The 71,734-nt window shown below is 37.0% G+C and overlaps 1 protein-coding gene and 5 pseudogenes across 1 annotated transcript in view; 5 read left to right on the top strand and 1 right to left on the bottom strand.

Moving 5' to 3' along the window:
- Window positions 1-416, bottom strand: part of LOC109699765 (olfactory receptor 1M1) — a 942-nt gene extending 526 nt beyond the window's left edge. The window contains exon 1 of the mRNA XM_020184627.1: window positions 1-416. This exon is cut by the window's left edge and continues 526 nt beyond it. Within this exon, the coding sequence (XP_020040216.1) occupies window positions 1-416 (416 nt within the window).
- A 24,418-nt stretch (window positions 417-24,834) lies between these two features.
- LOC141416236 (olfactory receptor 7G2-like) lies at window positions 24,835-25,746 on the top strand (annotated as a pseudogene).
- Window positions 25,747-34,925: 9,179 nt separating this feature from the next.
- LOC109699766 (adenylate kinase 2, mitochondrial pseudogene) lies at window positions 34,926-35,715 on the top strand (annotated as a pseudogene).
- A 7,990-nt stretch (window positions 35,716-43,705) lies between these two features.
- On the top strand, window positions 43,706-44,643 carry LOC109699769 (olfactory receptor 7G2-like; annotated as a pseudogene).
- Window positions 44,644-52,346: 7,703 nt separating this feature from the next.
- On the top strand, window positions 52,347-53,366 carry LOC109699770 (olfactory receptor 7G2-like; annotated as a pseudogene).
- A 6,381-nt stretch (window positions 53,367-59,747) lies between these two features.
- Window positions 59,748-60,678, top strand: LOC109699775 (olfactory receptor 7G2-like; annotated as a pseudogene).
- Window positions 60,679-71,734: the final 11,056 nt, after the last annotated feature.

Genomic DNA, 71,734 nt, shown 5'->3' on the forward strand with positions numbered 1-71,734 from the left:
CATGGGTTCATGATGGTGGTGTAGTGTAAGGAGTGACAAATAGCAATGAACCTGTCATAGGCCATTATGGCTATTAAGACACTATCCATGATTCCAAAGAAATGGAAAAAGTACATCTGGGTCAGACAGCAAGGATAAGAGATGGACTTGCTCTTAGTTTGAATATTCACCAGCATTTTGGGGACAGTGCTGCTGGCAAGGCAGAAATCAACCAAGGAGAGGTTGGCCAGGAAAAAGTACATAGGAGTGTGGAGGTGGGAGTCTGAGCTAATTGCCAGGATGATTAACAAGTTGCCCACGACTGTAATCATATACATGCAGAGGAACAGAGAAAAGAGGAGCGTATCATGCTCTGGCTTTTCTGAAAGTCCCAGGAGGATGAATTCAGATGCACTGCTTTGGTTCTTTGTTTCCATGTGTATGATTCCTCTCGTAATGTTAAAATGGGAAGTGTCATGGATGCTATGGAGATAATTTGGAAGGTTAGACGAGAGCATACCCCAGTTCTCATCTGGGCTAATTGCAACACCTTGAGCCATAGACAAAGCTTGAATTATAATTCATCTTTCAAAGCTTTCAAGTTTCAGAACCCTCCCATGAATATTCCCATTTCATGCAAAGATTGACAGTGTATCATGCTTGCACCCTTGCAGAAAAACTACTGAAGGATGTACTTCAACATAAACAAATTGATTCCATAAAGAAGTGACATCCCAGGCTAACTCATTGGCCAAGAAATTGGTCTATAGGTAGAAATATTATGATAAAATACTGAGTTATATATACTTAGTTATATAAATGAGATTGCAGGTGTAAAGAAGATGGATTAAGGAGTAGGAATGAAGCTTATTGCGAAGGCACCTTCTTAGAATGTAAGAGGCCAATAGGTTCTACTCACAGCACCACAGAGAAAGAGAAGGTGGATAAAAACACTGGAAAAGCAACAAACATATGAGAAAATGCTAAATATCATCAGGCATGAGGGAAATACAAGTCAAAACTATAATGAGATTCCATCTCACCCCAGTTAGAACAGAACCACTATTACCAAAATAAAACAAAGAGCAAGATCAACAAAAACCAATGTTGGTTGGGATGTGGAGAAAAAGAACCTGTAAACACTGATGGTGGGAAAGTAATTTAATACAACTACTATAGAGAACAGGATGTTATTCCTCAAAAAAACTAAAAATATGGAGCACTGAAACCTGTTGAAGTCATTTCAAGAGTGGGGCTGGAGAAGAGGGAAAATAATGGGGAGGATGAACCAAAGCAGGTAACATTGTATGCATACACAGAGATGAATTTGAATTTGCATATATATTGAATGCACTACAACAATGAATTTGTTGTGCAACTTTTATATACTATAAAACATTAAAGTATTCAGCCATTCAAGATGAAAAAATAAACTAAATATAGATCTATGTTATAATCCAGCTGTACCATTCCTTAGTATATACCCAAAGGAAAGTAAGTTAGCACAAAATAGAGACACATGCATGTCCTTTTTTGTCATGGCATTCTTCACCATAGTGTAGATATGACATTAGTCTAGGTTCTCATCAACCGATGAATGAAAAGAAAATATGGCATATATATATGAATATATATATGTATGTATTTTCCTCATAACTGATGATATTTAGCATTTTCCCGTATATATATATACATATGTGTGTGTGTGTGTGTGTGTGTGTGTACATACAATGAGGTATTATTTAGCCATAATAAATATGAAATCTGTCATTTGTGGCAAAATATATGAAACTTCAGGGCATCATGTTAAGCAAAGTAAGCAAGACACAGAAAGTCAAGTATCAGATGTTCTTTCTCATATGTGGAAACTATAAGAAGTTGACTTAAAGTATAAAAGTGATTACTAGAGAATGGAAAGGTTACTGGGGGAGAGGTGGGATGATGTAAGGTTGGAAAGATGTGAACAATGCATATTGTATACCTGTATGAAAACATCACCACAAATCCCATTAACATGTTCAGGTAATATATGTTAATAAAATAAAATACCAGTCAAAAATTATATATAATATAAGAAGCAGAATTTAAATAGAAGTATAAGAGTCTGCTGTTACAGAAAAAATAGATAGTGAGTATGTTGACTTTCTATATAAAGTATACTTGATCAAATTTAGGTATAATTATTAAACTAATGGACAGAGAATGTATAACCTTTAGACTATGATATGGGTATTACAGAAATTAAGAGATTTTAACTGAATCTCTTATATTACTTAGACTTCATGAAGCTGTAGCCAAAATATACAAGAGGATAATTTAAAGGAGGAAAGATTTATTTTGGCTCATGACTCAGAGAATTCATCCATCGTGGTGAAAATGTGTAGTGGAACAGAGCTGTCAACTCATGGTAGACAGGTAACAGAGAAAACAAGTATATGAAGTGTCCAGGGCAAGAAATAGCCCCCCAAGACATGCCCCAGTGACCTCCTTCCTTCAACTAATCTATATCTCTTATTTTTCATTATATCCCAATAATGCTATCATATTATGAATCCACCAAGGGGTTAATCCATCCATTAGGTCAGAACCCTCATGATCTATTCATCTCTATAAATGCCATCACAGACACCAACAAAGTTATGCTTTACTAATATCCTAGGCATTTCTCAATCCAATGAAGTTGATAATTAAGATTAACCATCACACCACCCTAAGTCAGGAAAGGGGGTACCCTAAGCCCTTCATAACTGCAAATTGCAAATCTACAGATTCAACTCTTTGCAAATGGAAACCATTTAAAAAATTGTATCTGAATTACAATGAAGCCCTTTTATGGAATTAAGTAATGCTAATAACAGTTTATAAAATTGCATCTGTACTAGAACAAGTGCTAGATATAGTTTTTCAATATATGGAAGCTAAAAAGAGTGAATCTGAATGCTAAATATAATTAATAGCATTGGGGTAGATGAATGAAGGGGAGACTGGATTTCATTAGTGGGAAATGCATGCATGTATTGAAATTTCCCACTGAACTCCATCAATATATATATGTACATATATACTTATATAGAAAAGGCTTTCTAATGAAAAATTAAATATTCAAATAATTTCATCACAATTAAATATGTACATTTTTATTGTCATTATTCCCTGAACAATATACATATAACAACTACTTCCATAGCATTCACATTGAATTAGTTATTATAAGTCATCTAGAGATGATTGTAAGTCTACAGGGGAGGTGTGTAGGTTATATGCAAATACTACATAATTTTATATTAAAGATTGAGCATCTGAGGGTTTTGGAATTCTTACATGGTTCTGAAGTCAATCCACTGCAGGTTCTGAGGGATGCCTGTGGAAATAAGCAAAGAGAAAACCACATCTAAGGGTTTATGTTACAGACTTACTCAACATAACTGTCAGAATATGTTACCATAAAATTCACTGTAGCTTTGTTTAAAGTGATGAAAAATAAAGAAAATCTAAGTGACCCTCATCAGAAGATGGCTAAATAAGAAACAGGAAACTTACTTCTTTCTAGGATCCAGGACAGCATCCTGGTCTCCCTCCCTGCCTGTACTCCTCCTATGTCAAAAATAAATACTGACCCATCCACTCTCAATTGTGATCTTTTAAAATAGATAAATAATTATGCTGTCATTCTCTTGCATAAAACTCTCCAATATCTTTCCAAGACCTTGAGTGTGAAACTCAAATCTCTGATCATAAGGAACTGTAGGTCACTGTGTGATCTTGCTCCTGCGCTATACTCAATCTCATCTGTGTTACTCACCTTCCTATCTACCACATTCTCATCACAGTTGTGTTCTCTCTGCAGCTTGAACACACCTTTTTCAGAGCCTTTGCACGTGCTATTTTGTTTTTTCTAGAACATTTTCCATCTATGTGTTTTACTGTCTCCTGCTTTTATTATGTCTCACCTCAAAAGCCGCTATTTCAGAGAGGATTTCTCTGACATTTTTTTCATAACTAGATCTCAAACTGCAAGTATAGTAGCAAACATTGTCATGTTACTTTGCCTGGCATTGTCCTATAGATCTTACAAACATTAAATCAATTAATCCTAAAAGTATTCTACAAAGTGCAATTGCTATTCTAATTTTCTGAAGTGAACAGAGAAGCATGCAAAGATTAAGGACCTCAAAGATACACAGTAGGAATAATCTTTGGGTTTTTTTACTCTCTTTCTCCTTCTTTCTCTCTTCCCTTCCCCTCCCTATCCCTCTGTTTGTAGCCCATGCTGGTATTGAATTTGCTGTGTAGCTCACGTTGGCCTCCAACTCATCATCCTCCTACTTTGGCCTCCCATGGTCTGCGGTTACAGATAAGTATGACCATGTCCGGTAATATTGCTGTTTTGTTAACTTCATAGTATCTATCTCTGCATAAAATGTCATGTTATCATAAATTCCCCCTCCCCCAATTAAAGTTCAAATACCATGAGAACAGAAAGAACCTTATCTGGCTTGCTTCCCTATATCTTTTTATTATCATAGGTCTGGGACTCTATATCACAGTGGGGACTGCTAAATTAATTAACAAAAAATATCCACTAAGATCCAAATATGAAATGTGCATATAGAATGATGAGTAGATAGCAAATGGAGATAACAAGTGTCTCAGTATCTCAGGGAAGAATGAATCCAAATTGGGTTTCAAAATTGACAATTCCATAGGACTCAGATTTTGGGTTTCATTTTGATTTCCATAGGCTGGGCTTGGCATAACTGGGTGGCCAAGGAGAGACTCCATGTAAGCTTAGTAAACTGAGCACTGCATAACCTAGTTCTTGTCCATCCTTGTAATGACTGTCCTTGTTGGAGTCTGTTTTCAGCATTTACCTATTTAGTTCTTGGGAATCACACCGTTCCTAAAGTTTTGAATTCTTCCCAGGTTTCTGTATTCAGCTCTCTTTTCTTTCTTTTATTGTTTTATTATTAATATATGCATACAAGGCTTGGGTCATTTCTCCCCCTGCTTCCACCCCCTCCCTTACCACGCACTCCACCCCCTCCCTCTCCACCCCCACCTCCTCAATACCCAGCATAAACTATTTTGCCCTTATCTCTAATTTTGTTGTAGAGAGAGTATAGGTAATAATAGGAAGGAATAAGTGTTCCTGGTTGAGATAAGGGTAGCTATACAGGGAGTTGACTCACATTAATTTTCTGTACGTGTGTGTTGCCTTCTAGGTTAATTCTTTTTGATCTAACCTTTTCTCTAGTTCCTGGTCCCCTTTTCCTATTGGCCTCAGTTGCTTTTAAGGTATCTGCTTTAGGTTCTCTGCATTAAGGGCAACAAATCCTAGCTAATTTTTTAGGTGTCTTACCTATCCTCACCCCTCCCTTGTGCAACTCTCTTTTCTTTATCCAACTTTTGACCCATGGTTTTTGGAAGAATCTGATAAAAGCCTTAGGAATCCCTCAGCCCCAGCAAGATAAGTAGACAGATACATTGACATGATTTTGCATGCCATTTCAGTGTTCATAGTGAAATGCTTTAAGATCCATGATAAAATTTTCTTTTAAAGGCTTTTCCCCTGGATCCATTTTCAAAGCTTATTCTCAAACTTACAACTACAAGCTCAAACCTACACCTGTATTTCCAACTGTTGAGGAGTCAACATTCTCACCTGGATACCCTTTAGAAGGTCACACAAAGAGAAAACAAACAATTGGATTCAGATGGATCATGGTTCAAGTCCTGGCTTTACAATTAACCTCTCTAATCATTCTTTTTCTTATTTTAATAGTTGGGAGAAATAATACCCATTTCTGGGATTTCTTTCTTGTTTTGGAAGTACTGGAGTTTGAATTCAGGGCTTTGTACTTGTTGGCAGGCACTATATCACGTGAGCCACACCAAAGCTGGCTCTTAGTTACTTTTTGAATAGGATCTTGTAGTAGGAGGATTACAATCCTCCTACTTACACCTCCTGAGTAGCTGAGTTATAGGCATGGAACATCACACTCAGCCCTCCCACCCCTGGGACTTCTTAGAGAATGAAATGAAGTAGCACATGGAAAGAGAAAAATGCAGTTCCCACCATCACAGTACAATCTAAGCTGACATTAGACAGCATCCCATCAAGTTTTAAAGGAATGGCTATGAAAGACACATACTTGGCCATCAGTGGATGGGTTGGTACACAATAAAATATTATTTAGCCTTAAAAGAGAATGAAATTCTGTCCTTTGTGGCAACATAGATGAACTCAGAAGGTGTTATATTAATTGTAATAAGTAGGCAAAGAAAGAAAAATCTTGCATGTTCTCAGTCATGTATGGAAGAGAATTCGTTGACTGCATGGAAGTAAAAAAGTAAAAGAGTGGTTTCTGGAAGGTAAGGAAGTACATAGCCAAGAATACAAATTGGTGATTTGGTAGAAGAAAAATACAGTTGGGTAAGAGGTCTATATTCTGGTGTTTTATTTCACAGTAGGGTGGCTATAATTAACAATAATTTACTGAATATTTAAAAAGAGGTAGAAAGAGAATTTTAAATGTTCCCAACACAAATAATAAATGTTTGAGATGATGACTATACCAATTATCCTGATCTGATATTTATACATTGCATATTTGTATTTTAGTATTACATTGTATTCCATAAACATGAACAATTATTATTTGTCAACTAAAACTAATAATTTAAAAAAGAAAGATACACTGGGCTAGAATCAGGGAGTTCTAACTTATTAGTTGACTCTTCCTGAGCAAGTTGCCTGATTGCTACAATTTTACTTTCTTTGTTTGTCAAAGGGGATGATAATAACACTGAAATTTACAGGGTTCTTTTGAAGGCTAAACTTTTGTAAATGTTCTGACATAAATTTATATAGGATATTTATTCTCTTCTGTTCCCTTTGTATTTCTTCCTGGCATGGGAAGCACAACCTGTAAAAAATCAAGTCTGTTTTTTTCCTGGAGCCTCTTTTTCCATTAATGGAATTCCCATCTTTCCAGACACCCACCACTGAAACTTTCACTTTTCCTCTCTTGTTACTTCCACTCTCAAAGTCAGCCCACCAATACCTTGTTACATCCTCCACAACTTGGAACCTTCTGTTTTTATAGTCAATTTCCACCTACTTCATTTCCCAACCACTTGAAGTCAGGGCTCTTACCAGTTCTCAACTCACAAGTCTTAAGGAGCCCTTAGGTACTGACTTTCTTCCTTCCAGTCACCAGAGTGAAGTTCCTACATTGATCTTGAAGTATTGAGCTCAACATACCACGTCACTTATTTCTTTCATTTATTCATTTACTCACACCATAAACAGTTATTGATGATTTTTCTATACAATGAGGGCTTAGTGGTCAGAATGATGGTATGAAAATATACAGATCTTGTTCTCATCACACTAAAATTGGAGACTATTTGTCTTTGTTCACTTTTGGATCTATCATCTTGTCTGGGACATAAAGGCATAAACATAGTTTTTCAAAGCATGCATGAAAAAATAATGCCTCCTATAGGACAATTACTAAGTTTTTTTTTTTTGCAAATTTCCCATCACAACAGCTTAGTGGGGTTTGTGCTATTTCACAGAAGCAGAAATGGAGGCACAATGAGATTAATAAAATAAAATGGTTTTGTAGGTAGTAGGTGGCAAAATTAACTCAAGTGGTCTGAATGTAGAGTGGGCATTCCTCATCACTAAATTGTATAAATTATAGGGAATTGTTGAATTCATAATTTAGTGAGCTAGGTTAATTCTAAAAGACATATCTCACATTATGGGGAAATGCCTGAATAAAGGACCATGCTGCAGATTATAGGATAGGTCGTGAAACATGGCTGAGCCATGCACTGATTTTTGGAAACTTTAGGTCCTTGTAAGAGCCTTGAGTTGCTCACTATTGTCCACTAAACAAAGTTCAAATGTTTACTATTATATTAAAAATATCCCAGATTCTTGACGAATCTGTACTCATTTAATACGCCCCTCCTTCTTTTATGCTATCTATTTGGGATAATATGCTGAATGCCATCAAAGCCCTTTTTTCTTGCATCTATTCCTCTTCAGTTCTATAATATTTAATAAAATCCTAATAAGTACTGATTACTGTACTGAACCCTTTACATACTGACAAATTATCCTAAAAACAAATTGTGAAACAGGAATTATGATCCCAATTATATAGCTGAGATGATTGAGAATTTAAGAAGAGACAGAATGTGAACAAGCATCTAAAGAGTTTTAATGGTGGAGTTTGCACAAAATGCATTTTTTTTAGTCTAAAACAGCCTTCCCACTGAACTATGTTACTTCCTCACAGTCTCTCTTCTGGAATTACATGTTTCCTTCTTCTTCCCCATAAAATTCTCCCTGTACAGAACTCCAAGGAAAAAGGAGTTTGTTATTCTGTATTCTGGCACCATATTAGACGTTACAAAACACTGTGCATTGAAAACATTTAACTAACTGTATCACAATTCAACTAAAATGGTTGGATCATTTTATATACCAAGAGGAGCTAGTGAATGTTTTCTGATTAAATTAGTAACAGTCAATAAACTGGTATCAGGCATTTTCCTTCCTTGACACCCAAGTTTTCACCTACTCACTCTATCACTCATTATTCTTCCACAGCTCTTGGGAAAAGCCTTGAGAACTGGAAGATTCATATGTTCCCTTAGTATCCTCAGTGAGTCAAGGCAGCACCATTCTAACCCCATCAAATCCCTTAGATTCTGTATAAGGTATTTCTGACTTTAGGAGATTGATGGAGAAATTACAAATATCTGAGGTCTTTAAAAGATCCAGCAAGGTGGAAGAACAAACTTTTCCTTACAGGACCATGGGAGGTAACAATTCTATTTGTATCAGCAATCAATTGGACTTGGAAAAGATGGTCTAATTACAAAAAGGAGCAGTTCCAAAAGTCATGGTTTTTAGAAAAGTTAGGTAGCATCATAGCTGGACTAGGTTAATCTGAATGGATAAAAGTGGCTAGTGGGTTCTGTCCTGGGAACTGGGTGTTGATTTGATCAAACAGAAACTTCTGTCTCTGAAATCATGAATCCTTCCCCTAACTAATTCTGCTAACACTCTTCTACCTTGTTTCTCTCCCCCCCTCCTTCCCTCCCCTCTTCTCTCTCTCTCCCCCTCCACACCCTATCACTTACTGGGCTGTTTTTCTTCTTCTGTACACCATCACTCAGGAAGTCATTAAAACTAGCTGAATTTCCTCCTTGGCAGCACAGAGGATGGCTGCTTCCAGAAATGTGCTCTTTACGCCATAAGGATGCCTCATAGGTGCAAACATAGGTATCCTTCTGGCCGAAAGAAGAAGAGAAGCTTATCTAGGGGATAAATTGTAGGAACAGAGGGAATAGTTACAATTTCTGGGCCAATAAGAAGTCAATTCCCAAGGTTTCTTGTTAGACAAATTGTCCAATTTCATGTTGATTACCTGAATAGTTTAGTTTCCTGTGGGGGCTGGAAGGTGGCAGTAAGAAGTCTGCATGGACCATTTTATATCTTCATTAGACAACCTGGGAATAAGTTCTAGTTTCCCAAATTTCTCTGCACCATCTCCTCTGGAAATGAACTTCCTTAGCCCCTATAATGTCTTTTCAAAGTCCAGGATCATCTTATTGGGAGATTCCATTTTATTTGTAGCCAGTGTTCCTCATCATTTGAAGAACCAATAAAAATAGCCAAGTTATGGCATATACTAGGTGTCCAACAACAGATGAATCAATAAATATTTAAAGGGTACATAGACAATGGAATATTACTCAGAAAAGAAGAAGAATGAAATTGTCACTTGCATGAAAATAGATGGCACTGAAGATCATCATGTTAAGCAAAATAAACCAGACTCAGAAAGAAAGATTTTGCACATTTTATCTCATATGTGGATTATAGAACTAAAATCAAACAAAAAGACAAGAATGTACAAGGGGGACTATTGGGAAGGGACCAGCCGGAGGGAGAAGGGAAATGAGAAAGTGATAGAGTAAAAATGATGGAAGAACATTGTAAACATGGATGAAAATGCTATAATGAAATACATTATTTTGTAAAATAAGGCTGGGTGCTAATGGTTCATGCCTGTAATCCTAGCTACTCCGTAGGTAGAGATCAGGAGGATTGTGGTTCCAAGCCAGACTGGGCAAATACTTTTTGACACCCTATCTTGAAAAAACCCTTCACAAAAACAGGGCTGGTGGAATGGCTCAAAGTGAAGGCCCTGAGTTCAAGCCCCAGTACCACAAATAAATAAATAAATAAATAAATAAATAAATAAATAAAAATAAATTTGACCATTTTAAAATAAGGCAACAACTTCTTGCATTTTTGGCTAAGATCAAATATTAAAGATAAATCAAGCAACAACCAAACATCTCCCAATATTTATCCTGTGACCTATTACTGGAAACAAGGCTGCTTTCACTCCTCACTCAACCTCTATAAGGCCAAAGTTTCATGTCTTTCTTCCAGCTCTACTGAAGCAGGAAGTAGATTCCACCCCAATGGTCATCACACAATAAGGGCTGGCTGTTTGAGTCTGCAACCAGGTTCTCACTAAGTATTGCTACCACAGAGAATTTCTGAGAGTCTCTACTTTTGCATTTTTAGGAATTCAATTTTGTGAGGTCACCCCATCATTATTGGGTCATATGTCCACTCAGTAAATACCCATAGAAGTACTTGACACAATAAGGATCAGTTTTTAAATGCCTTTAGTTATAGAAGTACCCAAATATAGGCAAAAGTAAAATGTATAATACACTTTTTTTTGTAGTAATAGCAAAGTTTATTAGGAAAGGAATTTAGTATAACAGAGTAAATGTGGGAAGAAAAGGAGAAAAACCAGAAAAATGTTTCCTGCTCCACCATGCAGAAAATATGAGTAGAGACTCAAATGATGGTCCTCAATTCTAGTCTTATACTTTCTGAGCTGGCATGTCTTTGCTAGATATGCCTTTCATTCTTTTCGTCCATCTAAGAAGCTTGTAAGCTTGTTACTATCTTAAAGGCAGATGCAGACACCCCTTTTTAGTCTCCCTTTTCATGTAGCTTAACATCTAAAAGTAGGTGGGAGGGGGATAGCTGCTCTGGTTTTTTTAGTGTTTACTTCCTTGTTTCAATGTCTGAGTCTGGGGCTTTTATTTTTTTTTCTTTTATTATTCATATGTGCATACAAGGCTTGGGTCATTTCTCCCCCCTGCCCCCACCCCCTCCCTTACCACCCACTCCGCCCCCTCCCTCTCCCCCCCACCCCCTCAATACCCAGCAGAAACTATTTTGCCTTTATTTCTAATTTTGTTGTAGAGAGAGTATAAGCAATAATAGGAAGGAACAAGGGTTTTTGCTGGTTGAGATAAGGATAGCTATACAGGGCATTGACTCACATTGATTTCCTGTGCGTGGGTGTTACCTTCTAAGTTAATCCTTTTTGATCTAACCTTTTCTCTAGTTCCTGGTCCCCTTTTCCTATTGGCCTCAGTTGCTTTTAAGGTATCTGCTTTAGTTTCTCTGCGTTAAGGGCAACAAATGCTAGCTAATTTTTTAGGTGTCTTACCTATCCTCACCCCTCCCTTCTGTGCTCTCGCTTTTATCATATGCTCAAAGTCCAATCCCCTTGTTGTGTTTGCCTTTGTTCTATTGTTGCCCTTAATGCAGAGAAACTAAAGGAAATAATACACTTTAGTGGCCATATGAAATTGCCAATGTTCTATCACTTTTGAACAACAAAATTAACAATTTTTTTCTCATATTCAGTTTAACATAATTAAATCCCTTAAACTCATCACCTAGTTTTAATGCTTATTGGATCAAGGCAGTGTTTCATCTAACCCCACCTGTCTTGACCTTCATCCCAGGATAATTTCAGAGCAAATTTCACCTCATAACAATTTGTTATATTGCTAAAAAAAATTTTTTGAAACCCTCTTTTTGAAAGCATAACCACAATTCCATTATTTTACCTTAAAATGTTAGTAATAATAGCATATCACCAAATACCCATTTATTAATATTACCCAAGTAGATATGTAGTTTTTCAGTTTTTCACAGCAGATTCCAAAATAATTTTCATAGATTGCAATTGATCATAAGCTTAAGAATAACCATAATCTAATTTCCTTTAAAACTACAGGTTTTTCTTCCCTCTTTTTTTTTCCTCCTTGAAATTTATTTTTTGAATAAATGGTCTACTGATTTCTCTTATATGCTAATGTTTAATATTGTATGTGTAATTCCTTGTTGCATTCTGAAGTTCTAAGTTCCCAATCATAACAATTTAAAGTGTTACATTAATTCCTGTACATTACTGGGGTTTTAAATCACAGCTTCCTGCTTGCAAGGCAGGTGCTCTAACACCAGAGCCCCCACCACTTTCTTCCTCTGGATAATTTGGATATAGGGTCTCTCTTTTTCCCAGTCCACCCTGGAACAATGACCCTCCTATTTTAAGCTTCTCACTGTAGCTGAACTAACAGGTGTGTGCAGCCCTGCCTAGCTTTTTTCTATTAGGTATGGTCTCATGAACTTCTATATCTGGGCTGGCCTGAAAACACAATTCTCCAAATCTCAGCTTCCCTCAAAGCTTGGGATGACAGGCATGCAACACAGCACACAGGTATTTCTTGAGATGAAGCCTAGTGCAAGCTGCGCAGGCCGTGGACTTCAATCCTTCCTCTCTTACCCTCCAAAATAGCTAGGATTATAAATGCAAGTCATGTGCCTGGCTCCTTGGCTCATTTTTATATTTTATTTTTACATTTTTATTAGTGTACATTAGTTGTACAGGAGTTTCACTGTGATACATATGCAGTCACAATATATCTTTAAAATTTTTATTAGCATTTTATTGTACTTCAGGTACATTGTGACATTTATAAAAATGCTTATAATACATCTTATTTGATTCATCATGTCACCACTCTCCTTTAGTCCCCCTCGCCCCTTATTAGAATAGTTTAACAGGCCTCACCGTTACATTTCATATATGAGTACATAATATTTCCACCCATATTTGCCCTCCTTCACCCTTTCCTAAATTTCTCCCTTACCCACTGCTACTAACCCCCAGACAGGACCCATTTTACTTTCTGTGACATTTATATTTTTTTATTATACCCCAAATTGATTCATCCCCTCTATTATTCTCCTTTGTACCTAAGTCTCCTTCTTATGGTGATTTCACAGGTTTGAATGTTTCACATTCATATTTGTATCGAAAGTGTGGGGAGCCAACAGGTGTATCGAATAAGCTGCAAGTCTGAGTTTGGCACAGCCCCAAACCACAGAAGGCAGCAAGCATAGTTATGCCCAATAAATGGCATGCTTGAGTTGGCACAGCTTCAGCTGCAGAAATGGGCAAGATGCAGTACAGCTGTTTTTCCTTTAATGTTTATATTCAGAGAGAAGCTGTCACAGGTTCCTCCTGTCCATAATGTTTTCAAATAGTTAGTGTATTAGAGACTTGCTGATCAGTCACTCCCTGTGATTTGGGGGAATCATGTATGCACCCTCCTTCCAAGACGTTACACGATTTCAAACTTAAGAAGAAAGCAGGAATGTAACACATATATTATTTGTATTAACTCTTAAATTGGAATGTGGTATTCCTGGACACTGAGTGTGCTGGGATCCCTTTAACTCCTTTTTTCAGTTATGCTCATGTTTGGAAGCAGGCCCTCATGCTTGCTCAGCAAGTGCTCTTCCACTTGAGCCCCTGCACCAGATCTTTGAGGTCTTACCAACTATTCATCTCAGTTGGCTTAGAACAGAGATTATTTTAATCTTTGCCTCCCGAGTAGCTAGGATTGCAGGTGTGAGCTGCCAGTGCCTCGCCCCTTCAAATATATAATTACTCTGATAGGAGCAAGGTCAAGTGTTATGAGCAGGCATTTCAAAGAAGAGCAGTTTCAGTCCTGTAATTGTTACTTTGGGTTTTTTTTCTATACTGGGGCATGAACTCACAGTTTCCAACTATTTCGACTCCACCAGTTCTTTTTGTTGTGGCAGGGCTTTTGAGATAGGGTTTTGCAAACTATTTGCTTGCCATGGCTTTGAACTGGGATCCTCCAGATCTCAGCCTCCTGAAAATCTAGGATTGCAGGTGTGAGTTACTAGTGCCTTATTAATGTTTACTCTTTTATGAGTACAGGTTTAAGGCAGGAATTATAGAGAGATTTTACATGTGTCATGGCATGACACACAATCCTGAGGGGTGCTCCTATTCTGCTTTTCCCTTATCAATAACTCATTTCATCATCTCAGTGACTATAGGGAAGGACATGAGTGTAGAGAGAAAAAGCCTGATGACCAAGACATGCAGTGAATGTTTGCAGACCAGAATCATGGGGACTTCTCATGAATTGAATGAGATACCCTCTGCTGTCTCACTCTTCCTGCACTATACATTATTTACTGTGTTGTAGGTGTCAGTGACCTTTAAGAATGTGTTTGTAAACCTTACCCAGGACTGGTATTAGTAGGTAAATTTGTGGGATTTCTATTAGTATAGAAATTCCATACTTTCCATAAATGTCCCCTCAGTTGGCTCTTGGAATGTAAATTTCAGTAGCACTTCAGGTCATCATACTGGTTTGAGAGCTATCCATCCTGCCAATCTCAGACAACACCCCTCAGGACCTCTATATGTAACCAAGAGATATATCCACAATGATCAATATCCTGCAACAGAGCAACTGTGTGTTCCATGTCTTCATGGGAACATTTCCTGGAATTCCATGTTATACCTTCCATAAATGTTCCCTCAGTTGGCTCTTGGAATGTAAATTTCAGTAGCACTTCAGTCATCATACTGGTTTGAGAGCTATCCATCCTGTCCCCAAGGATTACAATGTCACACCCCCTCCCCCGAGAAATGCCTCTCCACCTCGTGTTGCCACTGTATATAATAAACTCACTGAAGGTGGAGGGGGCTTGTGTGTCTCCATCCGAGCACCCAGACTACCTGGCCCCAGCTTTATGCATGATTGGTCTTCTGTCTGTTGTCTTTTCTGGCATCTCCTGTTCTCCCCAGTTAGGTTTCTAAGACAAGCTTGCCCAGCACATAAGAGGTGGTGCCTGAAGAGGGACCTGAGAGCAAGGTGACACCTGGATGGAAACCCAACTATAGGGGAACTTGAAGCCTGAGAGGAGGAGACACTGTCTGAGCAGTGTGTGTGTAAAAGATAATAAGAAACAAGTAAGGTGTGGGAGAAGAGTGAATTGAATACAGCCAGTTATGAAAACATGGGCCAGGTTGAATCTAAGGACCGAAAACTCTAGGCTTTAAAAAAGTTATGTTAAAAATTATAAGGTATAAATTAGAATTGTAAAGTAGAAATTAGAATTATACTGTAGAAAGTATATGATAGAATATGGTAGAAAAATTAGAAGGTAAAAATTATACAATAGAATATTAAGCACTATACAGTAAAAGAATTACAAGGTAGAATTATATGGTAGTATATGGTAGAAAAATTATAAGGTAGGATCTATACAATATAATACAGTAGAGACTTGTGGTAGAGTGGTAAAAGACTTATGATAGAGCAATAGAGCAGTAGAGGACATATGGTAAAACGGTAGAAGTAAGAAGTAAAGGATTTTCCTCCTTGGTAGCTGAGCCAGGATGTGGGACTCACCCCTTAAAGCAGTCTTACAGGAGTGGGAGAGGCAGTAACAAGATGCTGTGGGTGGTGGAGATGTTGAGAAATCAGCCCCACCTTAAAAGTAAAGTTCAATCCGGAGATTCAGATTCAGTGTCAAATGAGGAGGGTCAGGAGGAAGCTCCTGGAACATCAAGCATAGGGAAACATGCATTTGGGGATCCCTCCTCAGGCCAAGAGATTTACTGCTCTTGCTAAGAGGCCCCTGCAGGCTGCCTTGCAGGCAGCTCATAGTCAAGGAGAGGATCCAGATGGTTTAAATTTTACCCTTGCTTGAGAGACTGGATCCTAATGACCCTGGCATGCAGTAGAGCCAGGCCACCAACTGGTGCCAATGGGCCCAGGACTTGACTCCCCAAGCAGTGTCAGAGGGGAGGAACAGGGTTTGTGGAGCACTGTGCCACTGCTGGAAACAAGCAGGCCCAAGAGGAATTGAGTCCTGGTGTCAGACTCACCTCCTGAAAGAGCTCAGCCCTGGCCAGTCCTGGCCACACTCCCATGCTTCTACCACTGCAAGAGTACTCTGGCAATTTCTGGTGCAAACCTGCCTCTATCCCTGTTTTGTGAGCCATTTGCACTCACATTCTAATCTCCCTGGCCCACTCACTGACAGTAATGCCTGGGCAGATAACCTAGTCTCTGGGCTTGCTTTGGGCTTGCCCACACAAACTGCAGCACTCATAGAAGCTGCCCTACTAAGTCGTGCTGTGTACCATCAAATGCTTCAGCCTTGTGTAGGCAAATTATATCTATGCCTCTGTACATGCTGATGAGGCCAATAAGCATGTCACTGTTTGGCTATGTGGGGTCGAGGGCACATTTGTGTTTTTCCTGAAAGTGCAGAACACTCAGTGGGAGTACCATTGCAGTTTGTCAAGCCTCATGAATCCCCTGGTCCTGCAGATGAGGAGGCTAAGATTGGAAACTAATGGACACAGCAACAATGGTACCCAGTAACCTGGGGATGGCTGGGAATCCCGCAGCCACATTGCTGGTGGCAATGAGTGAGTGTTGTCCAGGGCAATGCATATTGGACATTCATGCCCAACCCACCAATCGTGAATCCTATCACTTGGTAAGGCCACCCTTATCTAGCTTTACAGATGATACGGTGCACATGGAGGTCATTCCTCAGGTCAGTTGGTGCCTCAATATACTGACTATAATTTTACAGGTAAAGCTCATCTTATAGGTGAATGAGAATGAAAGAAATGATGCTGTGGACTTATGGCTATTAAGACCACAAATATTGGCCATGCAAAAGGCTTATGATAATGGTGTTTCTCCAGCTACTATTGCAAAAAATATCCTGGATGAATTCAAGTGTTTCAATCCATTTAAGTTGGTAAGGTTCTCTTTCTGGTATTGTTCACCTATTTTTTTTTATTGTTGTTTTTTCTGTTTTTTTTTTTTAGTTGAATGCCACATGGTGCAAAGTCAACTCCTTGGAATGAGATGACAGGCTTCATCTGAACATTTAAGAAATTTGTAAAGGGGACATGTGGGGAGTCCACAGGTTTATCAAATAAGTTCAGGTCTGAGTTTAGCACAGCCCCAAACTACAGAAGGGAGCAAGCATGGTTATGCCCAATAAGTTGCACACTTGGATTGGCACAGCTTCAGCTGCAGAAGTGGGCAAGATGCAGTACAGCTGTTTTTCCTTTAATGTTTATGTTCAGAGACAAGCTGTCACAGGTTCCTCCTGTTCCCAAGGATTACAACATCACAACTTCTTTCCTGAGAATTGTCTCTCCACCTCCTGTTGTAATGGTATATAATGAACTCACTGGAGGTGAGGGGGCTTATGGGTCTCCATCCAAGGGCCCAGCTTACCTGGCCCGAGCTTTCTGTTTGTTTGGTTTTATGCCTGTTGTTTTTCCTGGATGTCCTGTCACCCTAGTTAGGATTCTAGGACAAGCTCATTCAGGACATGAGAAGAAAGCACACCATTCATATTCACCTTCTTTACTTTCTTCATTTACTTTCATCCTTCCATGACTGATCTCCCTTTAGAATGACCTGATTTCCATTCTTGTCCTTCATTGTTTACGGGTATGCTTCTTTTTCAGTGGAATTTTACCCATAAATATATTGTGATTAACTCACTCTAACCTTCCTCCATGGCAATTCCTCACTCCTTTCCTTCTATTGTGTGTTGTTCAACAGTTTTCATGAAAAGTTTCAGGATATTTATTCACTTTTTTTATGTGATAGGAGGGAGTTGGACTCAGAGTCTTTATCATGCTAGGCAAGTGTTATACCACTGAGCCATATCCCCAGGCATTTAATTAGCTTAAGTACCCCTGGAAATTAATTCCATGGTTTAAAATTTTTTATCTTTGTCTATAATGCCAAAATATTTATGATGACTAATTTTCTTACATTAGAAAATGGCTTCTTAGCCTTGCAACTATAACATGTGTGTCTGGATAATTAATTCTCTATCATAGGGTGGAAAATGTCTACTACATTGTAGGATGTGTAGCAGCATCCCTGGCCACAATCTACTGCATGCCATTACCACATCCATCAATGCTGTAACCCATACACACAAAAGAAAACTAAATAGCAGAAATCGCCACATGCTTCTCAATTTTTAACACTGAGTGTTAGTGACCTCAACTCCACCATCAAAAGACATCAATCGGCAAGCTGGATTAAAAAGGGAGACCTGATTTTTTTACAGGAAACTCACCTCACAGACAGAAACAAACACTGGCTTAGGGTGAAAGGTTGGAAAAAGATTTCCCAAGCAAATGACCCCACAAACAGTTAAAAGTAGGTATACTTATCTCAGATAAACTAGACTTCAAACTTAAATTACTCAAAAAAGACAAAGAAGGTCACTTCATATTAATAAAAGGAGCAATATATGAAGAGGAAATAACAATTGTTAACTTACATGCACCCAATGTTGGTGCACAAAACTTCATTAAACATAAACTACTGTAAAGTCCAGTAAAAAAGCCCAACACACTGAAAAATCCCAGCACAGTTATTGTGGGAAAATTCAATACTCCACTACCACAATAAATTGGTCATCCATGCAAAAAACTCAACAAATTTTGGAATTGAATGATACCATAGAAAAGTGGACCAGTCAGACATCTACAGAGTATTCTATCCTCCAACAGCACAATATACCTTCTTCTCAGCAAGCCCATGAAAGTTTCTCCAAAGTAGACCATATTTTAGGTCACAAAGCAAGTCTTAACAAACATAGTTTATATATATAAACTTGATGAAAGAAACCAAAGTCTTCTTAATGAGAACTATGAACCACTGAAGTGATATACCAAAAAAGACATCCGAAGATGGAAAGACCTTCCATGCTCCTGGATTGGTAGAATAAACATTGTAACAATGGCCATACAACCAAAAGCAGTCTACATGTTCAATGCAATCCCTGTCAAAATTCCAATGACATTACACATGGAAAAAGAAAAATCTTGAAATGACATGGAAACACAGAAGACCTTGAAAAGCCAAAGCAATTATAAGCAAAAAGTCCAATGCAAGAGACATCACAATAAAGGACTTCAAACTATACTACAAAGCCATAACAATAAAAACAGTGTGATATTGGCACAAAACAGACAGGAAGTCCAATGGATCAGAACAGAAGACCCAGACATAAATAAACACATCTATCACCAAAAGATCTTCAACAATGGAGCCAAAACACATGCCAGAGAAAGATAGTCTATTCAAAAAATGCTTCTGGAAAAACTGGATATCTAGATGTAGATGACTAAACCTAGATGTGTGTCTTTCACCCTTTACCAACATCAACTTAAAGTGGATCAGAGACCTTGGTAAAGGGTCTGAAATGTTGAAACTCCAGGAAGTAGTAGAAAACACACTATATGAGATACATATAGGGAATAACTTCCTAAACAGAACTCAAAAGGCTCAGCATCTGAGAGAAAGAATGAACAAATGGGACAGCATCAAACTAGAGATTCTGAACAGCAAAGTAAACTGTCACCAGACTCGAGAGACAGGCCACAGAATGGGAGAAAATATTTGTTGGCTACTCATCCAATGAGGGACTAGAATCTACAGGGAACTCAAAAATCTCATCCCTCAAACCATTAACACCCAAATGAAGAAATGGTACATGAATTAAACAGGGAATTCTCAGTGGAAGAGGTACCAATGACCAGTAAATGCACAAAGAAATGTTCAGCTTCCCCAGTGATAAAAGAGATACAAATGAAAGCAACACTTAGATTTCATCTCTCCCCAGTTAGAATGGCCATAACCAAGGGTAATAACAGCAATAAATGCTGGCAAGAATGTGGTGAAATAGCATCTATTATACACTGTTGGCAGGAATGCAAATTAGTACAACCACTGTGGTAAGCACTATGGAGATTCCTCAAAAGATCAAGATAGTACTGCCATATGATCCAGTAATACCACTCCTCAGCAACAACCCAGAAGAGTATAAATCAGGATACAATAGAGACACTTGTACACCAATTTCATTGCAGCACTATTCACAATAGCTAACCTTTTGGAAACAACCCAGGTACTGTACAGCTGCTGAATGGATCAAGAAAATGTTGTATATATACACAATGGAGTAAGTAATTCAGCCATAAGCAAAAATGACATGTGGCTTGAAGGTAAATGGATGCAATTGGAGTACATCATGTAAAGTAAAGTAGGCCAGGCTCAGATAGACAAAGGCCTCATGTTTTCTCTCATACATAGACATTAGATTCAAGGGCAAAATATACACAAAACCAAGAATGATTATTTACAAACATTGTGTAGTCAGGGAAAGAGGGAAAGGAAAAGAGGTAGAGTATCAGTAATATTGCATAACTTAAGATGAATATGTGAGTTTTGGTAAAGATTCCCAAAGTAAAAGAAACTAAACCAAAGCAGCTAAGTGGAATTACAGAAATGTCTATTTATTTTCAGGTAACATAGATAAAAAAATAAATTAAAACATTGTGTGCAAACTACAGAAAACAAAACTGAAGTTCAAGAAATATTTAATGACATTCATGTAGAGATACCCTGAGTGATTGTTATTTTACATTGCTGCCATAATATATATTAATATTATGTAATAATAATATTACATGCCACCACTTGAATAATCTATAATTTTGCATGGAAAATTAAATCAGATTTTCTAATGTTGTGACATAAGTAGATTTATTTTTCTTTATATCAAAAATGGTTGATCATAATTAGAAAATTGCCATGCATAATTATGCAATGTCTGAGAAATAATGGGGAAAAGAAACAATATGGAAAAATCGATGAGGTACACTTTGGCGGGGAAGGAAGCCAGCCATCCTGAATTCTCTTATTTTATATTCTTAGTCTTTAGGGACACATAGTCCCGGGATTACAGTGGTAGTAAGATAGATGCTCCTATGAGGCACTGTGGATCTTGAATCCCCACTGTTGCAGAGTCACTCTGTGACTATGTAAGGAAACAACACTGAGCCTCATCCAGAGGTGGTCCTTGTTGACGAGGAGACTGCTGCTTCAATCAATAAGTTACATTGCTAAGAAAAGATCTTCTTCTGATTCCTGGTGAGATGGTGAACATCATCCTGATGAAGCCAGCCAGGTGACCCAAGTTCTGTCATTATTGATTTACATATGAGGTGTTTTGCTATAGTTTCATCCATGGTAAGCAGTGAAGAAAGGATGATGAGAAGCAGGTGTCACATGAGATTCCTGCAGGACAGCCAGGTTTCTGATAATTCTCTTGCATTTTTGCACCCATACATATCCAGTGCTCATCCTGCTAGTCTGGATGAACCATTTGGACAGGATTAATTTTTTCTGAGCAGACTTGTGCCCCTTCTCAGACTTGATGGATAACTCTTATGCAATAATCAAATGTATTTGAATTTATGGGGATGGTAATGGAGAGGCATTCTGGTCAGTGAATTAATTGCCAAAAGAAAACAACACACACTTGGTGTCTTAGCAACAGAAATTTGTTCTCTCACATTTCTGGAGCCTAGAAATTCATAGATTGAGTTGACAGCAACGTTGCTTTTCTGATGTCTTTCTCTTTGGATTTAGGTGGTGGTCTTCTTCCCGTGTCTTCACAGGGTCATCACTCTGTATTTCTGGTCTCATTTCTTCTTATAAAGATACCAGTCATATTGGATTAAGGTTCACCCTAATTATCACATTCTAACATTATACCTTTTTAAAGAACTATCTCCAAACACAATCACATTTTGAAGTATTGGAGATAAAGTTTTCTACATATGAATTATAGGGGCCAAAGAATTCAACCCACAGCAACCTGCTTCATCTCTGTTCCTCTTACTGTTTTTGATACAACAGCATACACAAAGAACTTTGGTCTCATCCCTGTAGGGGACATGGAGTCTTGGTAGAAGGGCTGGATTTCGCATATGCATTCTTACTGTCATGTTTCTTAGAATTCAAAACCTGCTTTGCTTCAAAACAACAGCAACAAAATCTGATTTGTTTTCTAAAATTACCAAATTTTTATGTAGAACAATAGAGATTGTCCAGTTCAGAATAACACCACCCCATAACCCTCACCTCATTCTCAAGTTAAAATTGTGGACATTATGTTATGTTTCAGGTCTTTTAAAGTGAAATAATAAAATAATCAGTATACCTAATATGTAAATTTGTGTTCCCTTTCCTGCTATCTTTTTCCATTTCCAAAGGCTTTATATCGTATTTGTAGTCATATGTATGTATGTATGTATCATCATCATCATTATTTACTTATATGTTAAAAGGAAACAAACAAAACACCAAGCAGGGAATGCAGATATAAATTGTACTGTCTCAATAGAATGAAATATTCTATTAGTTAAAATTGAGGACTAGATATGCCATCATTAATAAGAAAAAAATCATCTAAGAACACCAATTTTAAATGGCATATAGTATAAGATACTATTTAGGTAAAGTGTAAAAACATAGGAATAAGCAGATTTTATTATTTAGAAGAGTAACAGCAATATAATGAAAAGTGAAGATAATAATGTCTGTAATGTTAGCATGTTAGCATGATGGCTTCCTTGGGGAATGAAAAAAACTCAAATTTCTACAAATATCAGATATGGTGGGCTTCAAATTCTCCACTATTATTTTTGGCACTAAATATATCAAAAGCAAGGATGATGAAGATGGTTGCCAGACCTTCATTTTTCTCTGTATTGTCAATCAACTATGATGAATAATTCTAGAATCAGCAATAAAAATATGTACTTGAGTAGGTTAAATTAATTAAATATTTCAAACATTGCACCTTTTCAGGTTTTTTTAGTAGTTGATGCAGTCATAGTTTATGTGACTTATATGTCTAATGGTTATTTTAATTTTCATTGTTCTATATGTTTTCATATGTGTAGGTCAAATTCGTATTGGTATCCTCGATGTATCATTCTTTACAATCCTATATATATCCAAGACTCCCAGAGGTAGATTCAGCACACAATCTCCCCACTGAAATGTGAATTTGTATTGTGGAAAACTTCTAATTTTCTTTCCTCAACTTCTCCAGCATTTTATTATTTCTGAGGGTGGCAAGAGCTCTGTACTCTTTCTCATGGCAGATGCACATACAATTATAGGAGAGGTCAGCATGAGAGCCCTCTGGCCAATGCTGTGCTTTCTGCTTTTGCTGTATTCATTTTTCATGATTGAAACGTCCTCTTAAGGGTTTTCACTCAATTTCACTCAGGTATAATTGAACAAATAAGAATTGTATATATTTAAGATACACATTGTGTTGGTTGGAGACATATTATTTGTGCAATGGCTCCAGCACTGCAACTAATTAGTACATCTGTCAGAAAGTCCTCATTCTACAAATGAAGACACCCAGGTTTCTCATGCAGTTGATGACTGTTGAAGGCTAAAGGTATTGTAGGGGGCTGGATGAAATTAAGCATGTGGGAGTCTAATGGTTACACCAAAATAATTATCTCTGTCTTAGCTGTTTCTCTCTCCCCAGGAGGCAAAGACCATTGCCCTCCATGGGACTCTTCTCTTAGGAAGAGTGAGGATCTAACCCTTAACTTGTGAGTCTTTGTCATCTGAAGACCTATAAATGGGTTTTTCCATCTATTTTCATACAAGCCTCTGCATTTAAATCTTTCTTTCATTTAGCAATTTCTTTAGTGTTGTTTATTTAATTTAATAATATGCTGCCCCACCTCATTATGGGAATAAGTCCCCTTAGAATGAGGGAGAGAATGTCGTCAACATTGTTGCTCAGCTTCTCTTAGAGTTAATTTCTAAAGCAAATTGACTGCATTTGCTGCGAGAGTCCAGTGAGCTTCAAGTTTAAAGGCAACATTTTGTAGTCACTATTCATGTTCACTTGTGTGAATTCCCTCCACCTGCTGCTATTAATTCATGTGTAGAAGTGGGCATGACTAAAAACCAAGGAAGGAACTGTTAAGACCTAAAGGGAAAGTTTGAGGCCTTCATGATCCTTTAGAAATTCTGATTCTATCCTGTGTGGAGGCATTAGCAGAAGGGTCAAGAGAGTGATCTCAGTACTGAGACTCTCAGAACTTTGACCCAGCCCTTGAAACCATGGATGGTGAACTTTATGTTCATGGTGTGACTTGATCCTCCCATGGTGCTGATGGCTTGAATTAACTCAACTGTAATTTGAGAAGTACTTCTGATGATTGTGAGGGGGACCAAACTCAGAGAGTCTGGCTTTAGAAGTGAGATTTAATGAGTGTATTGTTACATCAATTTTTTTAAAGACATGGACTAATTCTGATGAAAATGACATGTCTTGTTCTTTGTTAAGTCTCAGAACTTGTCACAATGTGTGAAACCATGTACATTAAAATGGAGGGAGTTGACTTAGAAGACAAGTGAGAGTAGAGTAATGGGGAGAGAAAGGATGCAGAGAGAAGATCTGAATATTCTTTTGGTTCCACAATAAACATGAGAGGGTTGTTTTTTCCTTTTTAAAAGCACTGACTAGCCATCTTTAGATACATGGAACTGATGTGGAGTTTTTGTTAAGGCACAGTTCCTGGTTCTCACCCCAGATCTTATCATTAGCAAACCAAAATGTACCAAAACTTTTCTTTTCTACCAAGCCTCTGTGTGATGAAGTTTCATCATGTTCAGAAGCCATTCATTTTCTTTTATCTTCACCCCATCTTTTCTATAAGATTCAACAGATATATGAAACCTCTGAACCAAACAGCTATTACAGAATTCCTTCTTCTGGGACTGACAGATGATCCAGAACTGCAGCCTCTCATCTTCAGCCTGTTCCTGTTCATGTACCTGGTCACAGTGTTAGGGAACCTGCTCATCATCCTGGCTGTCAATTGTGACTCCCACCTCGACACTCCAATGTACTTCTTTCTCTCCAACCTGTCCTTTACAGACATTTCTATAAGCACAGCTACAATTCCAAGAATGCTGGTGAACATCCAAACACATGATCACAGTATCATACTCACAGGATGCCTTGCCCAGGCCTGCCTTGCTTTGATTTTTGTTGGTGTAGAAAACTGTCTCCTTGCAGTGATGGCCTATGTCACCCCCTTAGGTACATGGTCATCATGAAACCCTACCTCTGTGTCCTGCTAATGCTCTTCTCCCTGCTCATTAGCACTGTGTACTCCCTGATCCACAGTCTTATGATGCTGCATCTGTTTTTCCGTACAGACCTGGAAATCTCCCACTTCTGTGACTTGCCTAGATTATCAAGCTCTCCTGTTCTGACACTGTCATCAACAACATCCTGATATATTCAGTGGGTGTCATATTTTTTGGTGTTCCTCTCTCTGGTATTATTTTCTCTTTAACTAAAATTGTCTCCTCTATTTTAAGATCCCATCAAAAAGGGGAAGGTATAAAGCCTTTTCTACTTGTGGTTCTCATCTCTCAGTGGTGTCCTTATTCTATGGGACAGGTTTTGGAGTTTACATGGGTCCTTCAGTTACTGACACTTCCACCAAAAGTGTAGTGGCTTGAATGATATACACTGTGGTCTCTCCAATGCTAAACCCCTTTATCTACAGTTTGAGGAACGAGGACATGAAAGGGGCCCTGAGAAGTTTCATTTTTGGAATTCCTTTTCATTGATTGTGTTCTTGGCTTGGGGCTGGAGTTTCTAGAGTTTGTCAAAGTGACAAGAATACTGGTGAGCTACATTTCCTGATTCTTCCATCATGAAGTTCTCTCAACATGACTGAATAACACTATGCTCCAGTGAACTTCATCTTGGAAACACCTGTGTTGTTTGTTCCAGCTCTGTGAGAGTTGACAAATGATTTCAATCTCTAAACTGCACTTATTTGTTCTGACTAGTAAAAAAAAAAAGCAGAGCCATAAAAGCAGAGCCTGAGTTAGGTTTTTAATTTTATCAATTATTTATGAATTGATCTTAGAAGAAGGATTGTTGGAGCAGGTGATAGGGCCAGGAAAAGATACAGGAAGGATGCACTGATATGTGGAGATAGTTTCTGCATGATTCCATGGTTAGGGATATGAGTGTTACACCTACTAGGTTAACCTCATGTGAAGCAAAAATAGCAATTTCATACTTTACTTTGAAATTATCCCCTGGCTGATAACTGCACACCTGTAATCCCAGCACCCAGAAGGCTGAAGAAGGAGGATCATGAGTTTGAGGACAGCTGGGTTATATATCAAGATGTTGTTACAATGGCGTCCTTTGTTGGTCAAGTGTTCAAGTTAATTGTTCATTTATATAATGGATTATCTCAGTGGTCTGAGTTAATTTTGCCATAGTTGACATTTTATACTTAATCAGGTGGAAATAAAAGATAGTTTTATTCTTAAGTTTGAATTATTGACTGTATGGCTATAAATTTACACCTGTGTGTACTTTCACAGAGTTATCTTAAGGTATTGAGCTGATTGCCTACCCATTAGATGCCCTTAGAGTTCCACAATACTGCAAAAACATTTTCAGTTACTCTGAAAACCTAGTGAATGTGAAATGGTCCTTGAATAATGTATGTTATCTCATGATAAGCTTGAGAATCTTTTTTGTGTTATTAGGCATCTGTTGGGCAATATATGTATAAATATTTCAGTTGTGGATTTTGTTCATTGTTTTCTTTCTTTTCTTGCATTTCTGTGGATCAGACCTAGGGCCTTGCACTTGCCAGAAAACTGCACTATCCCTGAGATATATCCCAGTCCTTTTTGACTTTTTAAAATTAAGTATAAGTTTTCTTTGTTCATTAGTTGGAGTGTCAATCTTTGAGTCATAAAAATGTTGATTTTATTAGATATGTGGTTCAGTTTCTCTCCTCTACATAGGGTTTAATGGATGCAAAAAGTTACTTAGTTTCAATAAGTTTTAGTATGTCAACAGTTTCCTAATGGTTTGTGCTCAATAACTATTTATTTATTTCTTTATTAGGCTATATCCATTCTACTGGGAGGATTCATAGTGACAATTCTGATTAGACTTACTTTGGACATTAGTTATATTACCCCCACTGTCTCTTCCCCTCAAGTCCCTCCAACCCCACCTAAAGCAATTGCAAGAAGTTTCTTTGTTCTATTTCATATAGTTATATGAAGTGCATCAACCATGTACCTTCCCCTTAACCTCTTTCATTCACCCTACCCCTCCCACTAGTATCCCCATACATATTTTACAGTTTTTCATTAATATTTAAGTTCATGTTCAAAAGGGTTTCTCAATGTATGCCCACTGTGGGTATACTTTACTTTGGTCTGTTAAATGCCTTCCATTACTTTCCCTTACCCCTTTACTTCCCATCCCTCAGTTTTCAACAGCCTTCAGAACACATCCTTATATCTTTTACCTTCACAGCTCTTATGTTTTATTGATGCGTTAGCATTCTCTTTTCCTGTCCCTCTTTCCCTTAGTTCCACAGAGTACTTCCACTATTACAAATGTGTTCTACAACTGAGTTGGTATATCATCATGTTTGATTTTGTGTATATGTTTATCTCTTGGATCTATTGTCTATGTATGAGAGACAACTTGCAGCCTTCATCTTTCTGTGTGTTCAATAACTCTTGAAAATAAAGTTGTAATTACAGCCATCAAAGCCAATTAGAATAATACTTTTAGTTATTAGATTTGACTGGAATTAATTTTTCTGTTTGAACTGAGACAGAAATCCAAGCTCACTTTTGTGTATAATTCATCAGTAAAAAAACTGTTCATTTATTTCTGGACTGTCTTTTCCAAGTAATAGGATTGTTGTACCTATTTCTGTTCTAATGTTCCATGTCTTAATTATTGCAGCTCACTAGTAAACTAGGTTTGGCCAGGGGTAGTGGTGCACACTTGGAGTACCAGCTACTTGGGGGGCTGAGGCTGAAGGAGCATGTGATCACTGAAGTTTGTGAACAATCTGAGCAAAATAATGATACATCATCACAAAACAAAACAAATAAGCAAATCAACAAATAAAAAACAATTAAATTTGACATGGTAATAATTTATGACTCTCCTGTTACAATCAGAAATTATACCTTGTATCATAAGCTAATTTTTGATAATTTCTGATAATTTGCAATTTACTGGTACAATTTTCATAGCCAATACTTCTAATTTCCATCTATTTGCTGTATTGAAACAAAGGTAATTTGTAATGCTTTACATATATATGTATTTAACTACAACTATGAAATTGGAAAATCTTAGTAGTTACATTATAAAAGATAATGAAACTTGCTTAGCATACATATTCTCCATTCAATATAAATCAATATTTTAGATAGCTTAATATTTATACATTTAAAAATAATGTTTTAAAAGAACTTAATATAACAATTGAAAGCAGGATCTACTTTTGCTGAGCTATATACAGAATAAGACATTAATATCTGCATTTTGAAATACATCCTGTATTATCACTTGTATTTATGCAAGAGGGAGTTTACAATTTGCTTTTCATTCAAACCTGATGTAATCCTTTTTTATATCATTTGTAATGATAGCAGTTACCTTCAAAAGTACCATGAGATACTGAATTCAGTGCAGAGGGGAGGTAAGTCTGCATGTGAATATTCCTTGAGGTAGATGGAAGCAGAAAGAGGTGGTGAAAAAAGCATGGCATATTATTAGTATAGCAATTCCAAATAATATCAACCATAATGAGGAACAAAATTATATAATTTGCTGGAAAGTGAATTGAACTGGAGATCGTCATGTTAAGTAAAATAAGCCAGTCTCTGAAAGTGCATGTTTTCTCTCATATGTGGAATCTAGAAAAAAAAGACAATAACGTAGAGTTGGGAAGCATAAAGAAAAAGGAACAGGAAAAAGGTGAAGAAGTGAGGGATAGAAGTGTGTAATTGAGGGTGAACTTGATGAAAATACAGTATATACATGCATAAAAATGCTACATTAAAAGTCATTATTTTGTACAATTCACATACTGTAATAGAAATTGAGAAAGAGAGAGCTAGACAAGACCAAGATGGTGGAGAGCCAGTAGACCCCGGAAGTCTTAGCTCTCAGGAGTCTGAAAGAATACTTTAGATTTGTGATAGCAAGGATTGGGTGACTTGGCATTTTCACCAAGTAAGATACCACCAATACATAGGGGGACCATAATGTACAATGACTAACCTTTACATTAGCTATTTCTAGCACATAATAGCCCTGGATGCCTGGGTGCTGTGGGCCAGCAACTATGCCAGCCAACCTACTGGATAACTTTTCTCCTTTTACTTTTCCTTCTTTTTTTCCTCTCTCCAAAGAGCAAAAGATCAATGCAGAGAACTGCAGTAAGCAACTCCTATGACCTGGACCCACCACAATTCATGGACCTGGAACCTTGGACTGCAACCTGCCAGCTCTGATCTATTCTGATCCCTCATAACACTGAGTGAAACTACAACCTCTCCAGGTAAGCATGCCTCACCATGTGCTCTGGAGGAACCCACATAGTCCAGCACATTTTGTGGGCAGATCTCACCCGCCCTTGACAAAAGTAGTGGCCTGATAGAAGGAGGTAAAATTTTACCTCACCCTGGTGAGGGTGGGTCAGACTGCTGAGCTGACACAGCTTGTGGGAAAATAACAACACATTCGATACTTTGTGGAAACTGGCTGTGAGCTAAAGCTAACAAACTTCCAAGTGAAAAGCAGTTGACCAAAAAGCTCAATTCCAGCTCCTTGTTTTGCTTGTGGGTGGAAAGGGCTGGTAGTTGTCCACATACCAGCTCCTCATGGGACAAAAGAGAGATCCCATCTACAAAAACAAGCTGGCCCAGACTTCCCATCCCTCCAAGAAAAGCCTGGGTTTAAACACTCTGAGAGGTCCCCCACAAAGCTGTCTGCTAGATAGGGGCACCATTGATTGCCACACAGCCCAGAATGTCAAACTTAAGTGGGGTCAGGGACACAGAAAAAGCCCCTATCTGAAAGGACAGTACCCAGCTTAGAAATTGGAGGGAAGAGTCCAGTGCACTTGTTGAACTGAGAGTAAGCCCACTCATCTCCCTAAAAAGGAAGAAAATTGGAAAATAAAGAAATATTTAACATCAACTTGTTTCTTTATTCCTTTTATTTGTTTTTTTGTTACCTAATTCTTTTTTCCCATTCTGTTAAAATTTTAATTTGCTTAGCTCTCCTTGGATCCACTTTCCTTTTTCTCATCCATTTTTCTCTTTTTCTTCTTCCTTCTCCTTATGTTCATCTCCTCTGCCTTCCTTTACCCCCACTGTCCTCAACTTCCCCACACTAAGCAATCACTGATTAGCCTACTATATCAACTTTATGCATTACCTCCACCCTTCCTATCCTTATGCATTCCCCAACAATGGCACCCTCTCCCACAATGAGTGAACTATACCTTTACACACATTAAGGACTCATTTCCTCATAGCCCCCACATCTCATAACTTGTCTCCCCATCACCGCACCCCCACCTCTTCTTCTCGCACCATCATTTTAATTACCTAAGTGTCAATCTCTATGCCAACAGCTGCTTCCTCCCTAATATCCATTGTTTATAGATATTTTCACTGAAGGTTTTATGTATTATGTTAATAGGTGGTTCAGCATTGAATCCATAAATTTGTTACTGTTATGTTATGCCTCCAGGTCAGTGAACAGAAACATTATAACAACCTACCTAACAACTAAGCTAATCAGAGCATAGAAATTAAATTAAGGGAAAGATGACTGGTGAAGAAAACCCCCAACTAAATAATCAACAATGCATGAACAAAGCTCAAAATAGAAACATGGGGAAAAAAAAGGCAACATACAACTCCTCAAAATACAATAATACAGCAAAGTATTTGTTGGAAAGTGAAGGGGATGAATCCTCAGTTGCTAAGGTCAGAAGAATGATGAAAAGAATGTTTAATGAGATGAAAGAGGAGATAAATGAGGACATACAAAAACAATGTATCCCAAGAGAAATGGGTAAAAAAAACTTGAGAAGACACAGAAACAACAAAATGAACTCAGTGAGGATTTTGACAAACTCCAAAACAAAACCAAGGAAATATAAAGAAAGAGATAAAAAAAACAAAGAAGACAGTACAAAATATGAAAGAGGAGCATAAGAACAATTTGGAAACTCTCAAAAAAAAAAACAAATAGAAACTCTAGAAACAGAAAGGTCCTTAAGTCAAATGAAAAATATAATAAAAATCCACTCCAACTGACTGGAACATGTGGAAGAGAGAATTTCAGGTTCTCAAGAACAATGGATATTAAAGAAAAAAAACCCAGAAGAATACTTTGTCAATTAACTGAAGAGTTCTGAAAGGCACATGCAAGAACTCTGCAACTTCATTGAAAGACCAAACCTGCAAATCATGAGCACTGAAGAAGGAGGAGAGGTACAAGCCTAGGGTATAGGTAATATATTCAACAAAATAATAGCAGAAAATTCCCCAAATATTGAGAAAAAGCTGCCGATCCTTGTACAGGAAGCTTCAAGGACACTAAACAGCAAATCATAGTTAAAGCAACTAGCACAGAGAACAAAGAATGAATATTGAAGGGTGTAAGTGACAAAAATAAAATGATATAAACCCATCAAAATAAGAGCAAATTTCTCAACAGAAATCTTGAAAGCAAGAGGCCATGGGTAACATATTTTGAGCATTGGAAGAAAACAGTTTCAATCCTAGGACACTCTACCCTGTGAAGCAAATTGAAGGAGGAATAAGAATCTTCCAAGATAAACAGAAACTATTAGCGGTCAGAAACACATGACCACTAAATGTGCCCTCCAGAAGATTCTCAAATGAAATGTACACACAGAAGACTAAAATAAACATATCCATGCAAAGATAGGAAACATGAAATCTCAAGAGAAGAGCAGACAAGTAATTAGAAAGTATAATAGAATTAGCTCCACACAAACACTTACACAATAAAAACAACTAAATGGCAGGAATTGCCACATATCTCTTAATATTAACACTGAATGTTAATGGCCTCAACTCCCTTATCAAAAGACATTGATTGTCAAACTGGATTAAAAATGAAGATCCAATAATTTGTTGTTGACAAGAATCCTGCTGTACAGACAAACAAACATTGATTTTGTGTGAAAGGGTAGAATAAGATTTACCAAGCTAGTAGCCCCAGAAAACAGGAAGGAGTAGCTACGCTTATATCATATAAAGTACACTTCAAAACTAAATTAGTCAGAAGAGATAAAGAAGATGACTTCATCCTTATAAAAGCAATACATCAAGAGGAAATAATTATTGACCTAAATGTGCCCAAAGCTGACGCATCTTACTTTATTAAACATACACTACTGGGCCTAAAACACAGATAGATTCTAATACCATGGCAATGGGAGACTTCAGTACTCCTATATCACCAATAGATAGTTCATTCAAACAAAAAAATCAGCAAAGAAACTCTACGAATGACACCATAATCAAATGGACCTAACAGATGTCTACAAAGTTCCATCCTGCAAAAGCACAATAAACATTCTTTACCCCTGTAATTGTCTTCATAATAAATCATATTTTATGTCACAAAGCAAGTCTTACCAAATGCAAGAAAATTGAAATAATCCCCTGAATACTTTCAGACCACAATGTAATGAAACTAGAACTCAAAAACAAAAGAAGTGGCAGAAAATACTCAAACAACTGGAGACTGAAAGTCACATTCCTCCAGACAAGTGGGTAATCAAAGAAATAAGGGAGGAAAACAAAATGTCCCTGGAATCTAATTGAAAATGAAGACACAACCTACAAAAACTTGTCGGGTATAGAAAAGGCAGTATTAAGGAGAAAGTCTACAGCCATGAATGCATATATTAAAAACAAAGGAAGATCTTAAATAAATTATCTAATGCTGCATTTCAAACTCCTAGAAACACAAGAACAAGCTAAGCCCAAAACTAGCAGAAGTTGAGAAATGATAAAAGAAGGACTGAAATAAATGAAATAGAGATTTAGAACACCACACAAAGAATAAATAAAACAAAAAGCTGGGTCTTCCAACCAAAATTAAATGAAGAAGATATGAGACACCTAAATAGTCTTACTACAAGCATGAAATTGAAGCAGAAATAAACATCCTCCCTACAAAGAAGGGCCCAGGCTGAATTCACAGCCAAATTTTACCAGACCTTTAAAAGAATAAACACCAGTATGCCTCAGACTTTTCCAGAAAATACAAAGAGTAGGAACATTGCCAAACTCTTTGCATAAAGCCAGCATTACACTCATTCCAAAACCCAACAAAGACACCACCAGCAAAGAAAATGATAGACCAATATTTTTAATGAACATAGATGCAAATATTCTTAACAAAATACTGGCAAGCATATCAAAAATATCATACACCATGACTGAGTCGATTTCATCCAGGGATGCAAGGGTGCTTCAACACACGTAAATCCATAATCGTAATACAGTATATAAACAGAAGGACAAAATGATTGTCCTAATAGATGCAGAAAAAGTCTTTGACAAAATCCAACATGCTTTTATGATAAGAGCTCTGAAGAACCTAGGAATAAAAGGAATATTCCACAACTTAATAAACAAACCTAGAGACAACACCATACTAAATGGAGAACAACTGAAACCATTCTTGTTAAAGTTAGGAATGAGACAGGGCTGTCCACTTTCTACACCCCTCTTCAATATAGTTTTGGAATTCCTAGCCACAGCAGTAAGACATCAGCAAGAAATAAAAGGGATTAAAATAGGGGAAGAAGAAATCAAACTACCCCTATTTGAGGATAACATGATCCTATATCTAAGAGACCCCAAAAATGCTACCAAAATATTTGAAATCATAAACTCTTTAAGCAAACTAGCAGCATAGCAAATTAATATACAGAAACCAGTAGCTTTTCTATATACCAACAATGGACAGACTTAGAAAGAAATCAGGGAAACAATCCAATTTACAATAGCTTCAAAAACAATAAATTACCAAAAACAAATTTAATGAAAGAAACCAAAGACCTTTTTAATGAAAACTATATACCACTGAAGAGAGAAATCTAAGAAGGCATGAGAAGATAAAAAGACCTTCCATGCTTGTGGATTGGATGAATAAACATTGTGACAATGGCTATACTACCAAAAGCAGTCTGAATGTTTAATGACATCCCTATCAAAATTCAAATGATACCTGCACAGAAATAGAAAAATCAAATACATATGGAAACATACAAGACCTCAAATAGCCAAAGCAGTTCTGAACAAAAAGTACAATGTAAAAGGCATCACAATACCTAACTTCAAACTATACTACAGAGGAAAAACAATAAAAACAGCATGGTATTTGTACAAAAACAGACAGGAGACCAATGGATCAGAATAGAAGATCCAGACATAAACCCATCCATTTTTATCCAACTGATCTTTGACAAAGAAGCCCAAAATACATTATGGAGAAAAGATGGTCTCTTCAACAAATGCTGCTGGGAAAACTGTTTATCCACATGTAGAAAAAAACTAAAACTAGATACCTGTTGTTCACCCTGTACCAACATCAACTCAAAGTGGATCAGAGACTTTAATATAAGGCCTGAAACATTGAAACAATCCAGAAGGCGGTAGGAAATACACTGGAAAAAAATAAGTATAGGGAATGACTTCATAAACAGAGCTCAGAAGGCTCAGCATCTAATAATGAGCCCATGGCACTGCATCAAACTAAAGAGCTTCTGCACATCAATTGAAACAGTCACCAAGGGAGAGGCCTGAAGGACTCCGTAACCAGCCAGTATGAGCGTGGTGTGCGCGGTGTGAGTGGTTCACTGGCCTGGAAGCTCTGGACCTGGGAGGTGTGCACGCAGGTGGGCGGCGGCAAGGGTGTTTGGTCGACATGGCTCCCAACGTATTAGCGACTGAACCCGAGTATCCTAAAGGCATCCGGGAGGTGCTACTGGGGCCGCCTGGGGCTGGCAAAGGTATCCAGGCACCCAAATTGGCTAAAAACTTCTGTGTCTGTCATTTAGCCACTGGAGACATGCTGAGGGCCATGGTGGCTTCTTGCTCAGAGCTGGGAAAAATGCTTAAGGCAACTATGGATGCAGGGAAACTGGTGAATGGTGAAATGGTAGTGGAGCTCATTGAGAAAAACTTGGAGACACCTTCATGCAAAAATGGCTTTCTTTTAGATGGCTTCCCTCGGACTGTGAGGCAGGCTGAAATGCTTGATGACCTCATGGAGAAGAGGGAAGAGAAGCTTGATTCTGTGATTGAGTTCTGCATCCCAGAATCTCTGCTGATCCGGAGAATCACTGGAAGGCTGATTCACCCCAAAAGTGGCCGGTCCTACCACGAGGAGTTCAACCCCCCAAAGGAACCTATGAAAGATGATATCACTGGGGAACCCCTGATCCGTCGATCAGATGATAATGAGAAGGCCTTGAAGATCCATTTGGAGGATTACCACACTCAGACCACCCCACTCATGGAATACTACAGTAAACGGGGGATCCACTCTGCCATCCATGCATCCCAGACCCTTGATGTTGTGTTTGCGAGCATACTAGCAGCCTTCTCCAAAGCCGCATCCTAGTAACAGAAAGCCAGGCGAGACTACAGTACTGCTCATCACCCTGCGGTGTGATCCCTGCTCTTTCTTAGGTGCTGGGCAGAGGGAAAAGAATGACCAAGGGAAAGATGGAAAGGAAGGGGTGGTGAGGAGCTTGAGAAGTATTTGGAAGAGCAGCAGGGTTGTTGTAGTGAGTGGGATTTTTTTACACATAACTGGAAGTTTTAAAAGTATAAGCAAAGGAGAAGATTAATTTAAAAAAAAAGAACACTGTGATTGGAGGGTGTGGGTACAAATAGGGAGATACAGTATTGTAAGCAAGTGGGTTTTTATTTACTCTGGACTGGTGACAATGTTTTTTTAAAGCCAATTCTCTTAAGACCTCAGTTTTTATCTCAGAACCTCATGAGGTGCTGGGCCAAGAACACAGGAAATCAAACTGTGGTCCTATCTGTCCTGTAGCTTGGAACAGGGAGTGTTTGACTGCTAACTGGTTCCTCACACCATAAGATCAAAATATCATCTCACATTTGAAAGCGATAAGAGATGTGTTTGTGCAGGTGGTGGCTCAACAAATCAAGTTTACTGTAGTTATGGGGAAAGGAGGAAGCAGATCTCACTCTCATCCCCTCAGCAGCCACCACAATTCCACAGTCTTGCCTTCTTTCATCCATCATGTGTGAAGGAACCCTTTTAAACGAGCAAAGAAAAGGCTGGAGGTGTAGCCAGAGGTAGAGCGCTTGCCCAGCACATGCAAGACTCTAGGTTTGATCCCCAGGACTGCAAAAATAAATAAAAGCAGATGAGCAAGTGTCCTAAGCTGTATCATCCAAAGATTAGCCTTTCATCCTCAAATCCTGTGACTGCGATCACTCAACAGCACTGTGATGTATTCATTTCAACAAGGTGCCTTTCTTAACTTACCAAATGCTGTCTTGTTGGGCCCCTAAGTCAATAAAAAATGTTAAAAATTAAAAAAAAAAAGAAACAGTCACCAGACTTAAGAGACAGCCCACAGAATGGGAGGAAATCTTTTTTGACTTCTCATCTGCTAAGGGACTAATATCCAGAATCTATAGGGAACTCACAAAATTCATCCCTCAAACAATCAATACCCCAATGAAGAAATGGCACATGAATTAAGCACGGAATTCTCAAAGGAAGAGGCACAAATCGCCAGTAAATACATGAAGAAATGTTCAACCTCCCTGGCTATAAAAATATGCAAATCAAAACAACACTTGGATTTTATCTCACCCCAGTTAGAATGGCCATGATCAAGAGTAATAACAACAACAAATGCTTGCAGGGATGCACCAAAACAGGAACCCTTATACAATGGTCGTAGGAATGCAAATTAGTATAACCACTATGGAAAGCAACATAGAGATTCTGCAAAAACCTAAAGGTAGACCTGCCATGTGATCCATTGATACAACTCCTGGGCATCTACCCAAGGGAATGTAAGATAGGATACAGTAGAGACACCTGTAAACCGATGTTCATCTTGCACTATTTATAATAGTCAAGCCTTTGGAAAGAACCCAGGTGCCCTGCAACTGATGAATGGATGAAGAAATTATTGTATATATACACAATAGAATATTACTCAGCCATAAGGAATAATGACATGCGGTTTGAAGGTAAATGGATGCAATTGGAGGACATCATGTTAAGTGAAGTAAGCCAGACTCAGAAACACAAAATCCACGTTTTCTCTCATATGTGGAAGATAGTTCCAATGATAAACATATATACAAAAACAAGCATGGTCATACACAAACTCAGATGTACAACATGCTTCTAGTAGTGGAAGTACTCTATGGAACTCAGGGAAAGAAGGAAAGAAAAAGAGAATGATAGAGCATCAGTAATATCACATACTGTAAGATGTGAAAGTAGAAGATATAAGGATGTGTATTGAAAGCTGTTGAAAAATGGGGGGTAAAGAGGTAAGGGAGAGTAATAGAAGGGGTTGAATGGACCAAAGTAAAGTACACTCAAAGTGGGCATACATTGAGACACACCTTTGAATATCAACTTAAATATTAATAACAAAAACCAGGTTTGTAAAACAGGTACTCTCTCTGTCTCTCTCTCTGTCTCTCTCTCTCTGTCTCTCTGTCTGTCTCTCTCTCTCTCTCTCTCTCTCTCTCTCTCTCTCTCTCTCTCTCTTTGTGTGTGTGTGTGTGTGTGTGTGTGTGTGCCATTGGGAGGGGAAGGGTGAAGGAAGAAGATTAACCTTGTGCAATTGTTTTAAGTAGGGTAGGGTGGGGAGAGGGTTGAGAAGGAAAGACTTTGGGATAATCTAAATAATGTATAATATAACTCTAAACTGAAATGTCACTTTGAGTCCCTCCGCCTGTATAAAGGCTAGATAATAACAAACAGCAAGTAAATGCAGAGAATCATTAGGGATGACTTTGAAATAGATTGGAATAAAATTACATTAAAATAAATTGAAAAATCTTGAAAAAATGGACAAATATCTACATGTAATGAAGCTGAAGCAATAGTAGAGTTTCCCCCAAAAGAAAAGTCCAGGACCTGATGAATTCAATCCTGAATTCTACAGATCTTTTGAAGAACTAATACCAACACTCCTCAAACTTCTCCAAGAGGTAGAAAAGGAAGGAACACTGCCACGATCATTCTATGAATTTTGATGTACTTCCTGTATAAGAATGATTATAGAGATTTTAAAAATATGTTGGAATTACCATAAGAAGGAGACTAAAGTAGAAAGGAGCAAAATAGAGGTGATGAATTAGCTCAGAAATACATATACACATGGAACTATCACAATGAAACACTCTGTATAACTATTGTATACTAAGAAAAATATGCTTTAAAAGTGAAGGACAGGCCAGTAAAATACATACTGTCTGGGGCTGGGAAACAGTGGGATGTGGGAGGGCAAAAAGAAAGGGTGAATGAGGGGGAATATGGTGGCTGTATTTTTATTCATGTATGAAAATAGAGCAATGAAACCTGCTGAAGATTTTCTAAGAAAGGGGTAAAAGGGATGAGGGATTAAGACTGTAAGTACATATGTAAATGTTATAATGTATCCCCCTGTACACTAATAAAAATAAAATGAATAATGTATCCCCCTGTACAATAATAAAAACAAAATGAAGAAAAGAATTCAAAGAAAAAATGGCAAAAAGATCTTATGCTCTGAATCCCTTATTATTCAAGTTTGGATTTGATCTCTTCCATGTTCTTCTCCTATATTAATTTCATAGTTTTTTAAAACTTTCTTTTTCTCTTTAAAAGTAATCTTTTAAAAGTTAGAAGATTTTAATTGTGAGGTCACATCCCAAAGCATTATCATCTTAATGATTTTTTAAATGTATAATTCAGTATTGTTATGCTTATTCTTATTTTTGTCAAGTAAATCTCCAGATTCTTTTCATTTTTGCAAAACTGAAACCATACTCATTAAATAACTCTTGTTTTCCCATTCTCCCAGTACCTAGTATCTACCATTCTGTTTTCTAGCTTGATAAATTTGTCTACTCAGGAAAACACAATATATTTGTCCTTTTATGAATAGTTAACTGCACAGAGCATTACATTCTCAAGGCTCTTCTATATTGTATTAGGTGACAGGATTTCCTTTACATTTAGACTGAGTGACATTAAGTACTGTTTATTTGGTAAATACAATGATTTTTTTGGGTACAACTTTGAAAGTCAAAGAAACAAACCAAAAGTAGATAAATGGAATTATTTAAAAATCCAAAGTTGATCACACAGCAGTGATCAAAAATATATTAAAATCTTGTGTGCACGCTATAGAAGAAAAATTGGTATTCAGGAAACATTAAGTGACACTTAAGAAGAGACACCCTGAATATTTGTGATCTCAGTAATACTACCACTAATAATATTACATATAATCACATGGATAATCTATAGCTTCCCATCTAAAATTGAATCAGTCTTTCTAATATTGTAATATAGGTAAAGTTTTCTATAGAAAACTGGAAGGTCTTAATTCACTACAAAATTTCCACGTGTAATTCTGAGGTCAGAGAAATGGAGGTGAGCAGAAACAATGGGGAGAAGCGCATGAGGTACACTAAAACTCTGGGGATGATAAATCAACCATCCTGAATTATTCTCTCATCTCCTTGGTCTTTAGGGATATAACCCTCCTGGGATGGCCTTGGTAGCAAAGTAGCTGCTCTAATGAGGTGATTTGAATATTGAATCCCCACTGTTACAGAGTCTATAGAGTCACCTTGTGCCCATGTCTCTTCTCATCCCTGCTCCTGTCAGGAAGCAACACCTCAGATTCATCCAGAGGAGCCTGTTCCCTCAGTTGATGTGCCTGCCAGTTTTGAGATCACTTGTTTCTGATTCCAGGTGAGATCGTGAGCATTATCCTCAGTGAAACCAGCCAGGTAACTTGAAGTCCCCTCATTAGTGATTTGGATATGAGGTGTTTTGCTACAGTTTCATCCAGGGTAAGCAGTGAGGAGAGGATGTGCACATGATGAGAAGCAAGTCACTTGACAGCTGTGTTTCGGACAATTCTCTTGCATGTTTCCTCCAATATACACCCAGTGTTCCTTTTCTTGTTCTCTTATTCACCATGAGGAGAGGATCAGTTTCTTCTGAGCAGATCTGTACCTCTTATCCAACATGATGACTTTAATATAACACTCAAGTTTATTTGTATTTCTGGGGATGGTGTTGGGGAGGTACTCTGGTCAGTGAATTAGTTGCTACAACTGCTGTAACAAAGCACCACATACTTGGTGTCTTAGCAACAGAGATCTGTTTTCTCACCACTCTGGAGCCTATAGGTCAAAGATTTGTTTTCCTCTGAGGTCTTTCTATTTAGATTTAGGTGACCTTTTTCTCCCTGCATCTTCACAGGGTCACCACTCTGTGGGTCTGTGTCCTAAGTTCTCCTTTAAAGACACCAGTCATACTGCATTAACATTTACCCTAATGAACATATTCTATCATTATACTTTTTCAAAGAACTACCTATAAGTACAATCACCTTTTGAGGTATTAGGGATCAAGTTTTCCACATATGAATTTGAGGAGAGGTCACAGAATTGTCCACAGAAATCAGCTCCTCCTCTTCTTCTCTTGCTGTTTTTAATTCATTAGTGTACGCAGAGTTTTGTCTCATCCCTGTGTGTGAGATGGGCAGCTCTGGGCAAGAATCTGGATTTCAGGGTAGCATCCTTTCTATCATATTTCCTAGAATACAAAACCTATTTTCTTTCTAAACAATAGCAAGAAAGACCGGATTTGTTTTCTAAAGTTACCAAGGATTTTATGTAAAAATTACAGACATAGTACAATTATCACTGTAAAACTGCCACCACAACAACAACCCTGAATTCATTCTACAGTTAAAATTGTGGGTATTATGCTACCTTTCAGGCCTTTAAAAATGAAATAATAGAATAGTAAGTATACCCAATACATAAATTTGTGTTCCCTTTCATGCTTTTTCTGCATTTCTAAGTGCCTGCCCCCTTGATTGCGATAGTGCCCCCAATTAAGGGCTTTATATTGTGTTTTTAGTCACATGTACATATGAATACATGTATGTATCGATCCTCTGTCTCTCTTGCTCATCTATCTATCTATCTACCATTTATTCATATGTTCAAATGAAAGCAGCAAAATTTGTATCAGGGAATGCAGACGTAAATTGTGCTGTGTCAATATAGTGAAATACTCTAGTAGCTAAAATTGATGGAGGACTAGATATACCAACATTAATAAAAATAAATTACCCAAGAATACCATTTTTAAATGGCATATAGCATATGATACTGTTTAACATGTGTAGGATATAATACTGCACATATTTTATCATTTGGAACATAATACACACCAATATAAGAGAAGTAAAGACAGTAATGTCTATCATATTTTTATGTTAGTTAGTGGAGAAGGAAAAATCAAGTTTGTTCAAATATAAGATATGAGGTACTTCAGATTGCCTCTATTATTTCTGGCACAAAAGACATCTTAAGCAAGGATGATGAAGATGGCTGCCAAACCTTTATGGTTCTCTCTATTGTCAATCATGTATGAATAACCACAAAATCAGTAAGAAAATGTACGTACTTAGGTAGGCTAAAATAATTAAGAATTTCAAATATTGTACTTTTTCATAGTTTTTCAGTATTTGAGGTAGTCATAGTATTTGTGACTAATAGCTATAATTCATTTTTGTTTATTTTTCAATGGCTTATATGTTCAGGTCAAATGCATACTTGTATCCTCCATGTATCTTTCTTTACAGTCCTATGTAACCAAGATGCTTAGAGGTAGGCTCAGCGTAGGAACTCTACCTTCAAACATGTATTTGTTATGGTTGAAAACTTCTAATTTTCTTTCCTCAACTGCTCTAGCTATTTATTATTTCTGAGGGGGCAAGTGCCTTGTGCTATTGCTCATGAGAGACACACATACAATGATAGGAGAGGTCAGCATGAGCACCTCACCTGCCCAGTGCTGTGCTGGATGCTTTTACTCTATTCATTTCTTGTGAGCGAAACACCCTCTTGAGGGTTTTAATTCAATTTTATTGAGGTATAATTGCATAAATAAAAATTGTACATATACTTAAGATATGCATTGTGATGATTGGAGATATGTACATTGAGAAATGCCTGTGACAGTGCAACTAATTAATATATCCTTTGAGTAGTTCCTATTATACACACAGATGGGCACCGCTCCAGTTCATAAAGCTATTGCAAAAGCCTGGATGGAACTCAGCAGATGGGAGTCTAATGATTACACCAAATAATTATTGTCGTCTTAGCTACTTCTGCCTTCCCAGGAGCCAAAAGCCCATTGTACCCTCAAGACTTTCCTGTTATTAAGGCTGATGATTTCAGTATTATCTTGAAAGTCTCTGTCATCTGGAAACCTACAAATGGGTTTTATATCCGTCTGTTTTCAGAGGAGCCTATGCATTTAATTCTTTCTCTCATTTAGCTATTTTTTGGTGTTTATTTAATTTAATGATATCCTACCCACCTCATTATGGGAATCAGTTCCTTAAATAAGACAGAGAATGTCGTTAATATTCTTATTCAGCTTCTCTTAGAATTAATTGCTAATATGAATGGATCACACTTACAGGAAGACTTCAGTAAGCTTCCTGTTTATATGTAACATGTAATCACTGTTCATGTTCCCCTGTGTGGATTCCCTCTAAAACCTGCTATTAACTTGATGTTAATAACTAGAAACCAAGGGACATTTGGGGCTATGCTCAGGAAGAAACTTGTAAGATCTAAAGAAAAAGTGTGAGAACTTCATGACCACTAAGTACTTCTGATTCTGTACTGATTGGAGGCATTAACAGAGAGCGGTCAGAAATTTTCACCCAGCTCGGAAAACCACTTACTGTGAGCTTTGTGATGGTATGAATTAATTCATGTGTAATTTGAGAAGCCCTTCAGATTATTGTGAGAGGTAGCAAACTTGGAAACCAAGGCTATAGAAGACAGATTTAATGAGTTCATTTTCATGTTCATTTTTGTTTCAAGGTAGGGATAAATGCTGAAGAAATCCCATATCTTACTCTTTGTTACAATCTCAGAACTTTGCATAATGTGTGAAACAATATTAGTTAAAATAAAGGAACCAGAAGTTAGAAGAGTGTTGAGAGTAGAGGAATGTAGAGAGAGGACAAGCAGAAAGAAGATCTGAATATTCTCTTGATTTCACAAAAAATATGGTAGGGTCTTTTTTCTTTTTAAAACTCTGCTTATCTGTCTTTTTTTTTGGTGGGACTGGAGTTTGTACTCAGGTACAAACTTTGAGCTTGCAAAGCAGGTGCTCTTCTAATTGAGCCACACCTCCAGCTCTGGCTCTGTGTCTTTAGATATATGGAACTGATCTGGAGTTCTTGTTAAGACATAGTTGCTGGTCCTCCTCCCAGATCTTATCATCAGTAAAGCAACAGCATACAAATTTTTAATTCTAATAAGTCACGCTGTGATTCAATTCCATGCTGTCCTGAAGCCCTTCATTTTATTTTATCTTCACCCCATCTTTTCTATAAGATTAACCAGATATATGAAACCTCTGAACCAAACAGCTATTACAGAATTCCTTCTTCTGGGACTGACAGATGATCTAGAAATGCAGCCTCTCATCTTCAGCCTGCTCCTGTTTATGAACCTGTTCACAGTGCTTGGGAACTTGCTCATCATCCTGGCTGTCAATTGTGACTCCCACCTCGACACTCCAATGTACTTCTTTCTCTCCAACCTGTCCTTTACAGACATCTCTACAAGCACAGCTACAATTCCAAAGATGCTAGTGAACATCCAAACACAGAATCACAGTATCACACTTACAGGATGCCTTGCCCAGGCCTGCCTTGCTTTGATTTTTGTTGGTGTAGAAAACTGTCTCTTTGCAGTGATGGCCTATGATTGCTATGTGGCCATTTGTCATCCCCTGAGGTACATGGTCATCATGAAACCCTACCTCTGTGTCTTGCTGGTGCTCTTCTCCTTGCTCATTAGCACTGTACACTCCCTGATCCACAGTCTTATGATGCTGCGTCTGTCTTTCTGCACAGACCATGAAATCTCCCATTTCTTCTGTGACCTTGCCAAGATTATCAAGCTCTCCTGTTCTGACACTGTCATCAACAACATCCTGATATATTCAGTGGGTGTCATATAAATTTTTTGGTGTTCCTCTCTCTGGTATTATTTTCTCTTACACTAAGATTGTCTCCTCTATTTTTAAGATCCCATCAGTAGGGGGAGATATAAACCTTTTTCTACCTGTGGTTCTCATCTCTCAGTGGTGTCCTTATTCTATGGTACAGGTTTTGGGGTGTCCATGGTTCTGCAGTTACTGACACTTCCATAAAAAATGTAATGGCTTCAATGATGTACACTGTGTTCCCTCCAATGCTGAACCGTTTTATCTACAGTTTGAGAAATAAGGACATGAAGGGTGTGTTGAGAAATCTTTTTATTGGAATGCCTTTTCTTTGATTGTATCCTTGGTTGGGGCTTGAGTTTCTAGAGTAAGTCAAAGTGATAAGAATGCTGGTGAGCCAGAATACTTGGCTCTTCCATCACTACGTTTTTTCAACATAACTGAATGATATGATTTCCTAGTGCATTTCAATTAGGCTTTCAATCTTATTGTGTTGTTTGTCCAGCTCTGTGATAGTTGGTGAATAATGTCAATCTCTAAACTTCATTTACTGGCTCTGACTCCATAGAAGCAGTCTCAGAAGAATGAATGTTGGAGCAGGTGATAAGGCAGGGAAAGGATCCAGGAAGGATGTCTTGATTCCTTAAGATTCGCTTTAGTGTGATGCCATAGCACAGCCATTTGGATTACATCATCTAGGTTAAGCTTCTGAGATCTTAAAGTGCACACCTGTAATTTTACCATCTTGAATGTTGAGGCATGAGGATCATGAGTTTGTGGCTCTCCCCACCACAGCTCAAATACTGAGATTTGTCCCTGTACAGAGATGTCCTCTGTTGGCAATGCTTTCAACCACTGTTCTCAGTTTAATTATTTGTAAAATACATATATTATCTAACTGTTCTGAGATGGTTTTACAATATTTATCATTTTGTACTTTATCAGATGGAAAAATGAAAGGAACTTTATTTCTTGGTCTGGAATCATGGACTGTTTGCTTATAAATTTTCACCTTTGTGCACTTCCAAAGAGTTTTCTTAAATCATTGAGCTCACTACCTACCTATTAGATAGCTTTGGAATTCCACAATTTTGCAAACACTTTTGGTTACCCTGAAAATCTAGTGAATGTGAAATATTGTCTGGTTAATGTATATTTCTTTTGCTGAAGTTGAGACAATTGTTTATGTTATAACATGGCAATTGTGATTTTTGTTCTTTTTTTCTTTCTTTCCTTGTATTTCTGTGGATCAGACTCTGGACTCTGTGCATTTAGGCTCGTGCTCTACCATTAAGATACATCCCAGGCCTGTATGACTTTTTAAAATTAAATATAATTTTTCTTTGTTCTTTAATTGGAATGTTACTTTTTGTGAGTTAAAGAAAGGAAAGTGTGAAGGAGGCTGAATGTAGTGGGAATATTATGTACTCATGTATGAAAATAGAAAAAGGAGATCTGTTGAAACTATTCCAGGAATAGTGGGAGGAGTGATAAAGTAGAATGATGGTGGGGGTGAATTCAACTATGATATATTGTAAGTACTTTTGTAAATGTCATAGTGTACCACCAGTATAACAATAATATAATAAAAATAAAATAATATAAAACAAATAAGCTATTTGTTTTATATTTTATTTATAATGAAATATATTTATAACAAAATAAGCAAAAAGTTAATTTTGTTCTTTAGTTGAAGTGTCAATCTTTGCGAGTTATATACATTGCCTGCCATTTTTATATATATGGCTTGTTTCCTTTCATGTACATAAGGTTTAATAAATGCACACAATTGCTCAGTTTCAATATGGTTTAATCTGTCAATAATTCCCCCAATGGTTTGTGTTTAATAACTCTTGACAATAAAGCCACCCTTACAGCCATCTACACCTTTAGAATAAGTACTTTAGTAATTAGATTCGACTGAAATTGATTTCTTCCTTTGTGGTGGGACAGAAATCCAACTCAGCTTTTATGGCTAGTTCACCAATAAACTTTTCATTTATTTTTCTACTCTCTTTTCTGAGTAACCCATTTTTGTGTCCATTCCCATACTAATATTATAGGACTTAATTATTGCAGTTCACTGTATATCAGAGTTTGGCCAGGGTTAATGGTGCACACTTGTAGTCCCAGGTATTGGGGGCTGAGGCTGCAGGATCACTTGAGCACACGAGTTTGAGACCAGACTGAGCAATATTGTGAGACCTCATCACAAAAAACCAAAACACAGTTTAAAAAATGAATGATCAGAAAGCAACTATATTTGCAGGGTAACAAACTCCAACATTTTCTGTTACAAATGCAAATGGCACCTTGTACCACAGGTTAACAAGTTTTCCAATAATTTTCAATAATGTTGATAAGAAACACTCCTAATTTCCACCTATGACCTCTAATAAAATGAGTATCATTTTTAATGTTTAGCAAATATATGTATTTAGCCTAACAGAATGAATCTGTGAAAACGTGGTAGTTAAATTCTGAAATGATAATGAAACTTGCTTAGCACTCATAGTCCTCATTCAATGCAGATAAATATTTTTAATAGTTTAATATTAATAGCTTTCAATATAATCTATTTAAACACCTGAATATAATGTCAAAAGAAAAGATCTTTTTTTCTGGGCTATACATAGAATTAGACATTAATATCTATGTTGTGAAATACATCCTATATTATTATTTTTATTTATGCAGGAGGAGATAGATTAAAATTTGCTTTTCAGTTCAACATGATGTAATTCTTTAGAATATCCTATGTAACTATGGAGGCATCTTCAAAATTACCATATTGCACAAGGTGCTGAATCCAGTAGAGAGGGGAGGTGAGCCCATATTTGAAAAGCAATTGAGGTAGATCAGAGCAGAAAAAGGTGATGGGAAAAGTATTACATAGTATGAGTATGCCAGTACCAAGTAGTGTTCACCCATGATGAAAGAAAACATCATTTCATTGGCTGGAAAATGAGTGGAACTGGAGATTTCCATGTTCAGTGAAATAAGTCAGACTCAAAAAGTGAAATATTGCATGTTTTCTTTCAAACTTAGAATCTAGACAATAAACTAAAAAGTAGAAGGAGGATCACTTAGGAAGAGGGGTGGGATGGGGGAAGGACGACAGATGAGTGGGGAATGGAGGGTAAATATGATCAAAATGCCGTATATATGTGCATGAAAATCCTTAAATAAAACTCATTATTTTGCACAATTAACATCCAATAATAGAAATTGGAAAATGAGTTAAGAATTTCTCCAACTCAAGTTGATTTCCTCCAACACGTATTTTGATAATGTTTCATAAAAAGGATATTATACTGATCAAGTGTGATATTGCTGCTATCTGTACTAATATAATATCTTAAGTCCCTCAACTCTAACAGTTATTATAGGTCCAGATGTACTTTCTTCAAAGCACTGTTTCTCCCTGCATAGTTTTTCTACCCCTCTCCTCTAGCAGAGGCACATGCAGCCTGGATACACGTGTTGGGAGACTGTGACTTCCTCATTCCAAGATTCAGCATTGGACACACTAACATATTGTTTTTATTTTCTTCTTTGCCCCAAAATTCCTGTACATTTTATCTTTCCTCTGTTTAGGGAAAAATATCTGTAGCATATTGATTTAAAGATAATCACTTAATCTTCACGTAATTTCTCATCAAAGAAACAGTAACAGCAGAACTAGGTCTTGTGAATCTGTATTCACCCACCCAGAATGCAGGTCATTTTGATGCTGACATGTATAGATTTGACATCTGTGGTCAGAGAACTGAAGATCTGGGAATGTAATAGTGCCTTTGTGGCTCTTTTACAGGTGTAACTCTCAACAGACAATTGATGGAATCTTGCTGATGTTCAGCGTTTCTAACCTTGTTCTAATCAAGCGGTGGTTCAAGGTAGTTAAGTGAATTTTATCCAGGCCTAAAGAGCTGTCTTCTTTGAGTTTAAATCAAGGACTTTATTTGGGTGGAACTAAGTTTATGGCGAAAGGAGAGGGTGACAGCCACAAAAATATGATCGAGGTACATTATACACTTGTGAGAATAGAGTAAGAAAACCTGTTAAAATTCCTTCAAAAGAGGGCTGGGGGGATAATAAAATGTAACAGGGTGAATTTGATCAAAGCACATCATATTCATGGATATAAATATCACCATTAAACCCCTTTGAATAGTTAATTTATGTTAACTAAAGTAAGACAGCTTGACCCCTGGAATAGAATAGAGGATCCACAAAATAGCTCATATAGTTACAGCAATCAGATATTTGGCAAAATTGCCACAAATTTAAGTCCTTTAAACAAGTGGTGTTTGGAAAACTGGATATCCAAATGACAAGTGTGCAAAAGGGGGAATTTTGTTAGAGGGAAGTTCAACAAGAGGCTGTGAGCATAAATGTGAGATTGATGTTGGGGTGATGTACATTATATGGATTTATGAAAATATAATAATGAAATTCATTAAATATATTAAAGCAGAGGAGAGGGAGGATGCAAATGAGTAGTAGAGGAGGTGAATTTCCTCAAAGTCCACCATTTGCATGTATGAAAATACCAAAGTGAAACCCACTTATGCAATGATATCATGGACAAAAGAGTTTTGGGGTTCAGAGTTAAGTGGCTGAAACTTGTCTTAGCCCAAAGAATGGCTAAGACAACTCCAATTTGAATGATTCAGAATGAGTTTTAATAGGCTTTACTTACTTCTCCCCACTACATGCATTTCTCCTATTATATGGCCCTATGACTACATCAGAAGTCTGGACTAGTGCACCCCCTAACGTCAGAACATCTGAAGTAACCAGAGTCTCAAAGGCAAGGCTCAGACTCTGGTAACAACTGGGGTTTATGTGTATGCCCTCCTTGCACTTACCAGGGGTGCTGCTGACCTCTGCATCTACTCTCCCACCATAGGTAGCTGCTTCATGGAGTTATTCAGGCGATGAGTCAGAGGACTAGTCACACTACAAAAATTACCCACAATTTCTGACATCCTCGCTTCAGATATATATGAATTGCTTCCGAAAGAAAAAACACTCCCCAGACAGTGTACTGTGATCTAGCCACAGTCTTATTCTTTTCTCCCTTTCTAGAAAAACTCTTCAATGTTTACCTCTCTATTATCTATTCCATTCTTCTCCCTTTATATCTGAGATCTAGCAAATTAGGTCTTAGCCTGATTTCTTACTGGTTAAATTCACAACTGCCCTTACCAATCACCAACCAGGTATATAGTTCTGCATTCAGCTTCCTGACTTTTGATGTTCAACGATATGGAGAATGGCACAAATTCATGTCCTAAGCCAACAGTTGGGTCACAGTCATGGGTGAAGGCAGTGATCAATTCTTGAGTTCACCCATGTTTTTGAAGTAAAGAGGCTCTGTGTAGAAGAATGAAATGAGATCTGTAAATATCACTGGTTACAAATATTAACTCAAAATGGGATATAGACTTAAATGTATGACTCAAAAACACTCTCTCCCTAGCTGCCTCCCCTTTTGGTGGTGGCAGTGCTTGAAATCAGATCTTCATGCTTGCTAAGCAGGTGATCTATCATTTGAGCTATGCCTCCAGTATTTTTTCGCTCATTATTATTGAGATAGTGTCTTGCTGTTTGTTCAGGCTGGAAAAGACCACAATCCTCCTGTTTTATGTTTCCTGTGGTAGCTGTGATGACAGGAATGTACCAACCCACTCAGATTTTTGTCCTTTTAGTTAGGGTTTCAAAAACTTTTTTCCTGGCTAACCAGGAGCCATGATCCTCCTACTTACAGACTTCATGTACCTGGAATGATAGATGTGAGCCATTGGCTCCTGACAGGATAATTTTCTCTTACATTTTCATGTTATTGTTCTCTTTATGATTCCTGGGAAAACTGAAATTGTTTTGTTGGCTTTGTCTCCTTTTTGGTTTTTGTTTTTTGGCAGCTCAATAGATTGAACGTAGGTCTTTGTGTATGCCGGGCAGAGGATCTATTACTGAGCCAGTCCTCCACTTTGATGTCTTTCTAAATGTCATTTGCTACTCCTGTCTTCAAAAGTGAGTGGGAGGGTTAAATGGTGAATAAATATATCACAATGCTATCTTGCAATATATTTCAAATACTCTATCTTAGAAATTATAACTTCATATAGAATGAATTAACTTGGTGAAAGATATGTTAATAAACACATGGAAGTGTTGAAGCTCTTGAATACAAACGTTTTTAACATGAAATCCAACATGAAGTAGCATTTACATCTATCAAATGATGGTTGAAATACAACCAAATGCCTTGTGTGTATGCACAATTCTGCACTCTAAGGACTTTAATGAATGAATTAAAACCTTCATTCATTTAATAATGAAGATCATATTTTCAACTCACAGTACCCTTTTTGAAGAAAATTGAGAAACTATGGTGACAATATTGAAAAAGTTGAATAGGAAATTCTAACCAGAGTGTCACAGTGCTATATAAATTTTGGGGGGTTAGCATAGCTTAGAATTTCTTGTGTAGAAAATACAAAATTTCTTAAGCTTTACATAATGTCATTTGTACATAAAATACAATCCTGAGTGTTAGATAGTTTTTAAAACAACATCCAAGCTATTATTGACATATTATTTGTAGTCACATATGCAGCACACAATTTAACACCTAAAATAGGAATCACTCTTTCCAACATCAGTAACTACATACTATGTTCATTTATAACTTAAAAGGAGCAAAGTAATTTATTAAAGAAGTGATATATGCTAGGCATGCAAAATCCACAAGATGGAGATGAGTAGAAATGGCCTCAAACCTCAGCAAATCGGTCATCCTGAACGCCTCACTTCTATGGAGTTGGTCTTTAGAGACATGCACTCCTGGGAGAAGAACAATAGTAACATAGCTGGTTTAATAGGGACCTTTGGATATTGAGCACCCAGGTATGCACAGACTAGAGGAGTTAACCAGTGACCACCTCATGCAACAGTTCTTCTCCAGTCAAAAAGAACCACCTGAGCCTCTCAGAGATGATTCTTTCTGACCAGGATTCTACTGACACATTAATCTCTCTACATTTCATGAGGACCTACCTTTAGTATCAGTATTCAGGTGAGATGTCAAACATCTTTGCTCTTAAAGGCAAACCAGGTAACTAAAATCCCTCAGTATATGCTTTGAAATGTGGACAGGTGTTTTACTAGAATTTCATACCTAAAAGTAGTGAGGAGAAGACATGCCTAAGAGAAACACATCTCCCATGTCTCTATCACATGTGTGTCCTCCTGTAATGTTCTCATATATGTTTGCACTGTCACACACTCAGCATTTTAATGCTAGTGTCATGTTCTCCAACAGGACAGAGTCCAGCTCCATATGAATGGAAACCTGCCACTTCTTCTAACATGATGAACTTTACAGAATGTTCTGACATTTACATGTAGTCTTGTGGTGGCAATAGGTAACTGATTTGGACAATATCGTAGTTGCCATGGTCCCTGTAACTAAGTACCACAATTCTGTGGCTTAGAAACAGAATTTGTGTTACCACATTTCCGGAGGCTAAAGTCTAAGGGTCAAGGTGTCCACAGGTCATTTCCTCCTCCTCTTGCCCAACTCACTCTCCTGCTTCTACTTCCTCTTGTTTGGTGTTTGAACTGAGGGCTTTGTGCTTGCTAGACAAGTGCTCTACCACTTGAGCTGTGCCCCCAAACTTTTTTTGCTTTAGTTTATTTTCAGATAGGTTCTTACTTTTTTTGCCTGGGTTGGCATTGAACTATGATCCTCCTTTATCCAATCTCCCTTCCCCAAGTAGCTGGTATTAGAAGTGTGACCTGCCATGCTTGCCTTGCTTTTTGAGATAGTGTTTCACTAACTTTCTTGCCTGGTCTTGCCTGAAACTGCTGTCTTCCTAACTCCACAGCCCCTTTAAGTACCTGAGATTATAGGAATACACCAGTATGGTGCTACACAGGGTTTTCTAACATATTCTAAAATACTTCAACTGGTGGTGCGTACATGTTGCTATCCATACTCTTATCTTTTCCATCAGAATCATTCACAACAATGAAAGCTATGAACCAAACAGCTGTGTCAGATTTCCTTCTCCTGGGACTAACAGATGATCCAAAATTGTAGCCTCTCATCTTCAGCCTGTTCCTGTCCATGTACCTGGTCACCATCTTGGGAAACCTGCTCATCATCCTGATTGTCAGCTCTTACTCATACCTCCACACCCCCATGTACTTTTTTCTCTCCAATCTGTCCTTTAATGACATCTGTTTAGTCACAACCACAGTCCCAAAGATGCTGGTGAGCACCCAAACACAGGTTCAGAGCATTTCTTACTCAGGCTGCCTTCCTCAGGTCTGCTTCATCATAGTTTTTGGATTCTTAGAAAACAGTCTCCTTGCAGTGATGGCTTATGACTGTTATGTAGCCACTTGTCACCCCTTAAGATACACAGTCATGATAAACCCCTGCCTATGTTTCCTGCTAGTCCTCCTCTCTCTGTTCCTTAGCATTGTTGATGGCCTGCTGAACAGTCTGATGGTGCTGCACATGTCCTTCTTCACTGATCTAGAAATCCCTCACTTCTTTTGTGAGCTTACTCGGATCATCCTACTCGCCTGTTCTGACACCCTCACCCACAACCTCCTGATATATGTTACTGCTTGCATATTAGGTGGTGTTACTTTTTTGGGAATAATTTTCTCTTATGTTTACATTGTGTCTTCTGTTTTGCAAATGCCAGCATCAGAAGGGAAGTGTAGAGCCTTTTCCACCTGTGGGTCTCACTTGTCAGTTGTTTCCTTGTTCTATGGTTCTGTTTTTGGGGTTTACATTGGCTCCACATTTACTGAGTCACCCAGGAAAACTGCAGTGGCTTCAGTGAGGTATGTTGTGCTTCCTCAAATGCTGAACCGCTTTATCTATAGTCTGAGGAACAGGGATATGAAGGGGGCATTGAGGAAACTCATCAGGAGGATAACTTCTCTGATATGTAATTTACATGCTTTTTCTTTGCTAAGTGAAAATGTCACATTTTTCTATGTCGTAAGTACTGTAATGACAGGTGTATTGTAATTGAGTCTGAACATGACATTGCTATATTTCCAAGCTCTCTGAGGTTTCACATATGATTCAATAAACATGTTTTCTTTGTTCTGGTTCCTCAGAAGCTCTTCCTGTAACAGAGGATCTAATTCATGACTTTATTGTGGCACTAACTCAGCAGAAAGTAAGCTGAAAAAGTGTACATAGCAGGAATAGAGTTTAAATAAACCTCTTGTCTCATGTAGAGAATATTTTCCATGTGAGTGTATGGCGAAGATCATGGGAATTTCATCGTATATTTGATCCCAATGTGAGTTACAGTATATAACATGGTTTAATATGTCCTGGTCTTTGCTCTTTAGGTCTTATATTGACCCTTCTACTTGCCTTGATAAAGGAGTTATGGTCTTGACTTCTACAGTTGAGGCTAATACCATCTGGAATGAATGTTGTGTTTGATGTGAGACAGAAATTGAATTCATTTATTTTTCTTTGTTAAATAGTTCATTAATTCACTCATTGTGATGCCATCTCAGACAGAAAGTAACTGTGCATTTTTGTCTTGATGTTTGTATTGTCCTTTCTGGTTGATAATCTTACATATCTTTATAAACACCGCAACTTGGCCAGCTAAAAGTATATCTTTTGTAGTAATGCAAAAACTTTGAAGGCTTTTTTTTAGTTACAACCACAAAATACATTGTACTATAAGTTAACTGCTTTTCTGATAATTTGAAATTTTCTACAACAATATTAGTAGGAAGGTCAGCAATATCTATCCATGACCTCTAATATGCTTGTGTATGTATTTATGCTGCTGTTATGAAGCTAGAACAATCTGGTAGTAAAATTCTCAAAAGAAAGTGAAATGTCTGTGAAAAGCTTAATCTGTTTTATTACAGACAATAAATCTGAAAAAAAATAGGAACTGCTCTTTGTATATGCAAACAAGGCTCAAATACCAATGAATGATACATAGAACTAGCCCTAAATGGTTGCATTTTAAATAGTGCATTGAACATACTATTGCTTGAATTTATTATGTATTGTGGATATGCATGTTTCTATATCTATTTCACATTATTATGCAAAATATGGTGAACAACTTCCTGGTATATGGTAATGCTTTACGATACCTAGGGAGAGAGAACTTGAATCTAGTATAGAAGGAAGCTGAGTCTATGTTGAAGGACCCTTGTGAGGACTATGAATCAGAGGAAGTGGAGAGAGCATATGGCATAGATACAAAAATGTTTAGTGATTTGTTTAAGTAGTAGTTACATTACACACTTTCAAAACTTCAGTCCAATGTGATTTGCTTTTATTTGTGATTTTTTAAAAAAGAAATGTGTTCAGTCTATGGACTTAGAGCTAAGTCCATCTCTTTCAACATGAGAGAAGGGAAAATACACAGTTAGTTGTGTTGTGAACTTTGCTTAATAATGAGTGTTTTTATTGCTCCTCTTACTATAACATTAATATCCATAGGTAAGCATTACCTAGATCTATGATCATGATGGATGCAAAATGAGGGAATTCTATCAGATCTTCATTTGTTTGCTAGAATATTTCTATCAAAAGGAACTTCATTAGCTTTATGCTAAGCTTGAGTGACTATTTATATAGATAAATCAGAATTAATGCTTGAATCTTCAGATTTTCCCCCCTCATTTATTGGCTTCAAATTAAAGACTCCATTAAAGTCATGTCCCAAATGTGACCAAGTAGTGTCTTTTTCTTTTTTATAATACTAACTTATGGATTTTAAACTTGCAAAAAAATGTGTTTTTATTATAATCATAAGTCCTTTTCATGTTCATATTATCTGGTATTTTGTCAAGAAGGATCTTTCAAGTTTGCACCTGAATACTTCTTAAATTTTATTTTTATTTATTCTATTTTTTTGTTGTTCCTGGGTTCAAAATCATTTCCTCATGCTTGCTATGCAGGTGTTCTACCACTTGAGCCAAATCCCCAGGGCCCCTAAATCATTGTGATGTGACTTCAGTAGGCTTTTTTAGTGACATCTGACATAATAAGTTACCCCAAACTTATCTACAATAAGCCTCCAAAGATCCATGTTAGAAAATGATATTTTAAAATCATAATTTGGGTTTTGGTGATATTCCTTGCTTATTGTTTCCAGGCTTTTTAATAGAAAAAGGTAGGAAATAATTAGTTTTAAAGATAAGATACATCAAGTGTTCATTCAATTAATTTCAATTCAGGTTAGGCACATAGGTTTGCAATTTATTGCCTTGCTCTTGCACTTGTAATTCCTTTCTTCATTCTGAAATTTTCAGTTCCCAATGATCATATATATTATGCTGTATTTTCTAGCATGTTATATTTTATTTCCCCTATAATAGGCTCAGAAAAACAATATCAGCATTTGAATTAAAATATCATTAATCATTGCTGATATTTCTTTTGGGCATTTTGTTTTTCTAAACAAGTTTAGAATGTATTCCACTCAGTATGTACAGTTAGGTCACAATATTTTAAAGTCACCTAAAGAAACTTCTTCTCTGTATTGTGAGGACTCTGACTTGATATACAGTTTCATTTGTTTCAATACTTACAGATTTTTTAAAAGGAAATTGAATCTTGTAAATGATTTTTATACTTTATTTTTGTTATTGTTATGTTGTGGATACATTGTTACATTTGCAAAAGATCTTACAAATTACTGTAGTTGAATTAACCTCCTCCATCATTCTCCTTTATCCTACCTCCTCCCATTCCTGGAATAGTATCAACAGGTCTCATTTACATACACGTGTACAGAATATTTCCACCATATTCATCCTCTGACCTCCTTTCCTTAGATCCTCCCCCCCCACTAGTACTCCACCCAAAACAGGATCTGTTTTGCCTTCCTGTTCTCTCTTTTTGTAAAAAAATGGCATTTTCATTTCCATTTGTTTAAGAAAGCTTCATGGGGTGAAGCATGAAATTAACAAGAAAGAGTAAGGCCCCATGTTTACTTTCATATGTGTGGGGTAGACACACTACAAACACAAACAATATTATGAAAAACAGGTTATGGGGAGGTCACAAAATGGAGAGGGAGGGTAAAAGAAGGAAGTTAAGAAGGTGAATATGGTTAATGTACTTTCTATACAAGAATGAATACAGAATTTTTACCAGAAAAGGGGGAAGGAGGTACCAAAGAAGAATGGTGAGGGGATGAATTTAAGAATGATACATTTGATGTATTATAAGAAAATTTGTAAATGCCACAATTATTCTCATCCAACAAAACAATAGTCCCACCCCAAATAAAACAATAACCTCTCCAAAATAATGACTATGGAATTTTTGAATCTGTTGAAATCACTATAAGAAGGGAACAAACGTAGAAAGAGGAAAATAGAGGAGAAAGAGTTTAACCAGTTCAGGCTATAATACATAAATAAATGGAGGTGTCACGATGAAACTCCCTGTAGAGCTATCTTAAATAAACAAAAATTCCTTGTCACAAAAACAGAGAAGAAGAAAGTAAAACAGGTCCTGTCTGGGGGTTGGCATCAGTAGGAGGGGGAGGATATAAGAAAAGGGTGTAGGAGAGTGAAAATGGGAAATATTATGTACTCATATTTGAAAATGGAAAAATGAGACCAGTTGAGACTACTCCAGGAATGGGGAGAGGAGCCTAAAGGGGAATGGTGGAGGGGGTGAATTCAACTACGATATATTGTAAGAACTTTTGCATATGTTTAAATATCCCTCCAGTACGACAATAATATGATAATAATTTTAAAAAGAAAGTCGTCACCACAACAACAACTCTCACCTTATTTCAGTGTTAAAATTGTGGACATACTGCTGCACTTCATGTCTTTTAACAGGAAAAATAAATAAGTGTATCTCTTTTCTATTTTTGAGTTCTGTTGCCAGTTGTCTTTCTCCATTTCCAAGTCTTGCTAACTTGAATGTGATAGTGTCCTCCGTGCATGGATGAATGTTCTGTTTGTAGTCATATGTATGTATGTAGATATCTTTCATCTATGTATCTGTCCATGTATCTATGTGTCTGTGTATGTATGTGTGTGTGTATCTATCTGTTTGTCTACTTATCTGTCTAATCATCTATCCAGGTGTTAAAAACTGTAAGCCAGATACCTCTCAGGAAATGCAGGACTAAATTATGTTGTGACAATATAGTGAAATAATCTACTAGTTAATATTGATGGAGGACTACATATAACAATATTAATTAAAAAATTGCATAAGAATATAATTTTAATGTATAAGATACTATTTATATAAAGTTCTCAAATTATCATACTTCACAAATATTATTATTTGGCATTATTATTTGAAGGAATGATGCCAATGTCCTGAAATGTGAATAGAATAATGTACATCATATTATCATGTTAGTGACACTTCCTCTGGGAGGAAGTACCAAGTTAAGGCAAGTATATGATAGGGGCAAACTTCAAATTTGCCTCTACTATTTCTGGAACTAATAATATCTAAAGCAAGGATGGCTTCAATCATGCATGCCTAATGTCCTAACCTATAATTAAAATGTACGTAATCGATAGGCTCAAAAATAATAAAGAATTTTGAAATAGTGTTTTTTACACAATTATTTCGTAGCTGCGGTAGTCACAGTTTTTGTGATTTCTATCTGTAATGCATTTTTCATTTAATTCATTTTCATTGCTATTGTTATCCTGTGTTCAGGCCAAATGCACATTTGTATTCTTGATCTATCATTCCTTACTTTCATACATAACCAAGTTTCCCAAAGGTAGCTCAGCAATTAAACTCTTCCCTGAAATGAGCATTATTATGGCGGGGAACTTCTATCTATCTTTGCTCACCTGCTAGAGTCAGTTATTTTTCTGAGGGCTGAAAGTGCCCTGTGCTACTTATTCAGCTGAGAGCCTGCTGTGCACATCATTGAAATGTTCTCATGAGGGTTTTCGCCCAATTTTATTGAGGTATAATTGCACTAATAAAAATTATATATATATTTCTGAAATGCAATGTGATGATTGGGGACATAGACATTGTGAAAGGATTACCATGCTGCAGCTAATTACCACATCCTTCCAGCAGACCCCATTATGCAAATGAGAACACCCAGGCTTCTCATTCAGTTGAGGATCCTTCTAGTTGATAACGCTCATGCCTGGAATAAATTCAGAGTCTGTGAGCTTAATAATTACACCAAGTCATTATTGTTATCATACCTGCTCCTGTCTCCTCAGGAGTCAAAACCATTGTTCCCAAGGGACTCTCTTGTTAGGAAGGCTGATGATGTTATCTTGAAAGGCTCTGTTATCTGAAGACCTAAAAATGGATTTTCTTTCTTTCTGCTTTCGTAGGAGCTTCTGCAGTTCATTCTTTCACTCATTTAGCTATTTTTTTGCTGTTTATTTCATTTAATGATATGTTACCCACCCCATGGGAATAAGTCCCCTTAGGGTATGACAGAGGAAGTCATCAGCATTGTTACTCAGCTTCCTAGAATTAACTGCTAAAGTAGATTGATTGCATTCCCAGGGAGAGTTTAGTGAGCTTCAAGTTTAAAGGCAACATTTTATAATCCTTGTTAATGTCCACCTGTGGGGGCTCCCTCTACCTGTTGCTTTTAACTTGATGTGTATAAGTGGACCTAACTAGAAATGTGGAGAAACGTGAGACTTTGTTCAGGAACAAATTATTAAGATCTAAAGGGAAAGTTTTAGACTTTCATGATAACTTGGAAATTTTGATTTTCTACGTATATAGGCATTAGCAGAAGTGGTCAAGACAGTGAAGTCAGCAATTACATAATAAGAACTCTGACCTATCCTGCAAATGTGTCTATGGCATGATCCAATGGTCCCAAGGCACTGGTGTCATGAATTAACTCATCTGTAACTTGAGAAGCTCTTCAGATGATTCTGCGGCATGCCAGGTTAGAAACTAAGGATACAAAGAGAGACTTAATGTGTTCATCACCACTTTCATGGAAGGGAGTAATTCTGATGTAAATCTTATACCTTATATTTTGTTACAGTTTCAGAACTTGATGCAATGCATGAAAAGTATTGGTGTCTAATAAAGGGAGTAGAAATTAGAGGAGTGGAACTACAAGAGGAATGAAGAGAAACAGTAAGCACAGAGAAGAACTGAATGTTCTATTGGGTTCACAAGGTACATGAGTAGGTCTTTTTCTTCTCTCTACTTTTTTCTTTTTTAACAGAACTGGCTCTTAATCTTTAGAGATGTGGAAATCATCTGGAAAGTCTGGTAAATTACAGATTTCTGGTTCCCAGACCAGTTTTTAACATCAGTGAAGCAAGAATTTTCATTTCTACCAAGTCATCATCATGTGATATAGTTGCTGCTTGTCTAGAAAGCATTTATTTACTTTTTCACCAAATCTTTTGAGTAAGATTCACCAGCAACATGGAACCCATAAACCAGTCAGATACTTCAGAATTCCTTCTCCTGGGACTGGCAGATGATCCAGACCTACACCTGTCATCTTCAGCTTGTTTTTATCCACATACCTGGTAACTGTCATCGGGAACCTTCTTATCATACTGGCTGTCAGCTCTGACTCAAACCTGTGTACCCCCATGTACTTCTTCCTCTCAAAATTGTCCTTCACAGATATCTCTACAAGTACAACTACAATTCCTAAAATGCTGGTGAACATTCAAGCACGAGATCATAAGATCAGTTACACAGGATGCCTTACCCAGGCCTGCTGTGCTTTGATTTTTGCTGGTTGAAAGAATTGTCTCCTTGCAGTAATGGCCTATGACTGCTATATGGACATTTTTCACCCCCTGAGGTACACAGTCATTATGAATCCCTTCTTCTGTGTCTTGTTAATTCTCTTCTCTCTGATCATTAGCACTGTGCACTCCCTTCTTCACAGTCTGATGCTGTTGCTGTTGTCTTTCTGCACAAACCTGGGAATCCACCTCTTCTGTGAACTTGCTCAGGTCATCAAGCTTGCCTGTTCTGACACCCTCATCAATAAAATCTTGGTATATTCAGTGGGTGTCATTTTTTTGGTATTCCTCTTGCTGGGATTATTTTTTCTTACATCCAAATTGTCTTCTCTATTTTGAAAATTCCATCAGTGGAGGGATGGTATAAAGCATTTTCCACCTGTGAGTCTCACCTCTCAGTTGTGTTCTTAGTCTATGGAACAGGATTTGGAGTATACTTGAGTTCTGCAGTTACTGACTCTGCCAGTAAGAATGTAGTGGCTTCAGTGATTTATATTTTGATTCCTCAAATGCTGAACCCTTTTATCTACAGTTTGAGGAACAAGGAAATGAAAAGTGCTTTGAGAAATCTCATGATTGGGATACCTTTTCTTTGAATGCATCCTTGGTTTGTGACTTGATTTTTAGAATGAATTAAAGTGACATGGTGAATAGAGCTCTTCTCAGAATTATATAGAAGATGTCTCTGTCAGGAGTTGAGTGGTGACTGACAAATGATATTTCTATATCCTGATCCCTGTCACTTGTGAACATGAATTTGTATGGGCAGAGGGTGGGTGCTACTTGGGTTCAAAAGGGGTTTTTGCAGAAATTTATCTCATCCCTGATTATCTGAATGGGCCAGAAATGTAATTTCACATGTTCTTATGGAGTGAGAAGCATTGAATCAATGTGTTTAGTTTTGATTGTGATTATTGTATATATTTGTTCCCAAAACTCACGTTTTGGTTTTCAATGCATTATTGTCACCCATTTTCTGGTGTCTGGACAATTAATTACATCAGCTTTCTTTCTTTTGATATTGATAAAGTTCAAAAGTATTGAGTGATTTTTATCTCTTTGTTGTTATTTTCATCATTAGAGTAATTAGACTTTCTTATTTTTTGAACTCAGCAGCTGTATATTTATTTACAATGCTTTTTTTAAGTGTGGTGACAGTAAAAGTATATTTTTTCTGATACTGGTGAAAGTTGGGTAGCTATTTTTCTGATATTGTGGATCAAGTGGATTGAATATTCTCTGTTTTGTCTCCTAATGAAAATGGAAGGTAGTTTTTCTCTTAGGATGGAAGTTATTTGCTATAGGGGTACAAATTTCCTCCTTTGTGTAGTGCCAAAGAGTTTTATTAAGATATTGAGCTAGTTACCTACCCTTTAGATAGCCCTGGAGTCCCACAACTTTGTAAAAAGTTTTCAGCTAACTTGACAATCTAGTGGGTATATTGTCTGGTTAACTTGGATTTATCTTATTTAGATATCTTATTATGATCTTGAGAAACTTATCATATATCATGGGGCCATTTGTGCTTCCCTATTTGGGAAATATGTGCAAAAATATTTTATTTGATATATTTGTCCTTTTCCTTTTTCCATACAGTTCTGTGGATTGAATCCAGGGCCTTGAGTTTATCAGATGAATAACTCATTTTCATCCTCTATTAGAGTTTAGTGTATATACACAGTTGCTTAGTCTCTTCATGGTTCAATCTGTCAATCATTGGCCTAATGGTTTGTGACCAATAACTCTTGATGATAAAAGCCACTCTTATAAAAATCTAAGGCATTCAGAATGATGCCCATTAGTTATTAGGTAATTCCTGGAAATGGTTTTTCCTTTGAAAAGAGACAGAAATCCAGAGTTACTTGTATATCCAATTCACCAATAAACAAATTGTGACATATGTGATGATATTTTAGGCCCTCTTTTTTTATAAATAATCTCTCTACACTAATATACCATGTATTGCTTATTGCAGTTCACCAGCTCTATACACTGTCTTTAATCAGCTGTAGTATTGCAAACCTGTAGTCCCAGCTACTTGTGAGGCTGAGTTTGAAGAACTATTTGACCTAAGTAGTGTGAGACTATTTTAGAAAATAATGGACACATAATCTCAAAGAATAAAACAAACATACATACAAAAAAAGGGAACTAATTTTAATATCGTAAAAGTCTCCAACTTTTTAGTTAGAACTACAATGGTACCTTGTACTATGGCTTAGCAATTTCTCTGGTAATTCATAATCTACTGAAACAATGTTGATAGCCAGAACTCAAAATTTCATCTATTACCTGTGATGTTTAACAAATGTATGGTAATGGGTAACATCATCTTCAATGAAGTTCAGAAAGTCCAGGATCAAAAAGTCATGTGGAATATAGGCCCAATACAAATAAAATCAATATCATATATACTATAAATATACAATATGTAACCAAAAGTGGGACTATTAGGGGAAAGTAAATTAGGAGGAAAAGAAGGAAACAAGTCCAGCTGGAATAATCAAGAATAGGTTTTAATAGGGTTTATTTATTGACCAATAGATGGCTATAGGGTCTATATTTACACATTTTGTTCCATAACACATCAAGAGCTGTCACCCAGACTCTCCTGAATTTCCAGAAGCCATGCAGATACTACCCACTGCTTGCAAAGCTCCTTGGTCTAGAGCAGAAATCTGGAAAGAGCATCTTCTGAGGTCAGAACAATTGAAGTAACCACAGACTCACCATAAAAAAGAGACCCTCAGAAATCACAAGCAATGTATGCTTCGTCCTCACTCTTATCAGGGTCTTGCTGGCCCCTGCAGCCCTTCTCTGTGGGAATGACATCTGTGTGCTTCAGTCTGGCACAAAGCACAACTAAATGGCTGCTTGTTTCAAGCTGAAGTTACTCTGTCTGTGAGTCAGAGGATTAGTCACACTACAGAGATCATCCACAGATTCTGACATTCATTTCAGATATACATGAGTTCTAAAAGAATCACTGTTGGCAGTGATCCACTCTTTCGTTCATCAATATCTCTCAAGTTGAGAAGGCTACTGTAGAAGAATGAATTGTGATCCCCAAATATTAAATTAGCTCAACATGGAATACAGACTTAAAGTAAGACCCCAAACTATCAAATTATTACCAGGAAAAATAGGAAGATCCCTTTATGACATTGACTTGGGGAATGATTTTTTAAAATTTTTTTATCTTTATCTTATTTTTAAATTACTGTATATTAATTGCTCAAAGTAAGGATTTTCCTTATGACATTTCCATACATTCATATAATGTTCCTTGATTGCATTTACCCCTCTATTTCTCTTTTGTTTTGCAAAATAATAGATTTCATTTTGAAATTTTCATACATGTATACAAGGAACATTGACTTCTCTGGTCTCCCTCCACCTTTCTATTAATATACCCTATAAAAGTTCTCTTGTACATTCATATCTTTCCATTTGTGTTTAGGTGAGGGTGCCAGATATGACAGAAAACAGGGTATTTGTCTTTCTGAGATAGGCTTATTTTACTTAACCTGATGACCTCCAGTTCCATCAACTTTCTGTAAATTATAAAAGTTAATTTCTGTTTATTGATGAATATTACTTGTGCACATATAGCATATTTTAGTTATTCATACATATCTGGCCATCTAGGCTGACTCCACAACTTGGTTACCATTATTAGTGCTGCAATGTAAGGGAAATATAAGTGGATCTCATAGAAGTGGAGAGCAGAGGAATGGTTACCAGAGACTGCAGAGAGTAGGAGGGAGGGAAGAGAGGAAGCAGGAAGCAGTCAGTCAACAGGTTATCTTCTGAGAATAGTAATACGTTCAGGTTTCAATGAAGAGCATGGTGTGTATAATCAAGGCTAGTATATTTTAAATCTCAAAATAGAGAAGTGAAATTTTTATGTACTCACAACAAAGAAATGATAAAATTAATTGGATGGACATGCTAATTAACCAGAAGTGATCACTACCCACTTGGTACAAGAATAAAAACAGCACATTGTACCACAGATATATGTAAAAAGTCAACAAAATATAAATAATACATGAATGTTGGAAAAAATATTCCTTGGAAGATCCTCTGGACTTCAGCCTACTCACAAAGTTCTGTTAAGTTTGATTTTTAGTTCTTTTAATCATAATAATTTTCTATCTTTCTTTGGTAGTCTTGGGGTTTGAGGTTTGAACTCACATCTTCATAAGGATGGGTTTTCTTTTAAAGAAAGGATCTTGTTAACATTTTGGCTCTTGCTGTCTTCAAACTGCAATCCTCCTATTTCTGCTTCCAAGTACCTGAGATTGTAGCCATGTAACACTATACCTGGTCATGCAAAGGGGTTTTCTAACATGTTTCAAATTCCTACCACTGAAGGTCCACATAGTTTCTTGCATTTTCACCTCATTCTTCCCATCAAATTAATTAATAACACAAAGGCTGTAAAACAAATAGCTATTTTAGAATTCTTTCTCTTGGCACTGACAGAATGCCCAAAATTACAATAGCTCATCTTCAATCTGTTTCTGTCCATGTTCCTGGTCATCATCCTGGGAACCTGCTCATCATCAGGGCTGTCAACTCTGATTCCCATCTCCATACCTCTATGTACTTCCTTTTCTGCAGTTTGTCTTTTAATGACATCTGTTTAAGCACAATCACAATCCCAAATATGCTGGTGAAAATGCAAACACAGGATAACAGCATCACTTACATAGGATTCCTCTCAAAGGTCTGTATTGTCATAATTTTTGTATGTATGGAAAATTGTCTCCTTGCAGTGGTGGCTAATGACAGCTTGCATACACAGTCAACCTGAATCCTTGCCTCTTTTTTGTGCTGATTCTGTTCTCTTTGTTCATTGGCATTGTGGACACCCTGCCATATTGTCTGATGGTTTTGCATCTACCCTGCACAGATCTAAAATCCCTTATCCTTCTCTGAGCTTGCTCAGACTAACAATCTTGTCTCATTTTTAACATCCTGATAAATATTATAAGTTCTGTATTTGTTGGTGTTCCTCTTTATGGAAATTTTTCTTTTTTGTGCCTTCCATGTGCTCTGTTTTGTGAATGCCAGGATCAGGAGGAAAGTGTAAAACCTTTTATACCTGTGTTTCTCATATTTCAGTTTTTTTCATTTTATAGGTCATGTTTTTATATATTGGCTCCAAAACTACTGACTCTTCTAGGAAATATTTAGTGTCCCCCAAATGCTGAACCCCTGCTACAGTCTTAAGAACAGGGACATGAAGAAATCCTCAAGGATACTAATCAGTAGGGTAGCTTCTCTTCTGTGATGTGTAATTTGCATAGGACTTGTGTTTCTATGCTAAGTCTAAGTGACCACATCCTTGTTGAATGAAAATGCAGCATTCTTCTTCATGCACAACTACTGTAGTGACCAGGCACATTGTAACTTGGCCTGAACCTGACATGGCTGCATGTCCATTTCTGTGAGTTTTCACTTATGATTCTCTGACATTATTTCTTGTCTCGGGTTCCACAGAAGCTGATCCCAAACAGAAGAAAACAATTTAGCTCTTTTTGGAGGCACAAACTCAGAGGAAAGTAAATTGAGAAAGTGAACATACTGGGGATAAGATTTAAAGAAAGTTCTTGTCTTATGTAGAGAATACATTCCATGTGATTGTATGACGAGGGTCATGAGAATTTCATCATAGAGGTAGTCCTAATGTAAGCAAAAAGTGGGCAATCATACCTGTAATGCCCACTGAGACCTGTTACTGATAAACCATACACAATTTTAGCATCCACCCTAATAAGGTTCATAATTTGTAAAATTTTCGTAACTAGATCATATGAGTGGTTTGCAATGATTGTGTGATATTTGGAACTGATCAGCAAAGATGACTTCAATCCTTATAATGAAAAGAAATCCTAACATTAGTGTAATCAGTAATGAAGTCAGTTACATTTCAGGGACTCCAGAGGTAAGAAATATAGCAGAATAGCAGATGAGCTCCAATCAGGTGTACAATGGCAGCCTAATCTTAGGAATGACTCTCCATTAGGTTCACAGTTGACTGCAAGAAAAAACAGGAGTCACACCCAAACATGATTTTGTAGAAAGAAAACAAAAGGCCCTTCTTTTTTTCTCATTGAAAATAAGGCTCTTCCACAGATTATTTAGAATACATTTCTGTAAGTGGACTGAGTGGTAGTCCTCAAATATGTCTACAATTGGTCCCATTAACATGTGATTATTTACAAAAAAATTGGGTGGGTGTTGTTTTTTAGGAAAATGGGATTTTTCAGAGAAGCTTTCTTTGGTTATGTGGATGTGTTGTAAATGTAATCACATTTCTTCTAAGACAGACTATAAGGGAGAAATCACTGAGAAATAAAAGTAGGCATATTAACCATGGAGGCAAAAATTGGATTGATGATGCTGCCAATATTTGATTGTCAGTGTTTGATCATTTCTGCCTACAAACCTCTCTTTTTTGCCCTAGTGTGTTTGCTCATTCCAGTAATCTTAGCTACCCAGGAGGGTAGGATTCTAGGCCAGCCAAGGCAAAAAGTTAGTGAGACTCCATCTCTACCAGTAACTAGACATGGTCTCATGTATCTGTCAGCCCAGCTGTGAGGGAAGGAGAAACATGAGGAATTCAGTACAGGCTGGTCCAGGCAAAAATGTGAGACCCTATATGCAAAACAAAGTAGGCAAGCACTCTTCCACATGAGCCACTCTGCCAGGTAAATGAATGGAACTGGAGATTATCCTGCTAAGAAAATTAAGCCAGGTTTGGAAAGACAAAACGTCACATTTCTTTCATATGTCTAACTTATACCTAAAAATAAATGTATACATAAATGCATATATGATCATAGCTAGTACTATATATGCATATACATACACATGTATGTGTTTATATGTATGTGTAGTGTGTGTATATATGTTTATATACATATATGTAGAGAGACAGACAAGGAGAGAGAGAGAGAGTAAGATAGAATGAAAGAAAATATAACTGAATAGTGGGTCTTTATGATGGTACTAGGGGGAGGCAAAGAGAATTATAGACTGAGTCATATTGAACTATATTGCATCTATGAAAGAACAGGTATAACAAAATGCACTGAAAGCTGTTGAATATTAATGGAGTAGGGTTATAGAGAAAGATTAAAGTGAAATATATGCATGTGTGAAAAACCATGGTGAAAAACCATTTGAACAATTAATATAAGCATAAAAAATGAAGGAGTGACTCAAGTGGTAGAGTGCTTGCCTAGCAAGTATGAGATCCTGAGTTCAAACCCTAATACCACCAAAAATCAACAAAAGACAGGAAGTTAAAATGGGTGTTATGCAGGGGAGGATACCAGTGTGAAGGGACAGGAAAAACAGAGTGTGAATGAGATGAATAATGGTCGATGTACTTTCCATATGTGTATGAAGATAGAATATTGAAACCTGTTGAAATGTTTCAGGAAAGGGGCAGGGGGAATGAGGGAGAATGGTGGAGGGGTAAAATCTAATTAAATACATTATAGGCACATAAGTAACTGTCACAATTAATCTTCACTGTATAACTAATATATGCTAACAAAAATGTAAAGAAATATAAAATAAACTAAAGCAAAAAGGACTGTGAGTATTGCTCAGGTGGTAGAGCACTTGCCTAGCAAGTGCAAGGCCCTGAGTTCAATTCCCAGTACCGCTAAAACACACAAAACCTGTCTTTTTCATATGACTCTAGTATATTTTATATTATTGTAGATAATACCTATACCATTTTGTAAATGCTCGTCTTTTAACCTAATTAAAGGTCAAACTAGAGAATTCTAGTCTTGTCATTCTCATCATTGTTTTTAGGATCAATCATGGTGTGAACTTACCAGTTACTCATTATTTTCAATTCTCCATGTTTTTGAGACAGGAAATGGTTTCAGTGACTCCAAGTCACTACTATGTCTTCAGCCTTGAAGGGGGATGACATAGGTTATGTATCACCAGTTATTAACAGACAACCTATGTGCAGAATTCAGCAGATGTGTTGACCCAAAGTTAAAGGCAAGAAGATGGATGGAAAATGAAGGAGGGGTTGTCAGGCTTTTGTTCTGATTTTAATTAATTTGTGGACTTAAGTGAGGAATCAGTGCTTTTAGCAAAAGCATTATCTAAGTAGTCATTATTGTACTGTGCCAGTGTCTATTTACTGGCATGAGTAACATATGAAAATGGGGTCATCTCTGTAGAAAGCTGGGTGGGAGGAGTTTCAAAATGGCATTTTGCTAACAGTCTCAAAACACCAGGCTCTCCCAGACTGAAAGGTAACCTGATATTTGGGCAGCAAGGGTAGGTGATCTGGATAGACTGCTAAATAAGAGGTCATCAGTATATAGGCAGATCATGTCTAAAATGATCAAGCTTTAAATAAACCTTTAATTTATTTAGTTATATATTTCCATTACTATATATTCATTGTATAGGGGGGATTCATGTCCCAATTTCCAATCGCCCTACATTGTACATTATTTAGATTGTGCCCACTATCTCCCTCCCCACCCCACTTAAAGCAATTGCAAGGGGTTTCATTGTTCTATTTCATGTATGCATAGGAAGCCCATCAGCCATATTCCCTCACCTTAATCATTCATTCATCCTCTCTTCTCCCACCTGTAACCCCTGTACCTATTTTATAGACTGCCTTTTTTTTTCATTTTTCTTTTATTATTCATATGTGCATACAAGGCTTGGTTCATTTCTCCCCCCTGCCCTCACCCCCTCCCTTACCACCCACTCTGCCCCCTCTCTCTCCCCCCCCTCAAAACCCAGCAGAAACTATTTTGCCCTTATTTCTAATTTTGTTGTAGAGTGAGTATAAGCAATAATAGGAAGGAACAAGGGTTTTTGCTGGTTGAGATAAGGATAGCTATACAGGGCATTGACTCACATTAATTTCCTGTGCGTGGGTGTTACCTTCTAGGTTAATTCTTTTTGATCTAACCTTTTCTCTAGTACCTGTTCCCCTTTTCCTATTGGCCTCAGTTGCTTTAAGGTATCTGCTTTAGTTTCTCTGCGTTAACAGACTGCCTTTGATTTATAATTCCAAACTCAATGCTTAAGGGGTTTCTTGATGTATCCCAGCTGTGAATATACTTAACTTTGGTTAGTGTAACACCCTCTGTTGCTTTATCTTACACCTTTCCTCCCACTTGGTCTCCATTATTCAATGGCTTTCAGTACATAACTTAAAAAAAAACTAACAGGTTATTTCTATGTGACAGCACCACTATGTAGCCTTTAGGATTTAACAATACCACAAATCACATTTTTCATAAGCATATTTCTTGGTTTTCCAAGGTTAGCAAACAAAATTGCAACTGATTTTACTTAAATATCTAATTGGGCAGCATTGCATTCTGCAAGAAAGACTAAGCGTTCCACTGGGTGTGTTGAACAGCTGATTTTGATAAAGTGGGAACAAAAACAGTACTATCACAAAAATCTGATGGTTTAAAATCAGGATACTTCAGGTTACTATTCTTTTTAAGGGTTTAAGTGAAGGTAACTTTCTAATCACTCTGCTACAGTAAGAGATAAAAGAAAATATTTATTTAGAACTGGAAAAGAAATAATAAAATAAAGAAGGCACATTTCAAGTAAAAAATCACAAAATCATTCTAGTCAGTTCCTTCAGTCACATGTAAGTCTTGTTTTGGTTGGAGTTGGGACAGCAGTGTTTTGAAGTCATTGGTTTCTTCATTAGTTCTGATAATTAACACTCAGTGCAATGCTCTTCCATTGATTAACCTAAACTTGTGTTTCAGAACACCTGTAAGAGTCCTTCTTGGCTGTCCTTGAAATAAAAAGCAATTTTGTTTAGAATATATCTTTATGTTCTCTACCTGCAGAGATACAATGCATTTCAGTATTGCTGACTATCATTCTCTTTACCTTTTTCTCCTCTCCCAAGTGCTATAGGGCAGCTCCATTATTACTTATAAGTTCTACATACAATATTGTACATATGATGTTTACTTTCATTTACATGTTTTATCTTTTGATCTATCTGCCACATATGAGAGAGAACAAATGGCCAATGTCTTTCTAACTCTGGCTTATTTCACTAAACTTATGTCCTCCAATTCCATCCATTTACCTTCAAACAACATATTTTCATTCTTACTTATGACTAAATAAAACTCCAGTACATATAAAAATCTATCTATCTAAATATAAATCACATTTTCTTAATGCACTTATCATAAAATAAATATTTTTAAAGTGCAGAACAGCCCCAGTCAAGAGAGTGCAGCTGTACCACTGGCAGGAGTGGTTTGTTTTTCTGTTTTCCTTTTGTTTTTTTATAGGACTAGAGTAGGCATGAAAGACCATACAAGTGCTAAAAATTGACACATGGGACTGTGAGAGAAGCTTTGCAAGTGCCTGGGGATCTTCAGGCTATGGGGAAAAGGAAAAAGAAGTGTCACTGTGAAACAACACACTGCTGTCCTTAGCCCAGGCCCACTTGCCTACTGACCTCTGATACCAGAGATAGGTATTTATAATCTATTCTGGACCATCTTGGAAAGGTTTTTATCCAAGAAAGCTGAATATTTTGCCCTCTTGCCTTCCAAGAAGAGCCTCTGACTAAACAACCTGAGTGAAAAACCCCAAATCAACTCAATAAGGAGGGGCACCACCAATTGCCACCCAGCCCATCATATCTATCCTGAGGAGGACAGAGATCCAGAGAAAGCAACTATCTAAAGGTATAGCAACTGAATTGAGAACTGATCTAAAATCTGAGAACCAGAATATAGAGGAGAGCACCCAATGTGTTCATTGAACATAAAGGAAGCCCACTCTACTACACAATAGGGAAAAAAATCAGACATTAAAGAAAAAAAATACTTTTTACTTATTTTTTCATTTTGTTGAAATTTGGTCTTTCATTTATTCCATCTTTTTCTTTCTCCTTTTTTCTTTTTTCTTCCTTATCTTCCTCTTCTCTTCCACCCTTCCACCCACTTTCCTTACAAAGCACTTAATGAGTAGTTATGTTACCAATTTTATACACTGCTCCCATCCTTTCCATCCCTCTGCACTCCCAGACAATAGCATCCTCATTCACAATGACTTCACTATACCTCTACACACATTAGGGTCTTATTACACTATAACACCCCAAACCTCACACTGCTTCTGTGCCCAAATCCTCCTTCTTTCTCATGTCCTCTTCCACTCCCATTACTTTTAAAATCTAAGTTTTAACCTCTATGCAAACAACTTTAATTTCCCCCAATCTTCTGTTTACATATATATATATATATATATGTATATGTAATATATATATGTGTATATGTATGTATATATATATTTCTTGGCATTATATATATATTTACATGATATATATATATCATGTAAATAACTTGTTTTCCACTGAATTTGTGTTCAATAAATTATACCCCTAGGTCAGTGAACAGAAACACTACATCCACATAGCTAACAATGAGTCTAGCTAGAAAATAGAAATTAAGTCAAGGGAAATAGTACAGGTGACTAAAACCCCCAACCAACTATGCAAAAACACATGAGCTAATCTCAAAATACAAGCATGTGAAATGGAAGAAGGAAGGGAACTACAACTCCTCATAGTCAACAATAACACAATATATTTGG

Source organism: Castor canadensis, chromosome 14 (genome assembly GCF_047511655.1).
Source record: "Castor canadensis chromosome 14, mCasCan1.hap1v2, whole genome shotgun sequence".
NCBI lineage: Eukaryota > Metazoa > Chordata > Mammalia > Rodentia > Castoridae > Castor > Castor canadensis.